Source organism: Ambystoma mexicanum, chromosome 3p (genome assembly GCF_040938575.1).
Source record: "Ambystoma mexicanum isolate Mex_15411 chromosome 3p, UKY_AmexF1_1, whole genome shotgun sequence".
Lineage (NCBI taxonomy): Eukaryota > Metazoa > Chordata > Amphibia > Caudata > Ambystomatidae > Ambystoma > Ambystoma mexicanum.
In genome coordinates, this window is record NC_090925.1 from 229907919 (window position 1) to 229980007 (window position 72089).

Here is a 72089-nt window from a genome sequence, read left to right on the forward strand (position 1 = left end):
TTTAGTTAATCGTTCATAACTCCGTAACCGTTTGTCCTAGAGCCTTGCAGTGACTTTCCTCTGAAAGCTGGGGATCGTAACCTAGAACCGCATTCCGATTCCCTATAGTTTTGCCGCAATCGCGAAAAACGCACTCACGAATTTGCCGCGATTTGCAAATTTCTCAACGTGTGAAGACAGCAGTTTTCTTGCTTTCATTTGCCAAAAATTCGTTTAACCTGCTAGTTACTCCTAGATCCTTGCTAAAGTGAGCCTGGACTAATATTAACTAGATTTCACTCACCCTGAACCTCCTAGAGGGAATTAAAAGCATTTTAGCATATTTTTCACTTCATTGCCAGCACATATAAAAGCATTTTGGGCCTGTGTTGTAAACTTCTGTAGTCTAAGTTGCTGGGGTGAACTGAATTACGTTTGATTGCATTTCTGAGAACTGTGTGCTTTCCTTCCATTTCCTTGCATTGCATAAAGGGGGGAGGGGATTGCCAGAGAAAAGTGATTACATTGTTTTGTTGAAATCATATTGAGTATTTTCTGTATTGCATTTTTCATTCAACATTACATCCATCTGAACTTATATAAAGTATTCTCTACCACCTTATTCTTCTGTTCCTATTTACAAGTGTGCTAGTGCCAGACTATCCATTATTGATTACTGATCAGATTAAGTGTGATATCCAATTATTAATTTATTATAAAGTGTGATATATATCTATATTGTTCAAATTATCAAATAAACCTTTAAACGTGCAAAACAGAACTACTTCTTGGCTCAGTGGGGTCAGGGGGATTCCAAGGGAGGGGTGTAATATAGGGGTAGTCATCCAGAACGCATGAACTGGACATAAAGATATATCAATAAGGGTTTCCATTCAGTATCCCAGACTAGGCATTGACTTAGCTGTAGTGTTGAATTGAATCCTCTTACAAATTGGGGGCTCGTGCCGGATGTTTGGATTAGATCTATCACTTGTGCAGATTAATACAGCGTGCCAGCTGACCAGATACACATATCCGGTCGGATCACACGCTGTGTTACGCTGTAAAGCACTCCTCAAAGGAACGCTCTAAGAAAAAGGTCTGTTTTGCAAAAATAAAATACTAATTTCTGTAAGTCAGGACAGAGACCAATCTCTAGAATGACGACCTTGGTAGATATGAAAATAGCCAGAGAGCACTTCTTACATAAGTTATTTGTGAGAGGTGAGTGGACTCACCAGGACCAGACGGTATGGTTGCAAGCAATCGCACCCCAGATCACGGAAACAGGGTCAGATACATGGAGAGATCAGGGTCCCTTACATGTGGCCCTGAGTGAACTATATTTGGCCCCGAAGGCTAAGGATGAACAAGACAAGATGGTTAGGATAGCGGCATACCTGTACCTATATATGGGAGACATGCAGGATAAATGTACTGAAAGCCAAGATCTGGCGAATAAGCGACAGATGGCGTTAGAGAAGGTCCAATCTGACCTGGTCTCTTCTGAGCAGAGGCTGCAGGGGAGCCAGGAGTCAGAAAATGAGAGTAGACAGCACATCATTAAAATAAAGAGGGATATGGACATCCTGCAACAGGAAAAGGCTGACCAGGATACCAGATTTCTGGCCTTGCAGAAGGAGTACCAAGAAGGTTTGGACTCCCTACTGCAGAGCCAGAAAAAGCTGGAGCAACAGTTAGACTTCAATAGGGCATGTGCTGAGCAGGTAGTCACCCTGCAAAGCCACCTAGATAGGGAGAAGGCAGAGAGCAATAAACTGATTTTGAAAGACCTGGATACCCAGGCAGAGTTTGACCAGGAGCGCCAGAAAGCTGGTGCCTTCCAAAGGCAAAGGGATGACCTGGCGGCACAGATGCAGGCTCTTAGTCAGGAAAGGGATACCTTAGGCCAGGAAGTCTGCCACTTAAAAAGGTAAATGGTAGAAAATCACCTGGCCCTATAGGGACTGGGTGACCTCCAAAAAGAACACCAGAACTTGTTAGAGCACACCAGGAAGGTGGAGGATGCTCTGGCAAGAAAGGAGCAGGCCAATAGGGACACAGCTCAGGAGGTAACCCTCCTGCAGCAAAGACTGGCCCAGTGCTCCAGGACCAATCAGGAAACGCAGAGAGAGAATGAGGCTCTCTGCCAGCACAATGATAGGCTCCAACAACAGGTAGCGATGCAGGAGAGACTGATAGAGTCTAGTAAGGCCTTAACTGAGGAACTGAAGGCACAGGCTCTTGCATTGCAACAGGGAGCAGGGGCGGATAGAGATGAGGTTCGCTGGGAAAGAGAAACTCCTGAGCATAACCCCAGGAACCCTAGTACCAGAGGCCTTTATTTCTCTCAGTCCCTGGACTCTGCCACCCCCATGTCCCCTGGCGCACATGAGCACAGGGCCACAGGGATGGCAGATTACTATCCAGCCAGAAGCATGGGGCTCATAGGCCAGTACCACCCAGGAATGGAGGGGCGGGCATCCGGGTATGGGCACCCAAGCACAGTGCAATTTGATGGGGAACCCCAGGAGAGTAGGCCCATTAAGGGCATCCTGAAAACCTCTGCCCATTTAGGTCAGTGGGGGGGTACCCATCAAATCCTGGCAGCAAGGAGGGATCAGAAGACTCCTCTGAACGGTACAGGACACAGGAGACCAGGTCCCCACATTCTGCCAGCCATTCCCAGGCTCGCAGAATCCAGGAAAACCTGGAAGATCAGACAGGAACCTCTGGGAGCAGTGCCTCTGAGTCAGAGGACGAATGGACAAGGGTTACCCGAACCAAAAAGGCCAATAAGGCAAAAAGGGCCTTGATTAAGGACCCATTGAAACAGATTAAGGCAATCAGGAGTGTCATCACGCCTTATCATAAGAACGCCAAGTACTCTGTTTGGGAACACTTGGAGCTCTATGAGCAAATGATGGAGACTTTTCATTTGAAGGACAGCCAAAGCTGTATCCAATATGTAAAGTGGACATTCTCCCCAGCGTACTCCAGTTTCTTTGCAGGGCTGGAGGACCAAACTCATTCCAGGTGGTCCACCTATAGGGCGGCCATATTAAAACATTTTTCTGTTCACAGAAATCCCCAAGAGGCTCGCAAGGCAGCCTACAATTTGCAGTTTGGGGAGGATCAGGCCCCACAAGAGTTTGTGCAAGAACTGAAACGTGCCTTTGCGCAGACCACCAGAAGGGTGCGCACAGACAGCAGAGAATTTATTAATAAGTTTTTCCATGCCTTGCCCAAATATATAATGACCCAGCTCGTGAGAGATTTTCATGAGAAAAGATCTTTAGAATGGGTCATTGAACAAGCCACCCGCATCTACGAGGTGCAGAAACCGGTGGAAAACAAAAACCAGCCCAAAAACCCCAAAACTAACAGCACCCCTGCTGCTGCCAAGGTGGCAGAGGTAAAGGTCACCCCCGTTTTAGAGATGGAGATGGGGGGCCTAAAAACCCACCTGCACCTAATAATGCTAGGCCCAGAAGGTCCTCGGGCCAGTCACAGACAGGGAGCCAGGGAGGCAGCCCCACAAATGGGGTCCCTCGCTCTCCTGATTATGTAAGCCCCCGTTACAAGGGAAACAGACCCATCCTGGGTTATGTGTGGACTCCTCCAGCCCAAGGGGGGGGATCCAGCCAAGCACCTAACCCAGGGAACTTCCCTCCTAACTTCCAACTGGATGGCAGAAATTCTCCAAACCCTGGGAGGGGTACCCAAATCTTCCCAACCCGGGGTACTACCAGAGAAGGGATAGCTACCCTTCCCGGGATCAGCCCAGGGGAGAAAACAGGGCCCCGTATCAGCCTGAGCGGGTTTCCCAGTTAGAGCGCCAGGTTCAGAACATGGCACAAGAGCTGGGTCGCGTGCTAAGGGCTCAGCAGAACCCTCAGATGGGCATGCCGGCACAGAATGCCCCAAACTCTGGACCTGGTGCTCCAGAACAATGACGGGGGCAGCACCCCGATAACAAACCGGTTCCCAGGGAGGAGGCACAAAGGGAAGGGGGGTGTAAAGCCTTGGATGAAGCTTCCTTCCTCACTTGTAAACAGCCCCTGGAAACCCAGGAACCGGAAACAAAATCTCGTGCCCCTGAAAGTCTGCCTCCTAAGGAGCAGAGGGGGGGTAGGAGAAACAAAAGACCCAAACAGACTCAGTTTGAGGAGGAGGTACAGATCTTTCAATTTGAGGGGGAGGGATCCTCAGAGGATCCTGGGAAAAGGATCTTCTCCTTCAGAGAGGGGGTAACTCTTCCCAAAGAAAAATGGGTCCCTAGGGATGCAAATCCAGACTGGGGAGATGTGGAGACTGAGCTACCGCCGCCCACCATCTCATCCCAGAACCAACAGCAAGAAAATCCCCTGGTTCAAACCCATCCTGTTGACTGCCTCCAAAAAGGGGGGGGGCGGCCCGGAACCGGAGCCAGGGGAACCCACAATGGCTCTGATCTCCAGTTGCCAATTTTTTCTTTCAGATTCCCTAGGCTCTCCACAGAACTCTGCCCAAATATCTTCGCTAGCGATGTCCAAAACCAGAAAGTTAGCCCACCAGTTGTCCAAAAATGTGCATTATCTGTGCCCCCTTGAGGAGAAGGAGGGAAGATACTATGCCCCGGTACAAGTACAGGGGCAGGGTACAATATTGGCACTGGTGGACACTGGATCTCAAGCTACCCTTCTGTCCAGAAGGGCCTTTGATGAACTGAATGCAGGAAGGGGAGGGAATTACCAAATTCCTCTCACCTCACTTCCTGGACAACTCCAGAACTTTGACGGGAAGGAAATTCCCGTCGAGGGGACGGCACACTTGGACATTAAGATCGGGCGACACAAGGTGAAACACCCGGTCATAGTAGTGACTCCAGAGGGCACCCCTTGTTTACTAGGGAATGACCTCCTGAGAAGGTTGTCACCCCTAATAGATTGCGTAAACAAGGTCCTCTGGACCCAGACTAGCCGACCCATAAAATTAAAACAGAGTGTCAACCATGTTAGTTTAAACGGCACCTGTCACATGGTTGAACAAAAATCTGACCAAGTAGAATTTCACTTCCAGAATAGCCAAATTCCAGACGTGACAGTAATAGCAGTAGGACAACAGACTGGTGATGGAGGGTCCTCTCTATTTCTGAAAATCAACCTTCCTGCCAGTCTAAAGTGGTACTCCACGCTGGAAGGAAACACTCTGAGATTCTATACTAATCCACAATCAGAAACTCCCACTCCTATAGTCCAGAAAGATGTGAAATCAGCTCAGAGCCTGGCTGATATTCAGCAAATTGGAGAGCAGTTGTTCATCCCTGTCCAATTAAATGATGGGAAGGACTCTGTTCTCACTCGAGTGTGCGTGAACAACGGTAAGAGCTTCATCAGCGAAGCCATGTTCCGCCAACTCCCAAAAGATCCAGCCATTCCCACATTCAAACTGATAGACAAATGGGAAATGGACCTGGAAGCGCCTAATTCCAAACATCTCCTGCCAAGCAGGTGTATGCTCAAAATCTCCATTGGCAACAAGAGCATAGTCCATAATTGTTGGGTCGTGCGAGACGTCACTGCCGCCTTTTACTTAGGCGGTGACATTCTCAATCGCTTTGCCATTAGTTTGGACCTAATAAACTTCAAAGCTTGGTCCCGATTAGCGGATAATCCCATGGGCTTTGATGATCCAGAAAAAGCATTTAGGTCAGCTCAATTGCTACCTTATGCAGTTGAAATTCAGATCAAAGAGGAAGTCACCATCCCAGAAAGGACCCGACAATTCTCCCTGGAAGTGAAAGTTAAAAGAGGACAATATTTGAAAAACCCTGATGCTTACATACATCTAAATGCTTCTCTCCAACAGCAAGGGTTAGGGGTAAACCCAACTCCATTGGTCAACATAGAACATGACACCATTCTAATAGAGGTGGATAACACCGACTTAAAGAGTATTACTCTAGCCGCAGGCACCATTATTGGAATGGCGGTTGATGACCGACATTTTTCCATAGACTTAGGTAATGAACCGTTAGGGCCAATCCCCAAGGACTGCTTTGACAGTGATGACAATACAACACCAGACAGGATTTTTACCCGGCCTGGGGGGAACTTCCTGGTGTACACTTCTTGCCCTTATGGTAAGGAAGATGTGACTTGCGACTTCAGGAGGGATGAGGTGATTTTCCAGGTCCATGAGGGCTGCCTTTCCCACCTGAAGCCTCCAGTCCAAATCGGCACTCTGACCAGGGACTTCTCCACCCAGCTGGAGGAGGCCGCTGAGATAGCCAAACCAGAAGTCTTCCCAGGCTTCAGGCAGATGGTGGAAGAGAGAGTCAACCTAGCTGATGCCTGTGCGACTCTGGAACAAAAGCAAAAGTTGAAACAAGTTTTCTTGGATTTCCAAGATCTCTTTGCGGTAGACTCATATGACTGTGGTCGCACTGACATCCACACAACAACAATCCCCACGGACCCTGGAATGACTCCAGTGTTTGTGAAGCAATATCGCTTGCCTCTCGCATCAATGGAGTCCCTTACTGAAATAATTAAGAACCTTGAGTCCCGGGGAATAATCCGTCCAGTCCACAGCACCTTCAATAATCCGGTGCTGGGAATATTAAAGCCAAACGGCCAGTGTAGACTCTGCGCCGACTTCAGGGAGCTCAACAAACGGGTCCATACTTCCCGATGGCCTCTTCCCTACATTGACCAAGGGCTGGCCCAGATCCAGGGGTCACAGGTATTCACTGCAATAGACCTGACCAATGGATACTGGACTGTGCCTGTCAGTAGGGAGGACCAATACAAGCTGGCTTTTACCTTTGGGGGCCAGCAGTACACATGGACCCGGACTCCCTTCGGATACCTCAACTCCGGCAATGAATTCAACATTTTCCTACATAAGGCCATGCCCGACCTGGGTGCGAGGGGTAACCTGGCTTATGTAGATGATGTCCTCATCAAAAGTTCATCTGTGGAGGAACACATAGCGGAGATCCGTTATGTTCTGACACAGTTGAGGGCCGCCGGAGCAAAACTTTCCTTTCAGAAAGCACAGTGGTGTAGAACCCGTGTTAATTTCTTGGGGCATGAGATTACTCCTCAGGGTCTCTGTCCCCAGGAAAAGAAAGTGGAAGCACTTCAGAAACTGAAAGCCCCACAACTCTGCGGTAACTAAGGAGCCTCCTTGGACTGACTAATTACAGCAGAAAGTTCATTGAGGGCTACGCAGAGATCACCAGATTCATCTCTTGAAGGGGGGGGTCAAGTGGGAATGGGGTCCAGAACAAGCCGAGGCAGTAAGACAACTCAAAAGAAGCCTCTCACAAGCGCCCTGCCTAGCTTACCCTGTCAGAAACAAGGAGTTCTTCCTGGAGACGGGGTTCTCTAATACGTGCTTGGCTGCGGTATTATACCAAAAGCATGACAAGGTCAATAAAGTAATCTCCTATGCGAGCAAAACTTTATCCTCTGTGGAGGAAAAATTCAACGATTGTGAGAAGGCACTCCTGGCAACAGTGTGGGCATTGAAGAATTACCGCCCGTTCATCCAGGGGGAACACATCATAGTGGAGACTCCACACCAGCCTCTGCAATATCTCCAAAGTGATAGAATCCGGCCCGGAAATGTGAGTAATTCCCGAATTACTTCCTGGATTCTGTCAATGCAAGGCTTTCCTGTGGAGGTCAGATATGGCCAAAACAAGAAAGAGTCCCCTCGCGCAAGGTCTGGCTGACTTGCATGATTGTGCCAGAGAAAACTGTCTCGAGGACGAAAGTCTAAAAATAAAGGACAACATGGAGGCATACCTTAATTCCCCCCACAAAGTCTTTGAAGAGGACAAGTGTGAGGGAATGCCCACTGTCTATGTGGATGGATGCTCTTACCAGGTTCACAACAACGGGGAGAAAGAACTGGTGGCCGGCGTAGGGAATGCATGGGTGAATGAGTCCCCAGAACCCTCCGCTGGATACAAAATTGGTCCCCGAAGTAGTCAGGTGGCAGAATTGATGGCTGTGCATCAGGCCATCCTCACTGCTGTCCAGCATCAACTCCACAAATTGGTCATAATCACAGATTCGGATTATGTACGGAACGGGTTCGTGGAGCACCTGGTTAATTGGAAAACCAGAGGCATGTTATGTGCTAACAACAAACCCTTGAAACATGGGAAGTTGATCCAAAACATTGATGATCTGGTCACCTCGAATGAGATGACCATCTATTGGAAAAAGATCAAGGGTCATTCCAAAGTAGAGGGACCAGACAAAACTGGAAATGACTTAGCTGATCAGCTGGCCAAAACCGGGGCCATCCAAGGGGATCTAATTGAGATTGAGTCCCTGTTGGGGGAAATCCAGGTCACTGCTATCACTAGGTCCCAGACAAATGCTCACAACGACCTTTCAATTGCACAATGGATCAAGGAGACCCCTGATGCTGATTTGATTACCGCTCAGAAGGGGGATCCAATAATTGGTAAGTTTTACCAACACCTTGAGGACCCCGAGAACTTTCCCCTGACGGATACCGATTACATTGGGAAAGAGGACCTAAGAGTGTTGATGAAATGTCCAAAAATGTTCCGGATCCAAGACGGTTTGCTGGTAAGGAAATCCAAAGCTGGCCACGATCAGTGGGTGGTTCCTACCTCATTCCGAAGCCTGATGTTAAGTCACGCCCATGATGCGGCCACCGCCGGTCATAGGGGGTTTCACACAACATTGGAAATCTTAAGAGAGGTTGCATACTGGCCACACATGGGGCAGGACCTCGACCAATACTTGAAGGGGTGTCTTGTGTGTGCACAATTTCAGCCATCATCCCTCACGCACCGTGCGCCTCTCCAAAAGAGGGGGATGACACTGCCATGGTCAGATTTACAAATCGACTTCGTAGGCCCCGTGATTCGCTCTGCTCGGGGGAATAAGTACATGTTGACTGTGACATGCTTGTTTACCAAGTGGGTGGAATGTCTCCCAGCCCCAAATTGCAAGGCAGAAACTGCTGCTGCCCTGATGATTAACCACATCTTTTTGCGTTTTGGTCTACCTCAAAGGATTGAGTCAGACAGAGGTAGCCACTTCACCAGTGAAGTGATGACAAAAATGTGGGAGATACTGGGGGTCAAAAGGAAGTTGCATATTGCTTACCGGCCAGCTTCTTCTGGGGCAGTAGAGAGATATAACCGAACCATTGTGAGCATATTAAAGAAGTTTGTGGCAGATTCTGGGCCAAGTTGGGACATCCGATTACCTCTGGTCCTAATGGCCATCAGATCTACCCCTTCATCTGCAACCAAAATGTCACCATTGGAGTGGATGACTGGGCGCAAGATGGTGCTTCCTCAGCATTTGCTCTACAGGACCCAAGAGCAGACACTGATAAATGCCTCCACAACTCATGAGTATGTGGAGAATTTAAGGAAACACCTTCAACATGCTTTTGCTTATGCTGAGCGGAATCTAGAAAGATCAGCTGATAGCATGAAGACCCACTATGACCTGAAAACTTCCAGGAAGGAATATCAGGTGGGGGACCGGGTCTATCTATACAATTTTCAAAGGAACCAGGCCAAACAGCGAAAATGTTTGCCTACATGGAAGGGACCCTTTGAGATTATAGACAAAATCTCCCCTGTGGCCTATAAGATCTGCATCCCCAAAGGCGGTTTGGCAGAGGGGGAAGACAAGTGGGTCCACATTAACCAGTTGAAGTGTTGCTATCCCAGGCACACTCTGCAACAACTGGAGGAATCCTCTGGAATCCTAGAGGGTACTGTCTCAGATTAATTCAGTTCTAACTTAAAAGATCCTACATATAGCCTATCAAATTCTGTGTTTCTCAAGTTTATGTGTTCCTGTCTCTTAATTTTAAAAAAAATGTGCATGTTCATATCTGCTGAGTTCTAAAATTTATATGCCACCCCACTATATCAATGGTGGGGGAAAAATGTCTATGAATAGGTATTGCCGCTCTTCCTTTGTCGTCCTAGGAGAAAAAAAACCTCGAGACTGGCCAAGGAGGACGATCCGGAGACCGGGAGCAGAGACGCAAGGGGCCCAGGGTACCGCCCAATATTCCCATCTGGACCGGCGAGGAGAACCGATCGATCAGTACCGGATGGAGGAAAAGATGCTAAACTGTGCCATCTATTGGAAGAAGATTAGGAAACATCCCAGGTCTTGTGAGTCCCATCAGTGAAACAGAATGGCCATCACAAGAGGGGGGCTTGTGGGATGTTTTTACCCAGGCATCCAAGCCCTACCTCAAAACTGTGCAGTACTGACATGGAAAACATCATGATGGCCAGAGCTTCCCAGAAAATACACAGGGAAGTGCATGAAGAATAGGCTGCCACCCTTTTTGCCGATGTTATGGGCACAGAAGGGCACTGCCTAAAACCACCATTGGACTACCCACACAGTAGTCTGAAACCATTGGGAATGGCAATGCTGATTGCCAAAAGCAACCTAGAATTGTGGGGAACTCATTTTCTTAAATCCCAAAAAGGGGTGCAGTACCAGTACTCACCCTATCAGAAAGCCGGCGTTTTAAAACCACCAGATTTTGTTTAAAACTGAATAAATGAACCCAAGGCAAGCCAAAGAAAGACTTACTGAGAGGTGGATACAATCTAAAGTTATATTCTGAAGTGACTTGAAGGTTTATAACAAGACTGGCTGAGCTGTGGATTTCAGCAGTTTAAGTAAATTTGGACTGAAAGACACTAAAAACCTAAATGTTTAAAAGAAATGAGTGACCTACTTTTGAGTGTCACATAGGTTGCAATTGTTTAAATGTCATAGTTTTAAACTTAGAATCAGCATCCTAGCTGCATATGTAAACAATTGTCTTGACTTAAACTGGGGAACAAAAGTGACATTAGCTGGGGCCTGGCTTAAGGAACTGAATTCTGCCCACCAGCTACCCCCGACAGGAGATGAGACTTGCACAACAGCTGTGTTCCCAGGCCTATCTGCCTTTTGCTGCTCCCACCAAAAGGGATATGACACTTCCCTGATTGAATTACCTGGGCTCTGCAGGAAATTGAACAAAGCCCTGTCCTGACTCAGGCAAATGTTTTATTACGGGGGCTGTAAAAGTGGCTTCCTCCTGGAAGTAAAGGGGAGGAGCACTGCCTGTGAGAGCAAGCTGGCTTGGCAGAACTGGAAAAACCAGAAATTCAACCTTGTGCTGGGGGGAAACCACACCCCTGTAGCCAGAATATGGTTTTAGAAAAAGATGAATAACTCATAGAGCGAACTTGTGAAAATTATTTAAATGATACCATAATTCTTGTGATTTTTCTGCCCACATTTTAAGAGGTTTTTAGAACCGGTGGCATGATCTGGGGGCAAACTAGCAGTTAAGAGGGTATTACTTAAAATGTATGCATGTTAAAAATCTGACACTTCATCAAGTAATGTCCATACTCCTTGCGCACATGTGTATACATTTGAGTAAGAATCTGATATTGGTAACCTGACCAAAAAGTGAAATATGTTGCCATTTCTGAATGCAAGCTCCCAGGAAGAGTAGATTTGGACAGGGTATACCTCCTGTGATATGTGATGGGTGCATGTAATTTTAAACAAATGTGTACCTATGCAAATATGTCTTTTGGATCAAATATAGATTGTGTGTAAAGTTGACAGGGGTGGGTTCTCTGTACCATAAACAGACCTCATCATGATGACACTTCATTTCATTCCCCCAATCAAGGGGAAGAGGATGAAGTGGCCAATGACAAGTGGAGAGGGGTAGAGCCTAGTGATGCTGCACACACACCCATTTTCAAAACACATAAAAGCAGACAGTCAGGACAGATAGTGACATTCAATTCCATTTGCTGCAACGCGCTCTGCCGGACCATACCACATCCAGAGATCCAGACTTCACATCCATCAATCTCCAGAATCCAGAGAAAGCTGTGCAGAAAGACCCAGAGAGAGCAGAGCTGACCCAGATCACTGTGAAGTGCAGAGACCAGACCAGAGTCCAGTCTAAAACCTGACCAGATCCGTGGCGAGGCCCATTTAATTCAAGAATATAGTGTGAGTACCTAGCAGAACTGTGCAGAACCAATCTCTTAGTTAAAATAATCTAATCCAAGCTATTTTAATCTAAGTATAACTGCTGCCTAACTGTCACCTGTCATTTGCAAAGCTGTCACCTGTCATTTTCTAGTTGCTAGCTGTCATTTGTCTTTTTGAACTTTAAAATTTCAAATCTTAAAAACTACCTTTAGTTAATCGTTCATGGGGCCTGGTTCATAACTCCGTAACGGTTTGGCCACGCGAAGACACACGGAAGACCACGCTCCTGCCCAGAAGGCCGAATTACTGCCCCCCAGTGCCCAGAGCAGTCTCCCACGTGCCATCTGCTGCTGCTGCCTGCCTGCCTGCCTGCTGCCACCGTGCCCTGCCATTTGTTGCCTGCACATCAGCCATCTGCAGGGGTCCAGTTGCTGTGTCCACCCCTGCTGGAACAGAAGACTCCCGACTGGGATTACATCGCTCCACAGCCCAGCCCCAGGACCCAGTTGCCCACCCACTCCTGCCTCTGGGGTTGCCATGTCGGGCACTTCCACATCTGGCACCAGTGGCAATCCCAGGCCAGAGGGGCAGAGGGGCACCAGCTTCACAGCCACCGAAGTTGGTGTCCTGGTGGAGCATGTCCTGGGGCAGTATGATGCCCTCTTTGGATCATCCCGTGCCAGCAAGGAAGGACGGGAGAGGATCTGGGCCGACTGTGTGGTTGCCATCAACGCGGAGGGGGTGGCAACCCGCGACGTCCATAAGATCAAGAAGCGCTGGGAGGACTTGAGGTCCAGGACCCTCATGAAGGCCCGGCGCCTCGTGGAGGGGGGCCGGGGCCGCATGAGTTCCATCCAGATGAGGGTCCTGGAACGTGTACGCCCAGCGCTCCACGCCCAGATCCTTGAGAGGGAGACCCGTCTGGAGTTGAGCGGTAAGTGTCCAAGCATTGCTGTGTGAGACAGGGCATGTTGCGGTGTGCTGGTTGTCTGATACTTGCCTGTATGTGTGACATAGGCCATGTATGCATGTATGTGTGCAGGGACATCATGGTAATGCATGTGCGAACAGTGATGTGTGAACCACATGGTTGTTGCATGTGTTTAAATGCGAAATGGGGAGCCCTAGGCAGATTTTACACATGAGAGCATGCCAGTCTCTGTTCCTGGACATGGGTGGGGGTGAGGGATGTGTGCTGATGCCGGGTACATATATGGTAGCCATGTCTGTGTGCCTGACCTGCGTGTCTGTGACTTGTGAATGCCATGGATGCATGACACATGTGTGTGACAATGCACAGATTCACTGATGCAGCCTAGTTACCCTTGTATCCGCTGTGTTTGGGTGTATGAGGCCAGATGGATGTGACTGAGGTGAAGTGTGTGCATGTGATAGGCATGACCCATGATGCATGTGAGTTCCATATCATTGTATGTTTCAAGAGTCCATTGGACATGTATGGAAATGTCCATGGCATGCACCATGCCTGTTACTGTGTGTGTTTTGCCTGGACTGACCCATGTGTTGTGGAGGGACATGATGGAAGTGTATTTTGACAGTGGTACTCGTCTGCTATTGCTTCCTGTCTAGGGGACCATTGAACAGTACCCTGATGCTTGTGTTCTATGTCTCCCTCTACGCAGCGGCTAGTGAAGAAGAGGGCGGAGACGGCGCTGTGGAGCAAGGCGGCGGGGATGCCCCCACGGCAGCAGCGGAAGGGGTGGGTGAGCCCCCACAGGGGCCTGCTACGGCGGAAGACAGTGAGGAGCCATCCAGGTTGGTTGTTTCCACAGAGGAGGAGGAGGCCGCCACTGAGGCACACATAGGGCCTGGTGGGGGCATCCCTGCTGGTGCAAGTGGTGCAGTCCAGGGGCAGGGGCAGGAGGCAGCACAGGTCACCGTGGAGGGGCGTGTGCATGTCGCTATCCCTGACCCTGTGAGTGCACCACCATGCACCAGCAGGGATGCCCCGTCCCATGCCCGTCCGCAGGTAGAGGGGATGTCCATGTCACCTGACTCCGCTCCACCTGCGGACCCGGGGACCCGTGTCCGTATGGAGAAGGTCCTGATTGGGGTCGCGATGCGCGCGGGTGCAATTCGTGATGACGTGCGTGCTTCCCGGGAGGAGCATGCACATCATCACGAAGAGCACCGTGCCGACATGGCCCAATTGGGATCTTTCATGTTCGGGGGTTTCCTGCATGTGTCGGCCAATCTGGCGGTACTCTCCTCCGCTGTGGAGGCTATACGCCGGTCGTTCTCCTTGCCGTCTTGCGGCCCTGATGCCACCAGGGCCCCCTGTGGACCTGCCCTGACCAATGCAGCCAGCTCGGTGGGGATCCCATCCCTGCCACAGTCGGGAGTCGGAGGTCCAGCAGGGGTGGACACCACAGCAACTGTACCCCAGCAGATGGAGGATGTGCCGGCATCATCAGGCAGGGCACGTGCACGACGGCGTCGGTGGATTCCATCAGCCTGGATGCCTTCGTGCTGGCAGAGGCAGTTGCGTCGGAGGCAGCAGCAGAGTCAACGTGGGAGGTATCATGGCTCGGGGCCATCAACATCGGAGGGGCAGGCATCGGCCGGAGGGCAGGAGGACCCAGGACAGGAAGTGTCTTCCGTGTGGCTGCGGTTGGGCCAGCAGATAGGTGCGGAGCAGCGGCGGGCGGAAGAGGCGCGGCTCACGATGGTCAGGGCGGAGAACTCCATGCGGAGGGCCCTGAGGCGGGCCGAGTGCCTCGAGGCAATCCGCAGGGGGTTGGAGGAGCAGATGGCGTCGTCCCTGCGGACCCTCGGGGCCATGGAACAGGACCGCCTCCGGGACATAGACGAGGAGTTTGATGATGCCCTGGCCCGGAACACCACGGAGTGAGCCGCTGGACTTGCCCGCCGCCTTTGTATATAGTTCTTTAGTTTTAGGTTTCCTTTGTTTCTTCTTATGATTTGGAGTTGACGGACACTGCTCCAATTTTAGTATATAGTTGGATTTTAGTTAGGGGTTTTTGTAGGTTTCCTTTGTTCAGTTGTGCTCAAGGACCCTTGGATGTTTTGTACATAGTTCTTCATTGGATTGTTTTATTTTTTTATTTTTAATTTATTCTCCATGGAGCAATGGTCTTTGCATTTATTTTTCTCTCTCGGATTGATTTTATTTTTAATGTGACTTTGAACAACGTTTTTTTGGATTTGGATTTGTAGTTTTGATTTTTTTGGACGGACATGCAGCTTATCTTTTTTTCATTGCCATTGTAGTTTGTTTCATTTCATTTGCATTCAATTTTTTTTAATACAATTTTGTTTTCATACTTCACTGTGTGGTATCATCTCATTGGTTTCATGCATGTCATGTTGGGTGTTTTCCCATTCAATTGCAACCATTGTGTGTGACGGACATGGGTTCATTTGCTTTATGAACATTGGGGGTGTAACATGTAATTTCCATTTCCATGTGGGTGAATGGGTAACTTGGTAGGGCCTTTTGGCTGTGGAGGCTGACCATAACGCACTTGATTGGGGATTGTGAGGACCTGGGTGCAGGGGGACATGAGTGGGGGCCTGGTGGGGGATAACCATTGTGGCTGGGGGTGGGGGTGGTGGGAGACATGAGTGGGGGCCTGGTGGAGGGTGCCCCTGGATGCTGGGGGGTGGGGGTGCAGGGGTACATGAGTGGGGGCCTGGTGGAGGCTGCCCCTGCACTGCTGGGGGGTGGGGGTGGTGGGAGACATGAGTGGGGGCCTGGTGGGGGCTGCCCATGGTGGATGGGGGGTGGGGCTGGGTGGGAGACATGAGTGGGGGCCTGGTGGGGGATGCCCATGGTGGCTGGGGGGTGGGGGTGGTGGTAGACATGGGTGGGGGCCTGGTGGAGGCTGCCCCTGCACTGCTGGGGGGTGGGGGTGATAGGGGCCATGAGTGGGGGCCTGGTGGAGGCTGCCCCTGTACTGCTGGGGGGTGGGGGTGATAGGGGCCATGAGTGGGGTCCTGGTGGAGGGTGCCCCTGGAAGCTGGGGGGTGGGGGTGCAGGGGGACATGAGTGGGGGCCTGGTGGGGGATGCCCATGGTGGCTGGGGGGTGGGGGTGGTGGTAGACATGGGTGGAGGCCTGGTGGGTGCTGCCCATGGTGGCTGAGGGGGGTGGGGGTGGGTGGGAAACATGAGTGGTTGCCTGGTGGGGGCTGCCCATGGTGGCTGGGGGGTGGAGTGGGTGGGAGACATGACTGGGGGCCTGGTGGGGGATGCCCATGGTGGCTGGGGGGTGGGGGTGATAGGGGCCATGAGTGGGGGCCTGGTGGAGGGTGCCCCACACTGCTGGGGGGTGGGGGTGGTGGGAGACATGAGTGGGGGCCTGGTGAAGGGTGCCCCTGGATGCTGGGGGTGCAGGGGGACATGAGTGGGGGCCTGGTGGGGGCTGCCCATGGTGGCTGGGGGTGGGGGTGGGTGGGAGACATGAGTGGGGGCCTGGTGGGGGGATGCCCATGGTGGCTGGGGGGTGGGGGTGGTGGGAGACATGAGTGGGGGCCTGGTGGAGGGTGCCCCACACTGCTGGGGTGTGGGGGTGGTGGGAGACATAAGTGGGGGCCTGGTGGAGGGTGCCCCTGGATGCTGGGGGGTGGGGGTGCAGGGGGACATAAGTGGGGGCCTGGTGGAGGCTGCCCCTTCACTGCTGGGGGGTGGGGGTGGTGGGAGACATGAGTGGGGGCTTGGTGGGGGATGCCCATGGTGGCTGGGGGGTGGGGGTGGTGGGAGACATGGGTGGGGGCCTGGTGGAGGCTGCCCCTGCACTGCTGGGGGGTGGGGGTGGTGGGAGACATGAGTGGGGGCCTGGTGGGAGATACCTATGGTGGCTGGGGGGTGGGGGTGGTGGGAGACATGAGTGGGGGCCTGGTGGGGGATGCCCATGGTGGCTGGGGGGGTGGGGGTGGTGGGAGACATGAGTTGGACATGAGTGGGGGCCTGGTGGTGCTGGCCCTGCACTGCTGGGGGGGTGGGGGTGGTGGGAGACATGAGTGGGGGCCTGGTGGGGGCTGCCCATGGTGGCTGGGGGCTGGGGGTGGGTGGGAGACATGAGTGGGGGCCTGGTGGCGGGTGCCCCTGGATGCTGAGGGGTGGGGGTCCAGGGGGACATGAGTTAGACATGAGTGGGGGCCTGGTGGAGGCTGCCCCTTCACTGCTGGGGGGTGGGTGGGAGACATGAGTGGGGGCCTGGTGGAGGGTGCCCCTGAATGCTGGGGGGTGGGGGTGCAGGGGGACATGAGTGGGGGCCTGGTGGGGGATGCCCATGGTGGCTGGGGGGTGGGGGTGGGTGGTCGACATGAGTGGGGGCCTGGTGGGGGCTGCCCATGGTGGCTGGGGGGTGGGGGTGGGTGGGAGACATGAGTGGGGGCCTGGTGGGGGATGCCCATGGTGGCTGGGGGGTGGGGGTGGTGGGAGACATGAGTGGGGGCCTGGTGGAGGGTGCCCCTGGATGCTGGGGGGTGGGGGTGCAGGGGGACATGAGTTGGACATGAGTGGGGGCCTGGTGGTGCTGCCCCTGCACTGCTGGGGGGTGGGGGTGGTGGGAGACATGAGTGAGGGCCTGGTGGGGGATGCCCATGGTGGCTGGGGGGGTGGGGGTGGTGGGAGACATGAGTGGGGGCCTGGTGGAGGGTGCCCATGGTGGCTGGGGGGTGGGGGTGGTGGGAGACATGAGTGGGGGCCTGGTGGAGGGTGCCCCACACTGCTGGGGGGGTGGGGGTGGGTGGGAGACATGAGTGGGGGCCTGGTGGAGGCTGCCCTTGCACTGCTGGGGGGTGGGGGTGATAGGGGCCATGAGTGGGGGCCTGGTGGAGGGTGCCCCTGAATACTAGGGGGTGGGGGTGCAGGGGGACATGAGTGGGGGCCTGGTGGGGGATGCCCTTGGTGGCTGGGAGGTGGGGGTGGGTGGGAGACATGAGTGGGAACCTGGTGGGGGATGCCCATGGTGGCTGGGGGGTGGGGGTAGTGGTAGACATGGGTGGGGGCCTGGTGGGGGCTGCCCATGGTGGCTGGGGGGTGGGGGTTGGTGGGGTACATGAGTGGGGGCCTGGTGGGGGGTGCCCATGGTGGCTGGGGGTGGGGGCGGGTGGGAGACATGAGTGGGGGCCTGGTGGGGGATGCCCATGGTGGCTGGGAGGTGGGGGTGGTGGGAGACATGAGTGGGGGCCTGGTGGAGGGTGCCCCACACTGCTGGGGGGGTGGGGGTGGTGGGAGACATGAGTGGGGGCCTGGTGGAGGGTGCCCCTGGATGCTGAGGGGTGGGGGTCCAGGGGGACATGAGTTAGACATGAGTGGGGGCCTGGTGGAGGCTGCCCCTGCACTGCTGGGGGGTGGGGGTGGGTGGGAGACATGAGTGGGGGCCTGGTGGAGGGTGCCCCTGAATGCTGGGGGGTGGGGGTGCAGGGGGACATGAGTGGGGGCCTGGTGGGGGATGCCCATGGTGGCTGGGGGGTGGGGGTGGGTGGGCGACATGAGTGGGGGCCTGGTGGGGGCTGCCCATGGTGGCTGGGGGGTGGGTGGGAGACATGAGTGGGGGCCTGGTGGGGGATGCCCATGGTGGCTGGGGGGTGGGGGTGGTGGGAGACATGAGTGGGGGCCTGGTGGAGGGTGCCCCACACTGCTGGGGGGGTGGGGGTGGTGGGAGACATGAGTGGGGGCCTGGTGGAGGGTGCCCCTGGATGCTGGGGGCTAGGAGTGCAGGGGGACATGAGTTGGACCTGATTGGGGGCCTGGTGGTGCTGCCCCTGCACTGCTAGGGGGTGGGGGTGGTGGGAGACATGAGTGGGGGCCTGGTGGGGGATGCCCATGGTGGCTGGGGGGTGGGGGTGGTGGGAGACATGAATGGGGGCCTGGTGGAGGGTGCCCATGGTGGCTGGGGGGTGGGGGTGGTGGGAGACATGGGTAGGGGCCTGGTGGAGGCTGCCCCTGCACTGCTGGGGGGTGGGGGTGGTGGGAGACATGAGTGGGGGCCTGGTGGGGGATGCCCATGGTGGCTGGGGGGTGGGGGTGGGTGGGAGACATGAGTGGGGGCCTGGTTGGGGGATGCCCATGGTGGCTGGGGGGTGGGGGTGGTGGGAGACATGAGTGGGGGCCTGGTGGAGGGTGCCCCACACTGCTGGGGGGGTGGGGGTGGTGGGAGACATGAGTGGGGGATGGTGGAGGGTGCCCCTGGATGCTTGGGGGTGGGGGTGCAGGGGGACATGAGTGGGGGCCTGGTGGGGGCTGCCCCTGCACTGCTGGGGGGTGGGGGTGGTGGGAGACATGAGTGGGGGCCTGGTGGGGGATGCCCATGGTGGCTGGGGGTTGGGGGTTGTGGGAGACATGGGTGGGGGCCTGGTGGAGGCTGCCCCTGCACTGCTGGGGGGTTGGGGTGGTGGGAGACATGAGTGGGGGCCTGGTGGGGGATGCCCATGGTGGCTGGGGGGTGGGGGTGGTGGGAGACATGAGTGGGGGCCTGGTGGGGGATGCCCATGGTGGCTGGGGGGGTGGGGGTGGTTGGAGACATGAGTTGGACATGAATGGGGGCCTGGTGGTGCTGGCCCTGCACTGCTGGGGGGGTGGGGGTGGTGGGAGACATGAGTGGGGGCCTGGTGGGGGCTGCCCATGATGGCTGGGGGGTGGGGGTGGGTGGGAGACATGAGTGGGGGCCTGGTGGGGGATGCCCATGGTGGCTGGGGGATGGGGGTGGTGGTAGACATGGGTGGGGGCCTGGTGGAGGCTGCCACTGCTCTGCTGGGGGGTGGGGGTGATAGGGGCCATGAGTGGGGTCCTGGTGGAGGCTTCCCCTGCACTGTAGGGGGGTGGGGGTGATAGGGGCCATGAGTGGGGGCCTGGTGGCGGGTGCCCCTGGATGCTGGGGGGGTGGGGGTGCAGGGGGACATGAGTGGGGGCCTGGTGGGGGATGCCCATGGTGGCTGGGGGGTGGGGGTGGTGGTAGACATGGGTGGTGGCCTGGTGGGGGCTGCCCATGGTGGCTGGGGGTGGGGGTGGGTGGGAGACATGAGTGTGGGCCTGGTGGGGGCTCCCCATGGAGGCTGGGGGGTGGGGGTGGGTGGGGGACATGAGTGGGGGCCTTGTGGGGGATGCCCATGGTGGCTGGGGGGTTGGGGTGGGTGGGAGACATGAGTGGGGGCCTGGTGGAGGGTGCCCCACACTGCTGGGGGGGTGGGGGTGGTGGTAGACATGAGTGGGGGCCTGGTGGAGGGTGCCCCTGGATGCTGGGGGGTGGGGGTGCAGGGGGACATGAGTGGGGGCCTGGTGGAGGGTGCCCCACACTGCTGAGGGGGCGGGGGTGGTGGTAGACATGAGTGGGGGCCTGGTGGAGGGTGCCCCTGGATGCTGGGGGGTGGGGGTGCAGGGGGACATGAGTGGGGGCCTGGTGGAGGGTGCCCCACACTGCTGAGGGGGCGGGGGTGGTGGTAGACATGAGTGGGGGCCTGGTGGGGGATGCCCATGGTGGCTGGGGGGGTGGGGGTGGTGGGAGACATGAGTTGGACATGAGTGGGGGCCTGGTGGTGCTGCCCCTGCACTGCTGGGGGGTGGGGGTGGTGGGAGACATGAGTGGGGGCTGCCCATGGTGGGTGGGGGGGTGGGGGTGGTGGGAGCCATGGGTGTTGGCCTGGTGCAGGGTGCCCCACACTGCTGGGAGGTGGGGGTGGTGGGAGACATGAGTGGGGGCCTGGTGGTGGCTGCCCATGGTGGCTGGGGGGAGGGGGTGGGTGGCCGACATGAGTGGGGGCCTGGTGGGGGCTGCCCATGGTGGCTGGGGGGTGGGGGTGGTGGTAGACATGGGTGGGGGCCTGGTGGAGCTGCCCCTGCACTGCTGGGGGGTGGGGGTTATAGGGGCCATGAGTGGGGGCCTGGTGGAGGCTGCCCCTGCACTGCTGGGGGGTGGGGGTGCTGGGTGACATGAGCAGGTGTGCAGGGTAGTCCCCTTTGGTGTCGGCTGCCTGCAGGGGTCGTGGAGGGTGTACAGGGAATACCTGGGAGCACACAGCCAAATCGCGTGTAGAATTTCCGGCATACCCCTGAAATACACGTACCCAGCCAAGTCGCGTGTGTGAATTCCCGCGCACGTACCCGGCCAAATCGTGTGTGGAACTTCCCACGCACCCCTGAAATCCACGTACCCTGCCAAATCGAGTGTGGGACTTCCCGCGCACCCCTGAGATCCACGTACCCAGCCAAATCGCGTGTGGGACTACCCGCGCACCCCTGAGATCCACGTACCCAGCCAAATCGCGTGTATACGTTATTTTTCAGTCAGCGGGTGTCCGTATTTGTGGGTACCCCTTTGCACGTCATTTGTCCTGGAGGGCCACAGTTTAGGACATTCATCATGGCTGTATATAGGTGCTATTTGTTGGCGCACCTTTTGGCGCACATTTATTACAGGCGTTGAGACGCTACCGCCTGCTTTCTTGTGGCGGTCGTGTTTGTGCCTGTGCGCTGGTTTGACCGGGTGCTTTTTTGCCCTATTCGATTCCATGAATACGTGTTGTAGGCGAGCGTGTGGGCGTTCCGCGCACTTGCACCCTGTACTTCCCCCGTGACGCCCACATTTTGGCAAGTTGTTCCCCATTCCGAGTGTTACGCCCCGTGTTCCGCCTACTTTTGTTGTGTGCGCCGCGCTATGTGCGATTTTCGCTGTCGCCTGTGCGATTTTCGCTGTGACCTGGCGCACGCCGTTAGATGGCCTTTACACCAACGTGCGCCGCACACTTTTTTTTTAGCGCACATCCGATGGTTTTCTCACGCACGGCCTTCCATGAATCGATGTGCGCTGCTTTTCGTGCGATTTTCGCACTTGCACTGCGATTTTCGCTATTCCACTGCGATTCGCACGTTTTTGGCCACTTGCGCCGCGCTAATTATTCCATGAATCGGCCTGATAGTCTTCATATCATCCCCCTGCATCACCTGTGCATACCCTATTTCACTTGACTGGTTGGACCACGCCGCAATCCCATTATCAGTCACTCACTCGACTGCAGCTCACAAAGGTCAGGCTCAACGTTGCTCATTCAAAACATTCCCAGTCAATGGGCCTCCTGGAATTATTCAGCAAATCTGCTGTGAAACTGGTGGACATGCATGCCGCCTAAAATCTAGCTTGGGCCAATACCAATCCATCTGTCCCATGGTACACCTCAGAGCTATTCTCCAACAAATGCTCAATCAGAGTCCTAAAGAAATGGTGGCACATAAACCATAACTAGGGAGACCTCACCAACCTCAGATCTCTGTGCACAAACCTTCCGATTTTGATTACCAAGGCCAAAGCTGCGTCCTACTCCAACACCATTGTGGCAGTTTCTAACAGCAGCTAAGCCCTCTTTGAAGTAGTAACGCACTGTTCTAAACCCTCACCAGATCTAGAGGTAACAACAACTGAGGAAAAAGGACAAAAGAATCAACACATTGTTTAATGAAAAAATAGACAAATTGGGAGAGACCATCCAATCAACCACCAACAGCATTAGCATCTCATTTCCCCATGGCATGCACACTTCCGTCTGGACTGAATTCTCACCTCTTTTCCCCCAGATCTCCTAAAAATTGTTGCCTCCCTCAAACCTACTTCTTAGTCTGACAATATAATTCCAGCCTGCATCATTAAACAATTGATGGCCTTGCCGCTAAATGCACTACTCAGCATCATCAATGCCTCCCTCGTAGAAGGATAATTACTGGACTGGTCTCATATGACCTGTATTGAAAAAAAAATAGATTAAGACGACCTGGCCAACTACAGGCCCATTACAAACCTCCAATTTATTGGCAAAATCTTGTAAAAAGTAGTTGCTACTCAACTACTCACCAGAATCGAACAACTCCACCTCTTAAATGACTATCATCCAGGGTTCCGACCAAAGTGTAACATTGAGACAGCCACCATCCATGTGGTGGATGATGCTCTAAAAATCATGGATAGGGCAACTCATGTCTCCTCGTCCTCCTTGACATCCCGGCTGCATTCAACACCGTCAACCACCACATCCTTCTCTCCCTCCTTGCTGACAGGATGGGGTTCTCTGGCACTGTCCTGAATTGGTTTACCTCCTGCATCTCAGGCAGAAACCAGGCTGTCCAGATGGATGTTTTGCATTCTAGCTAACTCTAGGTATCCTGATGAGTCCCCCAAGGCTCCATCCTTTCACTAACCCTTTTTAACCTTTACATGAAGTCTCTGGGCACTCTCCTCAAAGATACCAATATAGCCATCCACCAATACGCCGATGATCTTTAGTTGTGCATGAGAGTAAATAACACGCAGGACATCATTCATCTTTGCGATCATCTAGTCCTGGATGTCAACTGCCTACCTCAAACTAAACCCTCCCAAGACTGAATTCATCCTCATCAGTAAACCCACTAAAATAAAACTTGTCCAACAATGGCTCAATGATATGCAGCTAGAGTGATTTGATACACAACTTTCAGACTCAGCAAAACCCTCTGGTTTCACCATTAACAGCAATATGTCCTTCCAGAATCACATAGCCAAGAAGGCCCAAATAGCTCAGAATCTCTACCCTTCGAAAATCATACCCTTCCTATTGCTGCAGCACTTCTGGACTATAGTGCAGGCCCTTGTGGTCTCACACATTGATGGGAGAAGTTCTCTCCTTACAGGACTCCCAGCTGCTCGCTTGGCTCCACTAAAAGCAGTCCACCATGCTGCACCACGTCTTATTACTAGAGCATGGGAATTTGACAGAATTACCTCTGTTTTACGTGAACTACATTGCCTTCCACTCCAAGCCAGGATGATGTTCAAGACTGCATGTATCGAATCACAACTCACCCACAAAGAGAGGACCCACAAACAATCCTTCGCTTGTCATGCACCCACCCTTTGGAATGGCTCACAAATCTCTGAAAGCATGGCTCTTTCAACAACACCTGACCATGGACACATTCCAGTTTATTTCCAAGGCAGGGTGCATGGAAAACACCCCAATCAAGAGGAGTTGGGCTCATAGTGGGGGGAAGCAAGAGAATGTGGAACAGCTATGAGTAGGTCAAGAATCACAATAGTAAACAATCCAGGAGGGGAGACTCTCAGAGTCTGAAAAATCTGAACATTTTTCCGTGGTCCTTAGGACAGGCGAAGCTAGTCCAGTCTCCTCAGTTCTACCTAATGCTGCTGGAGAAGCTCTGTTGGAGTCTACGGTGTTTAGAGGCATTAACCCATTGCCCATTACAAAACGACCACCAAGGACCAAACCAGGAATTAAAGTAACATGGAGAGAGAATACACTCTGTGAGGCACCCTTAAGCTTCAGACTAACTGACATAAATAGGATACACAAAACTCTTAAGCCTAAAACTAGGCTAAAGGCGAAGGGTTCAGGAAACCTTAAAGCCTAACCCGTGTTAGTCAAGAAGACCTTCTCCTGAGAACAGAGTAAAGGACTAAACCCCCTATGATTTCCCAAATTCAGGGATACTTTAGGGGGGTGGGATCCCAAGGTTCTCAGTTGCCTTTCCCTAATCTTTATTCCTGTCTATTATTTTGGCCAACCTGTGTTAAATCCCTCAATAAATAATGTTGATATCATAGATTGAGCCTTGGACTGTTTTCCGATCACGTCCACCCTTGAGACAAGGGGGACAGGACTGTTTGTTATGTGGTGGACTACCCATTTGGAAGGGTTCATGATACTAACATGTTGTATGTTTGTTTACTTTAATGCAAGATCTTCACTTCAAAGATGTATTAGAGCCTGCAAAAGAGCAAAAGAGACTGACACCTGGGGTACAGCCCCTGAACCACATGCACCAGGACATGTTCTAATAGACTGTGCTGCCAGAAGCAGAATTTTTGCATTCTATGCAACAATGTGCACCTTTTAGCGGCGTCTGTCCAAAACTAGTGTGGGAGTTGGCTACACCGGACAGGCGACTGTTCAAAGAAGAACCAGAGTAGGAATGCCAGTGCTCATCCTTATATCTGTCTTTTCGGTGCCTTCCCAGCTCTGCTCGACACCCTGCTCATGATTTCAAATGTACTGCAACTTTCACTGTCAAACAACCCCAATTATATTAGTTCAATTGAACATAAAACAAAACACCAAATTGTGTGTGTGTGTGTGTGTGTGTATATGTGTGCTTCGAAACTTGTATTTTATAAGTTTTCTTTTGATCTTTTGGTTGTCAATATGGGTTGTAATTATTATTATTATAATTAATATTATTATTATTTTCATTCCCATCTGTTTAAGCGGAATGTCTCCTCTTTTTCACTCCCAGCCATACCTCCCCTTTTCCAGAATGATGGTAGAAGACACTGCATTTACAGTAGTTCTGCCGGACCCCACTGTCCACACCCAAGGCACCATCTCCTTACACCGAAATGCTTCCAAAAAGTTAGCATGGGCAATTGCCCTTTGGCAAATTTCCTGCTGTGCTATTAATTCGGTCGGCTTTGTTCAGGGGTTTACAAACACACTTGACATATTCCTTGATGTGTGCCCATACTATTTCATTAGAATATATGCACCAATATTCTGGTCCTGTTCCCAATGAAGGGTTTAGTGCTAATGAATCCTGCGGCCGAGAAATCTTTTGAAAAGTAGTGCTGCATTGCTTGGGCTTCTGGGCATAAAATCTTAGTGGGACAAGACCCAGGTTCTCCCAGGGCAATGTGCTCGTTAAAATAGGCTCTGCCTTTTATCCCTTTAAAGGTGGCCAGTGACGTGGGCCTTGATGCTGCCCCCACCACACATTCACTGGGCGCTCTGATAAAAAACCATGCTCTTGGAGCATTCTAGTGCTATGGATGTGTGGTTCGAGAACAGCATGTCTTTGGAGTCATTGTGCCTCCATCCACTATTTAGCATGCAACATCACCTTCTCATAATTCAAGTCATGGGGGTCATTACGACCATGGCGTTAAGGGTTTAACGGCGCCATAAAAGGTGTCGGCACCGTTAAACTCTTAACGCCTGATTACGAGGTCCCTTTGCAGCTCCCGACCTTAATGTCTGGTCTGGACCAGCCGTTAAAGTAGGGACCCGCAAAGGGACTTCCGAGGTAATTACGGTACCGCAATTTGCGGTACCGTAATTACCGCCTTCCCCAGTCCCATCGAGCCCTATGGGGCAAAAATGGGAATGTGGAAGGGCCAATGGTAAATGGGGAATTACCGCCCCGCCAACCTTGGAATGGGGCGGTATTTCCCCATTTACCATTGGCAAACTCGTTAGAATACCGGCAGCAACCATGGTGCTAATAGCGCCATTGGTTACCGCCGGTGTTGTAATGAGGGCCATAGATTAGAGGTGACTGCCTGGAACATAAAAGAAAACACATAATTACTGTACTGTGCATAAGTCACATACACCCTGCACAGAAAATGTACTTAGCCCATCCCCCCAAAGTGCACCCGGACCATACAACTATACAGAATTATAGACTGACTGTACTGTAGGTAAACACTATGAAGAAAAACAGAAAGGTACATTTCACCCTCATCTCTCAGTATGGGAACACTAGAGTTCTGACTTCCATCGCATTACACGATTCCCAACCCAGTTCTTGTTGAGCATGGTATATGACTCAATTTGTTACGTGAATCTCTTTAAGAGAGGACAACAGCAGGCATTTGAGCTGGGGAACAATTCACTCTGCATCTGGGGAACAGTTCCCTCTACACCCTGCTCAATCAGGGAGTCACTGATCACACATGGTGACTAAAGTATAAGAAAGGAAAATTAAATGTTAATGTAGTGTTCATTGCAATGAAAAAGACATTGGAATCCAGGTGTACATGTCCAGTACACAGTACAACAATGCACCCTCACATTCTGCAACACCCCACAGGACCATACAGTGAGCAACTCAAAGCACCCTTCAGCACCCACTCATTTTAATTCTTAATTCTCCGTAGGTGTATTTTCCATATAGTGTGGTAACATATGGCACCCATGTGAGTGTGATGACTCGAAACAAGCTCTTGCACACTTATTTGCTGCCCTTCCTTTCTACTGAACCCTAGAGCTTGCATACGAATGTCGCATTAGGGTGTTCCACTGCCCAGATATTGACTCTTTACAGGAGCATGGTAGCTTCAAAAGAACACACATATACTGTCAGCAAGAGTTTGTAATGGCTCTTGTACAGCGGCAGGATATACATGACATACCTGATACAAAGCACGTTACCATGGTGCCCTGCCATTCATCTCTGTCTCTTCCTATGGCACATAGTCTGGGAGTGAACGCAGAAAATAAATCATTTCACAATGCAGTCACTGACACCTCTACAACCTTCCTGTTAATTTGAACCAACATAAGAATCCCCTTATTCGACTAAGACCACTTTGAAATTAGACTTTGGACTTAGAGGGTCACCTAAAATTTATAAAGGGACTTTTTTTTTAACCACTTTATTTAACATTTTGAACATCAAACATCACAATAACAATCACCATTACACAGTATTGTGTTCAAATTGCAAAACCTATAAGAACAGTTGAATTAAACAATTCAATACATAACAATATGAACAACCACAATATCCATAGAATAACAAAATCAACTTTATAAAAGATCTATGACACACAACCCAAAAGACAAGACAACAAGAAAACAAAACAAAAAACCCACAACAAACAGTCCCCCACCATTAGAAACAATCCCCACCAAGGTATAAAGGTCGACCATCAAATGCTAGAACTCACCCCGTCAACCATATAGATCGTTAAACGGTCCCGAAATCTGAGAATAGCGCCCCTCCCTTCCTTGCCCAAATAGCATAACTCTGTCATAGTTCGACAAGACTTGCATGTCCGACAGCCACTCCTCCACACTCGGCTTCTTCCTGGATTTCCAAACTCGCAATATATGTTTCATTGCCAAAACCTAACCTCTATTAATCCAATCTGCACAATCCCTAGCCCTGCCCCATCTCCCCCTGTTAGACAACAGCACTATTGAAAGGAAAGTGTGAGGAAGCTTCTCATCCATCACAAGGTCTAATGTGTCTAAAACACCAGTCCAAAAATCAGAAACCCTCGAGCACGTCGATAACATATGCATCAAAGAACCCCCTCCACATCCACAACCCCAACATGAATCAGAGTCCGAAAGCCCCAACCTAGCCATCTTGGATGGTGTCCAATATAGTCTATAGAGGATCCTTTGCCTAATATATCGCAGCTGTAAATCCATCTTAGCCTGCACCCCCACATGAAGTAAATACGTCCATTCCCAAACAGGGATATCCGTATCAAGGTCATTCATCCAGGTCTGGTGAAGTTTGTCCCAGGCCCTCACATCCACCCCCTCCATCGGCATTAACTTCATATACGTGGAAACCCCCCACAAGGCAGAACGGAGAAGTTCACACAATGGAGGTCTCTTCTCCATGCCCTCGCTTAACAACCCTGTTCTTTCAGTCAGGAGTACGTTTAAGGCCTCATAACAACCTCTCTCTCTAGCTCCAATCCCTAAAGTCATCCTCAGATGGTCAAAGGGGATCATGCTACCGTTTTACCACACATCACAGATTCTAAGTACACCTCTACTTATCCAAGTCTTCCAGCATAAGGACCCATTTGCTAACTGTAAACATGCATTTTGCCACAAAGATGCATCATAATGCATCCAAGCATTCCCACCATCGATGCCCACAAAGCGTAACAGCACCTCTCTAGTCGCATACATTGTAGGCAGCTTCTGTACTGAAGATGGCATTTTTGACATGGAGTATATGTCTCTAAGGCCATAAGTTGAAAATTGAGTACTCTCAAATAAATGCCAAGTGGTGACATATTCATTAATATCAGAGAAGTATGAGGTTGATTTCTTCAAGATAAAACCTGTTCAATAATTCATCAAGATCAGATATCCAAATCCCCCATCTTTCACCGGACATGTTAAAATAAATTTAGGCACCCTAGGTCTTTTACCTTCTCCCCAAAGAAAACCCTTGAAAACCTTTTCAACAGGAGCAAGTACTTTCTTTGTGAATTTCAGGGGAATGGACTGTATGATGTAGAGAACCTTTGGTAAAAGTACCATCTTAATCGCGTTTATTTTGGCCCATAGCCCCAACTTCAGCTTACCCCACTTCAATACATCTCGTTTAATTACCTCTAATATTCTTGACACATTGAAGGCAGCCATTCCTTTCAAATCCCGGACCAAGTGTACACCCAAATATTTCATTTCTCCCATCTCCCAGTGGCAGTCCAAGAACCCAAAACATCACGTGGTATATTAACATCCAGTGGAAATGCCACTCTTTTCCCCCAATTTATCCTGTGGCCTGATAAACGACCCACTTCATCAAACATCTGCTTAAGTTTCACACATCCTTCCGCCGGATTAGACAAGATAATTGTCATGTCATCAGCATAGCACAGCACTTTCATCTCATTATCTCCAAATCTAAGTCCATGAAGACCCTGTTCCTGCTTCAAGTATAAAATGATGGGTTCCGATTCCAGATTAAACAGGTACGGAGACAATGGACAACCCTGTCTAGTCCCTCTAGATAACAAGAACAGGGAGGACATCACCCCATTGACCCATACCTTCGCACTAATATCTGAGTGCAATGCTCTTATAGTCCCAATGAACGTGTCACCAAATCCCATCCTCCTAAGGGTGTGATCAAGAAAAGACCAATTGACCCTGTCAAAGGCCTTTTCCGCATCCATAAAGAGTAACAAGGTGTCCCGAGTTTTAGCCTTCGGCAGACCCATAATGTCAATCGTAACCATACCTACCCCTCATAAATCCAACCTGAAAACTCCCAATCAGTTTACCTATGCATACATTCAGCCTATTGGTCAATATTCTAGTTATAAACTTTAAGGTCCACATTCAGAAGTGAAACCGGCCTATAATTTTCACATTTCTTACCATCTTTCCCCGGTTTCGGGAGAACGATGACACAAGCCTCTTTCATAGTGGGACAAATGATCCCAGTATTCATAAAACCATTATACAGGGTGCACAGTAATGGCACCAGCACCCCACTCAATGTCTGGTAAAACTCTACCGGAAGACCATCTATCCCCGGCGACTTGCCCTTATTGAGCTGGCCAATTGCCACAGATAACTCCTCTTCCGTAATCGGGCCATCCATCATAACAGTCTGGTCTTCACTCAATGTTGGCCCGAAAATCTTATCGAAAAAGGAGTCCATATCCACCTGGTTCGGAAATTGGTCCTCCCGATATAAAGCATCATAAAATCCCCTAAAACCATTACATATCTCACCCCTTTTAACAATATGCTCACCATTTTCATCCACCAGCTTTTGGACAAAAGAGGAATCCGATAGACCCTGTAACCTATTTGCCAACAGTTTGCCATTATTGTCACCTTGCTCCCAGATCTTATGCTTCATAAAGAACATGCCCTTTTCATTTTGGACGTCCATTCTTTGCTTGAGCAGATCTTTGAGTCTTCCCACCAACATCTTATCCTCGACATGGTTAGACACTGCAAAACGTTTCTGTGCCTCTTCCAATTGCCTTTCCAATTTTTGAAGCTCAGCCACGGCTTTTATCCTGACCCAGGATGTAATATTCATCAGCTCCCCCGCACCGTCGCCTTATAGCTTTCCCAAACCATGACATCAGAAGCCGAGCCAATACTAAGATCAAAGTAATTCTTCGTGAAACTTTCCAGAGATTCAGCTACCCCGTTCCTGAAAAATAAAAGCTTTAATTCGCCATTTAGAAAACCCCGACCTCTCTTGTCCTATATCCAACTGCATTGTCATTAGAGAGTGGTCTGAAATACTCCTTTCCTTAATAGTCACATCCTGCAATCTGTCAGCTGACCAATCAGAGACAAGAAAATAATCAATCCTCGAGTGAGAGTCATGCACCAGCGAGTAAAAGGAGAACTCCCTCTCCCCCGGGTGAACAAACCCCCAAGCATCAACTAAATCCCGGCTATCCATAAACTCTTTAAAGGTTCTACTAGTGCTTTCAGCAGTATATCTACATTGTGCCAAACGGTCCATTTTCCCATCAATCACATAATTGAAATCTCCCCCTAAAACCACATATTCCCTGCCCATCTCTCTCAAAAGCAAAGCCAGTTCCCTAAAGAAAGAACTACCGCTACTACATGGACCGTAAATAGAACCCATTGTAATTAGCCTATCTTCATATCTGATGTCAAGAAGAAGTACCCTCCCCTCAGCATCCATCACTACCTTTTCTGTCTGAAGCGCAAGGCCTTTGCGCAGAAGCACACCCACTCCCCTCAATTTAGAACTATGACAATTAAGAAAGGTCTTAGTATATCATTTATTTTGGAGCAGATGCATCGACTCATCCAACAGGTGAGTTTCCTGAATAAGGGCAATATCTGTCTTTTCCCTCCTCAGCCTTTTCAGTACCTCTTTTCTTTTTCTCGGAAGGTTAAGGCCTTTAACATTCCATGAACATATTCTCAGATCATCCAACGACATGTGTCACACAAACCAAAACCATCCATACTGGACCAGAGCAAACCCGAAGCATAGAATAAAATGGGAGGAAGCAAATCGAGTTGTGTAAACACCACAGAACAACACACGACATAAATAAACACATTGAACCCATGAGCAAACATATAGCAAAATCAAGAACACACCCTGTAAAACTGCAAGGTGATAGTGAGTGCAGTTATGTACAAAAACTCCCATGTCTCGAACTGTTATTTCCCCAGAACCCACACCCAATGTTTATTCAGTGACAGCAATAACAATAACCTTTCCCTTAATACCCCTAACACCATTAAAAAAGAACTCCAACTCAGTGTGGAGACCATGAGTAACCCTCATTTCCTTATTCAGAGCACAATATCCTATCAAAGCCTGCAGTATTAAAGCCAAAATCCAACAACTTTTAAAAACATAGAATCAACAGCAGTTCGCCATAGCGATCTTACCAACCCAAAGACATCTCCATCCCACACACACGCAATGTCTATAATAACCACCCTTCCTCAGTTCCCCCATAATCCACAAACCAGTCAGTAGGATAGATCAGTGAAGAACTGAAGACAAGGCAGCCCATCCAACCAAATATCAGAAAATCCAGATTACCATGTGGTCTACAGAGAACCCATCAAAACCACAGAAAGTATCAGCATGCGCCCGCATCACCCTCTCCCTCCCCCAACCGTACACCCGCAATTCCCAGTGAATGCACACCATAAGAGCATGGCACGACCACAGCCTCCCTTCCCCCAAATAGCACTGAGATCAGTGCATCCTCTGAAGAGGCATGTGAGCGCACAGCACCAAACAGGAATGGAATGCCTCGAAAACAACTTCACCAGGTAGTGCAAAGTCGCATGGGTACCAGAACGCCCCTGCCACTCTCCACAGACCCAACAACGATACAACCCCAATAGTATGGAAACCCGAACCCCACAAGTAATATCCACATTCTTAGAAAGCATGCTTCGTGTACAGTTAATACGTTTCAACAAGGTCATTTCTAGTGTATTGCATGCCCCAGCACTGTATTCAAACAAGAAATGAATGTTTCGATTTGAAATCCAAGAGAGAAACAGCAATCTGAATGCGATTTGATCCCTGCAATCCAAATGAACATGCTAACAGGTAAACAGCCGTAGATTAGCCCACCAGCCCGCTCACTTCATTATTCCTTTTGAAACAGCAATCTGAATGCGATTTGATCCCTGCAATCCAAATGAACATGCTAACAGGTAAACAGCCGTAGATTAGCCCACCAGCCCGCTCACTTCATTATTCCTTTTCGCCCTCATGAATGTTATGATCCCCTGACATGCGCAGTGTATCATTGCCCCCCAGCACCAATATTATTATTAGGCCTGCAAAACAATAAGAGGAAAGAAGACCCCATGAGTATACAGCCATGAACCCACATGAAGCACCAATACACGTCAGGCCCTCATACGTGTACATCGATCGGTACACTGAGCGGGTCGTTGGGCCGTAGGGTTCACCGTCAATACGCGGGAAACGGAGGAAATCAGTGGCGTGGATGCAAGCGGTCTCCACTCACAGGCGCAAGGAGTAAGGTGCAGATCCGATCGGTTCCAGTAGAGAGAATTCGCGGACATCCCCGGAGGCAGGAGAGGGAGGGAGGATGAGAGAACCAGATCACCGCATTTCGTCCATTGTTCAAAATGCGGAGCAAGAACATAAAAAAAAAATCACACCCGCCGCACCTACCGCCAACAGCTGACATGAAGCTTGTTCCATTACAGATGCACGTAGACCTCTCCTTCCTGCAAACATCGGACCGGCATCCATTGACCACGTCCTCCGTGACATAAAGCAACGTAGGGCAATGCAGGAAACAACATGACCTTTCCTCTAATGGCCTGTGTCAGCAAGATTGAAAAGAAAACACAGCCACAGTAACAGTCACGGATTCTAACAACCGTTACATCCAATTGATAACCTTTGGATTAAACGTTACCTACAGCCAAATTGGGATGAATAAAAAATAAAAAATAATGAATCCAACGTTTAAACATGTGAGTTTGGGACCCAAGCCAGCCCAAGGCCAGCATCATAGACACATTGTGGTTAAGTTCCTACGCTTTCCAGTTAAAGAAATGGTGCTGAGAATAGCCCGAGAACTGCATGATTTGACCTGGAATGGTCACAGGGTGATGATATTTGGGGAGCTCAGCCGGGATGTTTTGGATAAGAGGAGTGAATTCAAAGCTGCTAAAGATAAGGCGAATATATAAAATCTCAAATACTACATGGTATATCCTGCCATTTTTGGGTAATTAAGGATGGCAGAATGTTCTCTTTCAGTGACAGCAACGGGGCAGAAGCCTTCTTGAGTTACCTAGAAAATGTTGATGACAGGAGTGATTCAGAACAACCTAGGGAGGCTACTGCATCTACTTCTCAAAGGGTGATGCCATCTAAGAAGAAAAGATAATCAGGCCAGTCAGTGGACATTTGGATGTGCACTGGAGTTTGTGTATTTCACATAAAGGGACTTTTTGACTGCCATCTTTTCACCAAACCTCACTTTCAAACTACCACAGACTACAATATTGTTGGTTCATTATCCGCTTCTATGAGCAGAGAAAAATCTTTATTTTGGTAATGTTTAGATTGACTGGAAGGGATAGAACAAAGTGGTGAATTGCAATGTACAGTTGTTAGGTAGGATTTGCACAGAACTGGCAAATCTTCTTTTCCTGGTTCATCCCGCAACTTTTTGCTTTACTAGTGGGATATTTTTCCATAATACCTCAGTGAGTGGGATCCTTTTTCCACACTTACATAATCTTTAACTCTTTTTATGGGTGTCATTTTTAAAACTCTCCATAGTGTCTTTTTAAAGTTATCCCCTTTAACAACTTATTGGCAATAAGTGCCTGTTGTTGTTGGGTCGCCCTAGAGGCTTCCATTTTAACTTCCTTGTGCTAACCTTAAGTGAACCACAGTTCCCAAGGGTAGAAAGGATCTTTAGATCCTTTCTACATTTTGTTAAGTGACACCAGCACACCCCACCTTATGTGGAGTGCTGGGGAGATACAATGTATCCCCTTTCACCCTTTCACATTAAAACTGTAATAATTCTGTTACAGTGACAACCTTATCTTCAATGGCTGGTGGCAGTGATACTGTGTATTAATTTGGTGCACCTTTACCGTGGGCTGTGTTCACAGCTGCAGTAAAGGGACCTAAGGGTGTCAATTATTACCAAAATTGCCCCTGTATTTTTTTTTGCCATTTTAGTATTTTTTGTCATTTCTTGTTCCTTCCCCTGACATCAAGGGTGGGAAATTCCTTTGAGTGATTTTTGTCTTCGGCGGGAGTCCCCTGGACTCCCTGCCAAACTCCAGTCCGTCTGTGAGAACAGGAAGTGAGGGAGGAGTCCAAACACCCCCAGCCCTTGGTTTTACGCCTTGCTTGAATGGGGACAAATCCCAGTGGGGGGCTGGCTGTCCTGATTGGACAACCAGACCACCCACTTCTTGTAAAATGCAGGGAGAGAATGCAGAGGTTATGTTTTAATTCCTGATAAATATTGTGAACCTGGAAGCTGAAGATATGTCAACCACGAGAACCAAAACCAAAGTGGAAGATGAAGAAAACATGGCTGAAATGATTTCCAGTGACAAGAGAGCCTGCAGTTTAACCAGAGCCTGCTGTAGCCCTTCCTTCCAGTCTATCTAGGGCCTCTGAAAACAATGACCCCGACCAAGTGCCTGTGAAACCCACTAGACTCAAGAAGAACTGCATTTTGAGCCATTCCACGTGTTGCTGCGACCTTGTGTTGTTGCAATACCCCAATTCCCTGGGACCTCAAGCCATCCTGCAGTGCACAGTATTCCGAATTCCAAATCTCGCTGAAACTTCGTGGGCATCCTGGTGGATCTCCAGAGACAATAATTGAGTCCAAAAAGTCCCCTCAACAGATTGCTGGATCTTTGTAATGACGAGAATTCAACTGTGATTTTCTGTCTTCTTCTGTGCTCCTTGAAAAGGCACCCAATCCGCAGAACCACATTCAGCCCAAGGGAAACCTTGCCTAGAGCCCTGTTCATTGATCCCTGCAGCAAAGTTCCTTCTGAGGTCTTGCTTTAGGTCACCACGGCAAGGAATCCACTGCCCGGGTATTTAGGTTCAGACCCTGAATTTCTCCTGCTGCAAAATCTTCTTCAATGCTGAGGTACGTTTTTGTCTTGGGTATGTACTTACCTTAAGCCTGTTAGGATTTCTGTGAAGCTGTGGGTTGTTTTCTGTGATGGGGAGGCCTCTCTTCCAGTGCACCCAGTCCCACTATTAGAATCTTGCTAGGGTGTCTTCTGCAAAGCCCCCGGACCCTCTTCTAACTCTAAAGTAAAGTACTCACTTGTTTGCCCAGTTTTCCTAAGGAACTCATACTTTTGCTACTAAAGAACCTATTCTGACACTGCCTGTTGGTCACTAGTCCTAGCGACCCCCCCTTTTGCCACGGAGAACACTCATGCTCCAAGAATAAGGGAAAGACTTTAAAGGGATTGCGATTTCTGCCTAGAAAAGAAAATAAGTGTTTAAAAGTTACTTACTTGTAAAGAGTTGGTTGGTAACTGTAATTCTAAGAGTGAAAAGTTACAAAAGTTCTTACTGTTCTTGAATGTGTGATGCACTATTCTTAAAAGTATGGTTACCATCTTTTCTTCCTTAGCAACTGTTTTGCCAGTCTAATAGAAAGTAGATCTGAAGGTATTTTACTCTCCTGTTATTAGGTTGTGCCTCTTCCCAAAAGTAAAGTGTTGATTTCACCAGATTAGTACTTAAGGGTGATTGTATGAGTGTCCTCCAACTGCTGGTATCACCAGTTTAGTCCTTTGGTTATCTGCTCATTGCATCTAATGCCATTCCATTCAATGTTTTCCATCTAAAAAATATGCGTGCATCGAATGCATGTTTTTGGTGGGTAAAGGGTTAATTTTTTGTTCAAGAGGATTTTAAAGGGTAAAAAAAAAAACAGGGGTTTGGGTGGCTTCCCCCTTCCCCTCAAAAACAAAATGCATTTGATGCACATTTTTAGATGGAAAAAAATGGATGGAAATGCATTTAGATGAGAGGAATTTGATGCAATGACCATAAACCGTCCTTTGAGGATAATTGTTTGAGTGTCCCCTAACTGGGTCTTGCTTTGCCGGACTTGCTGCTAGCCTTTCCAGAGTAAGTCTGTATTAGGCTGTCACCTACCTAGAATAACTTTGAGTCATTCAGTAAAGTGTAAAATTGGGTTTTACTCTCCCCTTCATTGTAAGGTTAAAAAAGTATGTGGGTTTTACTTACCTTGTGTTAGCTGTGTGCCATCCAAAAATAAGTTACAAGAGTTATTGCTTGTCTCTAACTGTGAGTCCCTGATTTCAAAAGCAACTGTAATTGTATATTAAATCCTTAGGTTTTACTCACCTAGTATAACTGGGTGTTATCAAAAAAGTAGTTATAGGTTTTTACTGCACCTGGAATAAGTATTTCACTATTCACTATTCACCAAAAGTATATTGTCCAGTTGACTAATTAAGTGATTTGTACTGAGAATCATTTCACAACTGGAAGGGTCTACTGCCCTTGCATTACTGAATGTAATTGTAAAATGTAACCATTGGTTTTTACTCCACAAGAATAGGCTTGATCTATACTGAATGTGTATGAAAAGGTGTTGACTCCCCTAGATTCTACATCCCTCTCTAACTCCTAAGGTAAGCCTGGCTGCTCTGTCTATGCTACCATGAACTCAGGTGGTACAGACTTATATGAAGAGTGGAGTCTTGTACTGCCTCAGTTGAATGGTTTTACTAATCCCTTAGTTGGACTTCAGAAAACGGTCCTAACAATGGTGACCAGAGTTTCCACAAATAAAAAATAGTGGTGATTCTGTTTAATCACATGCTAGTTCCTCTTGTGATTGCTACTCGAGAATCAGATCATTCTTTTGTACAAACATGAAACTGTTCCTTTCTTTAAGTACCAACTTCATCTTTTTTCATTTACAGTGTAAATTGAAGATTCAAGTGCATTTCTTTGAAACAGACACAACTTTTAATGTGAAGAAATGTGTTGACTGTTAAGAAATGAAACAACCTTGTACTTTTAGTTTGCTTTACTGTACTGATTTGGATTACTTTTTGCAGACTAATTGGATGATTTTAGGAAAATAAACTAACTTCCTCAACAAAGAAATTATATTGATATTAATCACAAATATGTCATTGAGGATCTTGCTGGTAATGCCAATTTGACTTTCATACATTTTTGCACGGGTGGTGGTGCCTTAGTCATTCTTAACACCAAAGATTATGATAACGAGTGTTGTGTTTAGTTATCTGATGACAACACTTACATTCCACTTGGGTATGGACCAAGACTGGACTTTTCTATTTCTAAAGTCACTTGTGAATGTGTGGGGGTGTCTTTGAGCTGGTATGAATATCTGAATCGACCAAACTTTTTTTGATTAAACTACATTTCATTTCACCAGTTTTCTACTGTATTCCAAAACTACATAAATCAACAGAAAAAAACACCAGGATGACCAATTATACCAGCTACCAATAGCCTTCTTCAACCGTTAAAAATATACATTGATATCATTTCACAGCCTCTGATACAATCTTCATTCACATATTTAAGAGACTCGGCAGATTCTTTCTGACATAACTAAAATCATTAAACAAAATGAATTCCAGACTAACTGTTTATGTCAAATGATTATAGTCTGATATTTCTCATAGGGATGGAAAATGTGTTCAAATGGTTTTGACTTACATCTAAACATGTTCAAGCATAAACTTGTTTTATTACACAGATGTTATAAATAGTTTTAGAACATACATGGTTTAGGTTTCGGCAACATATCTTTTATCAGATGAGATGTAATGAAATTGGAATAGGCATTGCACCTTGCATGTTAATACCTTCACAAAATCACCGTTTTCTAATAATCCTTGATATCAACCGATGTTATGATGGCAGAGGTGCATTGCTGGTGTTTTTGGTATTTGGCAAGGAACTACTGAAGAACAACCCCATTTGTTTCCAATATTGAAATTCTATTCATTACATGGTAGTTTTTACTCTGAGTGTAGCAGGTCATTTTATAGAGTTTTGTGACATGAAACCAATTAATGTTTATTATCATTTAGTGATGCCTATATTTTAAAATAAACTGATCTGAATAATCTGATATCTTCCCATATTATTAATATGTGTTCTGAAATGTAAAATCTATTTCACAACTAATTCTTGAAGTTAAACAATTAGTATTAGATGTCCAGAAGCTGCTCAAATGACATCAAGATTCAGTGAAAGAATGGATAGTCAGCCTCTCATTGAAAGCAACTCAGTAGCTCACATGCTTTCACACTAGCTGATTAATTGAAACCAAAAGGCCCCCATACACAACATCAGTTGGCTTTCATAACTACCTACTCTCAAAAAAGACATCGTCCTCATTACAGGTTTGGTGGTATGCCGCTGGTAACGGCAGCATACCGCCAAACGAAATCAGCATTCCTGCTGCCTGATACCGCGGAATTATCGGGATATTACAGGCGGCGGACCCATTCCATGGAGTCCCATAGGACTTCATCAGGGGAATTACCTGAATTACCAGCATCAGTTTTACCAATGGTGGTCATTGCAGCAGTTCCTTGCCAGTGGGGGCTTGATTTAATGGTATCTGGTCATTGCATTGACAACCAAAGCATCGACAGCCAAACCATCTAAAAAAAGGCATCTAAAAAAAGCACCTCATGCATTTTTTAGATGCTAAAGGGTTAAGTTTAATACATATTGGGTTTTAAGGTTAAAAAAGGGGTTTGGGGGACAAACCCCAATTGAAAATAAAAATGCATTAGATGCTTTTTTAGATGCTTTCTTTAAGATGGTATGGCATAAGATGCTTTGGCTGTCGATGGAATGACTATAAACCGTTTTAACTCCAGCTCTGGGCTCATGGTAAATCAGTCACACCCACCAGCAAAATTGTAGTTTCCCAATGCGGGAAAAGTGCCAGTGGCAGTATTACTGCCACTTTTACCTGCATTTTTTCTTACACTGTCAAATTATAACTCCCCCCATAGTAAAAATGTAATGTCTGTGCAAATATATATTTTTTAAAACTAGGCATTTATATTTATTCAATGATTCATCTATCTGTGCGTATATGCACAACTGTGACCATTGATCTCATTTGGTATGTGCTGACTCCAGATTTATTATGAAACAGTGTTTATTTTCTTCTACAACAATTGGGAAAAACCTGTGTGTTAGTTCCGAGAACTGTCTTGGCATTACTAAAAGTTTAATTGTTAGCCATTCTTTTTCTGGCAAGTAAAGTCCTTTAAAGGAACAGTGTGCTCAAAAATGTCATTGTCCCGATCGTTTGGGCATGTGGTTTTAAGCAAACTGTGATTGATCGTAAAAACATTTCCTATGCACCTTACTTTAGTTTTCCACACTTTTACACATGCAAAATCAACGTGTGTGGCGCGGCCATCTTGTGCTAATCTTATCCCTGGATCGATCGCACTAAATTCAAGTGCCCCTGCGTCACTAAATCATATCATCTGACCCTGAAGTTGACATCACTACTCCTAGCGATATTTTCCACCTATTTTCATGACGTTAGTTGGCAGCATATCCACATGCGCCCAGTCATCACCTACGTTTTAACGTCAGATGACGCAGAACCTGGAATATCAACACACATATCCTCTCAGACACATCCTCTCACAGTCCCAAATCAGAAAAGAAAACACACTATTTTTAAAGGAAACTCAATACTCTCCAATTCACACTGTGTTTTTATTTCACAAAAACGCTTGGAGAACATCCAGTGATTTCAATTTACCACCAATTATTGAATGTCCTTGGGTTATAGTATCAAAACTTTGTCATGAGTCACACAGTGTTCCTTTCGGGAGAAGATGTGCATTCAACGCACTTTGAATCACAAGGCTTCGGCATCAGTTTCTTGCTAGAGCACAGTAAACGGTGACAGGTTGCTCCTTTTTGCTGGTACCCCAAAGGGCATATCAGTCCAGGGCGATCATCCCACATCAGCAAAATGGAAATCCATCCATTTAGGCCTATCTGCCACTGCTGGCTGAAAAATCCATCTGTTGGAACCTCCAAGCTATGGCATTCGCAGAAATGCAAAATATAGCTGTGTAGAAAATATTATAAAAATATATTTTTTGTAGCCGTTCTTTATTCAAATACATCCATTTACCCTGTAATTCTGCACTGGGTGAAACCTCATAACACATACAAACCACAAACAATGGAAACACACAGCTGCGTACACTCAAAGTGTGAAAAAAACATAACAGGTTCTCATGCCATGTTCTTTCTAGCGAGGAGTGCCTGCTACCTTTTTTAAAAAAATGTAATGGAACTGGCAAAATCAAATTTAGACAATCAAACCAAGTCCCCTTGGAAAATGCACTGCACCCGGCTCAGCCAATAATACAACGTTTCTAGCACACACTGATATGCCATGGGACGAAGTGGTTTAGATATCACTAGTGTCCATGCATGTTGTGTTTGCGGGTTGTTGATGAATAATCGTCACAATTTGCTCCAACTAACAACCCATAACAATGTAAGCAAGCAATAACAGTCAGAAAATGAAACCTTTACTCATTTGTCTGTAAACCCGTCTTTAAACTGAATAGTTCAACTTACATAATATTTGGAATTTCCATTCTCTTGTTCTAACGCAGAGTGTCCGATCAGAACAATGGCTTTTATAGAATTAAAATAAATGTTCCAATGTCCAGTTTTAAAATAGTGAAACTTATCATTTTTGCGGGTATTCAACACCTTCAGCTGTTCAAGCCATAGCGAATCCTCCATTTCGTACAAGGTCAAATAACGATTGAAGCTTCTTTAGAACTTGTATGCCTGGTTGGTTTCGTTTTTTGTGAAGGAACGCCATAAATCTAAAACATACTGTACAAGATGTGTCGGTGTGAACTACTCACAACCAACATCAAACGAAGTGACCTTCACACCATGGGAGCAATGAGCCCGGCTGATCAATGTGGCATTTGAAATATGTTCTCTCCCTAAGTTCTCGTTATGCACTAATACGGCTAGTAATGTGCTGGCTTGCATACTGTCTATGCCAAAATGCAACCTTGTGGGCCTGTACTTTAGTCATATATTGTGGAACACCTCCAAATCTCTGGTGTGACAGAAGTCAGTGAGTCCCTTTAGGTCTCTTGAAAGAGTTTTGTCATACACAATCTTCTCATCTCCAGTGTGACAGAAGTTAGTGAGTCCCTTTAGGTCTCTTGAAAGAGTTTTGTCATACACAATCTTCTCAAGAGCTTTGTGTGGAGGTGAACATGGCACCAACTACTTCTTCTTGCTTTCATGCACCTCCGATAACGGTCCCTGTGCACATTCGTGAAAATTTTGGTTTTCTGTCCATGAGTGAACGTTGGAACAGTGGTGCATCAATGAGTGCCAGCCATTTTTCAGGTAGAATTTCCACAGTCCCATCACAAGTTTTGGAGATCTAGCAAAAATGGTTGCTCAAAGACTGAGAGCATTGCAAAATATTTTCCAAACCTTTTTATTTTACCAGCAGCTGTGATTTTTTTTTATTCACTGATTCGGCAAAGTGCCATACATTAAATTGATGGCAAATGCACTTGATCAGAGACCACTGTGCAAAACAAACTGATTGTCATGTTGCCCTCAAACATTTTGAAATGTATTCAGCATTAGGGAGGACATGTAACGTTAGATGTGAAATCTGAAAAGTTTGAAACACTGCATGTTTATATGATTGTCACTGTCTAATAGTATCCTATGTAGGATTTACTTTCTTTCATTCAAGGGAACTGTAAGTGCGCATACCTCATACTCTGGACCAGCTTCAAAGGACGATGTAATTGTAGTTTAAGTACCAGCATCCCCCTGTAACACAGTACTTGTTTTAGAACGGATGAAAACAGTAAAATGGACCAGATTCAATGGGATGCAGACAATGGTACATATAAAGAGAAACTCATGAATGACACCTATTCTAAACAACTGATAGGAAACATAAACAATTTCATACTATTTGAAAGTCCAAGCATAATACATTCTCGTAATTGAAAAATGAAATAAAATTACCTGATAGGCGCTTGAAGTTGTTGTTGACTCCTGAAAATAAATGGATGCAGAATCTTGCTCCTTCAATTTCAGTGCTTTGTCATGAAGTGCTAAAAGGGAAAATTAGATTTGCATTAGATATGTGGTATGATCCAACTGTCGAGAATATGAACTGCTGCGAGTCTGTAGGGCTCACCATTGGTATACTGGAGGTGTTGGTGGTTTTGTCACTTGCAAGGATCTGTGCTTCCATCAGTATGCTTTCCTTAAAAAATTGACATGTCAAGCAACCAATTACAAAAATATTATGCTTCTTGTGAAGGGCACTATGACATTGTTTTCTATGGTCATAATTACATAATTTCTTAATTCGAGGCATCATAAACCAGGAACAGATGTATAGGAAAATGTGGTATAGTTAAAATGTAATACAATCTGGTAAATATGCAAACTTTAGTAAAACACAAAATCTATTTTGTATTTTATTTTGTTGAAGGTGTTGATGGCACAAATATAGTACACATTGTATACTTTGGGTTGCAGCACAGTGTGGGAAAATCCCCTGTACTGTCCGCTGTCACTGGGGAATTTGGCACAAATGGCTACAACGACATATGCAGGTATTATTTGTTGACCGCGGAATCCAAGCCTCCCATAAAGCCACCATGTGAATAAATGTTAGGCGACCAGCCTGTACCACCCGTGGAAGAGAAGCACACATACTGTATTAAAATGAACCTGAAAAGTGTACAAACCATACTTGAAAATGCACCCTGTATCCTATGGCAGAGTTGCCCGTACAAATGTTACTTCATGGATAAATCAACTTTGGCTTTGCAGTGTAGACACATTACTAAAGTGAACACCCATGCAATCCATAATGTTTGGGGCACAGAGAAATATTGTTTCTTAGTTGAACGTGAAAGACACATAACATGAACACTCTGATTTCACCTAAAGAGTGGTAAATGTATTCAATTGGCAGACTACATTCATTTGGCAGTGATAGATCAAGGTTACGACAATATTGGAATACAAACAAGAAATGTTAGTGGCCTCAGTGGTCAAAGTCACATCACATCTAGAGTACACTTATTTGTTACTTGGATTGCGAGGGCGAACTGTTGCACGAAGTTCGTGCATACGCACCATCATAATCCTCAACGCGGACCTTATGAGGCTGGCTGCCCTGAAATCATGCAGCTCGGTAACACGTAGCGGCGGTCTGTCATCTTCCGATATGTAGGCCAAGCATCCAGAGTTTTCTCTGCAGCAGTAGTTCTCTTCCTCGGTTGGAATGGCCTTGCACTGATTGCAGGTACACCAGGTGGAAATGTCTTCCATGTGACTAGCTCTGGCTCAGGATCCAATGATTCATCTTCACAACTGTCGTCCAATGCCCCATCATTTCCAGATCTTTTTTTTTTAAATTCAGTTTATTACAAACTTTAAAAAAATAAAATAAAAAAAATCAGAATCAAAATGGACAGTGAAGAAGAGAAAAAAAGATCATATGAGGAATGAAAAATGAGCAACTCAACAACTTCGATTAAACTCATTTCCACATGGATTCATCACAATTCATCACTTATCCTTCAATAATAACATCCATGTAATGCGTTTGTTTGCTTCTTCATTTTCCCGTAATTTCATTTTAAGTCCCCTGAAAGTACTCAGGATTAGTTTGTTGCATTTTAAGTTCAATGTTTAAGAATTCATAATTTGTAATGCATCTCTCACATGAGCTAAGAAGTAGATCAGGGCAAATGTCAGTTTATTGTTCACTCCTTCAAAAAGTGCTGACCACCAGTCTTCACAGCCCCATGTTGCTCGTTTTTCAATTTCACTTCCAAAAGTTAACGATCTTTTGTTTCGTAAAGCAGGACAAAATGCTACCGGATGTTTCAAAGTCTCTATTTCATTTTTACAAAGCCTGCAGCTTAGATCATTTACTGATATTTTGTTCCTTAGTCTTAAAATCTCCTTGGTTTCGAATTGATTTAACCTGAACCTGACAAAGACATCACAATAACTTTGATCTGTGAACTTTATTATGTAACTTGCAAGCTTATTATAGGCTCTTGCTTCTATCGGAACAAGTTGCATGCATTTGTGTAAGGACCTTTGCTGGCATTTTTCTAGCCAGTCCCATTGTCATAATTTTAACTTGACCTTATTCGGCTCACTCCATAATGTTTCTTCAGGTATGTTAAGAATTTGAAGCACCTTCTTGCAGTTTCTTACCCAAAGATTTTGAATCGGTTGGTCATCTATTACATGGTTCATTTTGAGTATTTGGAATTGTGGAATGGAGTTTGGTCCATTATTTTACTGTACAGTGACAATGAATTCCAAACGATCTTCGCTGTGATTGATATTAGACCCAACTCATACCTTATGCAAGCTTTTGGAACTCCAGCACCGAGGTGTAGGATTTTTTTCCAGAATAAATGTTCTCATACTTCCCACACCTTGTATGAGCAACCAAAGCCATCTCTGCACGATAAATTAGGGCTGGTACCACCTTAAGTTTATAGAAGTCGATGATCGGCTTTAGGCTGAATTTACCATATTTTTTTTTAAGAAGCAGTCCTTGTGATGTCAATTGTTTATTTCTTGCCTTTATCACTCTAGCCATCGGTTCATCATTAATGTTTGAACTTATTATGGCACCAAGGTATCTTATTTTGGATGCATTTTTTAATGTATCAGAACCGATCTTCCATTGGAATTTTATTTTCCAAGTTCTTTTTTGACCATGTAGCGTTGTTAATTCAATTATCACAGTTTTTGTACTGTTAATAACCATGTCATTCTCTTTGATGTAAGACTGCAAGGCCGGTGTGTTTGCGTTGTAAACCGATCTCTGTTAGGTCTATAAGCACAATATCATCAACATATAGCATCCACTCAATTTTACTGTTGTTAATTTTTGGTGAAAACGATCTTATATCATAAAAAGCAGTTCCCACATCTGAAAGAAAGAAGTTGAAGAGGACTGCTCCCAACGGACAGCCCTGTTTGACTCCTCGTTCAGTTTTTATTACACTCGAGAATTAACCCTTTCTATCAAGCCAAATTCTTATGTTAGTATCCGTGTATAGTTGCTTAATCGCACGGATAAGGCCTTCTGGACAACGTCTATTTTTCAATTTTTCCCATAGCCGATTGCGATCAACTGCGTCAAATGCGTGAGCAAGATCTACAAATGCTGCAAAAATGGTTTTGTTTTTTCTTATTGCTTCCATTTTCAAAGAATTAATCATGAATAAATTCAGGTTGCAACCAACCCCTTTGATGAAACCTGATTGTCTTGTGTTGAAAGCTCCTGAATTTTTAATCCACATTGTCAATTGTAGCTGCAACTGTGTTGCAAAGATCTTTCCCACAACATCAAAGAGTACAATTGGCCTATAGTTTTTAGGGTCAGATCGAATTCCCTTTTTAAAAATTGGCACAATTATAGCACTCTTCCATGACATCGGTATTTGTTTTTTTTAAAGATGACTTTAAAAACTATTTCACAGAAGTCGGCCCGCTCCACCGAATTTCTTTTAACATATGGTTTGTTAAGCCATCCGGGCCACCTGCTTGCGAAGAGCTTAACCTTTTGATGTCATCCAGAATATCAGATCTTTCAATGGTTATTTTCCAAGGCAATTCCTCATCAGAGAAAACTTTTTTGTTTGATCCTTACTCTTAAACAATTTGGTATAATGTTGGATCCATTGTGCTTCACTGACCATGTTACTTTGTAACGCCTCTTGTTGGACTTCGATGTTATTTATTAATCTCCAGAAGTCTCTTGTAGTTTTCTTCGCTTAGCATTGTTGCATAAACTCAGCTTCTTTTGTAACATTAGACTTATATGGCTTTTTATCCAGTTGTTATAGGATCTCTTGATTTTAAGTATCTCATTTTGTATAGTTTCCTTTCTATTGTTTTTTAAGGAATGTATGTTCTGTCGCAATTCATGTTTTTTAATCATAACTTCTCGATCAAATATGTGGCGTGATGTAAAGTTGGATTTTCCATTATTAGTTTATCAAGTCCTTTATATTAGTGGTGTTTAATCTCAGGTGATTACAACATGGGACTTTTTCAAGGATGGGAGCAAATACAGCTTGATCTTTATATGACTGATGGTTTTGAATCCCAAACTTTACCAGATCATGGTCACTATTTTGCATTACATGGACCCTTAAAGATGTTATGTTTTCAGATATCCTCCTGGATACAAATACGTAATCCAACACTGAACTTTGGTTATTTATTTTCCAAGTTGGCTTTGGAGGAATATCGCATGGGATAAATCCATTCTATCTTTGAAATTCTCTGATATTCATTGTGTCTCGTATATGTAATGCTAATATTAGTTTTCTTGGACAATTTTCAGCTTCTTGCGGATCCCTGCTTGAATCAAGTAATGGAACTAAGTCCAAGTTCCAATCTCAGCATACTATGATGTATCAACTACTGACAATATGTTATCGATTTCATCACATAACATATTAGCAAAGGTCCAAGTTCCAGTCGCTTTTTGTTGTCAATAAATGTTTATTACGTATAACCTGTGATCCAAGTCGATCTCTTTTCCTGCTCGATCAATTACTGACACCTGCATATAGGGATATTTGTGGTAGGATTCAGTGATCATAAGTCTGCATCTTCTATGTACCAAGGTTAAGAAACCAGACATTGGTCTCCCCTTTTGAAGTTTAATCGCTGGATTCATGGCTATTTCGTGCTCATCAACAACTGGGAGGGTTGAGAGCCATGTTTCCTGTAAACATAATATATCTGTTGTCATAACTTCCAAAGGTTGCTCTTGGAGTAAATGAAGGAAGCCCCTAGTATTCCACAACCCGACTTCCAATTCTTCTTTTTTTTGTGACTGCTTTAAGCAGTAGCTTGATTTGTTAGAACTCAAAGCACTTGCGAGCCAACTCCAATTGTCTGGCTGAGAACTTGCATCTTTGTCGTCTTGTGGACCTGTTCGTATAATTTCCGAATCTTCAAGTGGAACTGTTATCTTGATTTGCTTCATGTTTGACATAATTTCATATGTATGCATGTCAGACTCCTGTGATTGCCAAGCTACCGTTTTTTTTCACGGTGGTAGGGGACACCATTTCCGTTCCCTTTGGTGTCATATTCTGGACCCTGTTAGTAATGATTTGCTGGTGCGCCTGTGTGGATCTTTCCTCACTTTTTGAATTAACCATGTTATGAATCTCGTGGGTTACTTCAGATAAATTGAATCCCAAGCATTTTAAGGGATGCACAGTATCCAAGAATTGGTCTTTTTTATAGTTGGAGTGAATATGTAAAATCACTCTATCTGTTTGAGTTTCATTGACAAATTTGACTGTTTTGATGTCACTAGATATTATTGAACGCAACCCCGAGACATGTTGGAACAAAGACTTTACATTAGTCCTGTTCAGTATCAAACCATCGTTAGAACCATGACTTCTTTTTAGTTCAATGTAGTAGTTTGATACTTAATTTTTCTTAATATTTTGAACTGATTTTTTGTATTGAGGCGGTTTATACGGGTCATTTCTCCAACTTTCACCGTTTGCGTTTGATGACTTTTTCTGTTCACTTAATTTAGCAGTTTGATTTGACAGTAATTGTTGTGTCACTTTGGAGGAGTTTGTTGCTTCCCTCAACCCTTTTTCAGTTATTTGCTCACTCTCTCGCGAATCGACAACCACATTCAGTAGTTTTTCATTCATAATCAGTCTTTTTTATTCCAATGTCAAGAAACATGAGGCGTCTTCTGATTCAAATTGTTTTGCATCTATAGAATCAGAGTTTGGTGAGTACATGGGCCCTCATTCCGAGCTATGCCGGTAAGTACCAGTACTTTCTGGCATGGTGGAAAGTACGACACCGGGCTGGCGCAAGACCACTAATTGCAGTCCATTCCGAGCTCGCGGACAGGCGCTTTTCGCCATGCCAGAAAAGAACCCAGCGTCCTGCCGCAAAACGACCCGAAAAACCCCTACCGTCATGCTGCGACATGTAAACAACAACACCACCTTTGAAGCTGTTGCGTCAGTACATAACGGTGACCGTAATTTACGGAGTCCGTAAATTACGGACACCGCTAAAAAAAGGAACCGGAAATTACGTCATCGCAAAGGAACGGGAAGGAGAGCGGTGGCCATCTTTAAAAACACAATCCATTGCCATACTCACCCGCCAGCATCCTTGTGAGTCAACTAACGTCGGGAACAGGACTAGACAACCCACAACATGCCCGAGGCACCAAAGAGGGCTGCGGATCGCATCCGCAAGAGGAGATTCTGCCCAGAGGAACTCCAGGCCATGGTCGACTTCCTGGCTGAGCATGCCGATGTTGTATTCAGCAGCGACATGCGGAGGGAGTCAATCCTCTGCAAGAAGAACATCTGGGCCGAACTGGCACAGAGGGTGAGCGCCATAGGCAACACCCCCCGCACCCTGAGGGACTGCCGCAAGCGGTGGGATGACCTGCGGGTGCGGGGCCTCCTCTCCAGCAACCGCAGCCAGGCCCTGCAGACGGGAGATGGACCAAGCACAGCAGTCCAACTTGAGCCGTGGGAGGAGACCTGTGCGGCTCTCATTGGCACACAATCCATCGAGGGCATGGGGACCATGGAGTGCGGGGGAACGACTTCTGCTGAAGGAGGTGAGTGTCCACAGTGTACACTGGCAATGTCCATTGCATGATGAAAACTGACCCAAGGGCCATCGAAGGCACCCTCTTGTGTTGCCCTCCCCCCATCCAACACATCCCCCATCCAACAAATGCTGAGGCAAGTGCCGCCTAATGAAGGTCCAAGTGCGAGCACAAAACGCACATCAACCATAGTGCATTGACTTGCACAGCCCATCATGCATACTGTCCAGCGTGTTTGGCATTGTACTAGCCAAAATGTACATAACCAGGCCACAATGAGTCACTCCCAAACATGCGTAAATGTCATTACCATGCACATGCACCACTGCCATAGCTACCCCCAAAACAAAACAAACGTCAAATGACCGAAATGTCCATGCAGCCATGTATGCAAATAGGACATTGCACATTCACTCATGTTGTCCCTCTCTTCTACCCCCACAGGCACTGACCATGACAGCACAGAGCCCCAATCAAGCCGGCCAAGCACCTCCACGGGTAGTGGCAGGGTCAGGCCAAAGCCAGCACCAAAAAGAACCACCCCCCCTGCCTATGGAAAGGCCACTGGATGCTGCCGAACCACCATCCCACACAGCATCGGCGGCAGCCACTATGCCAACCCCTAACTCGGCACAGTCGAGCATCTCAGGGTAGGCTGCTGCTACCGGGCCTGATGAGTGTGAGCACAGCCCGTCACCCATCAGTGGGGCCTTGTTGGAGGAGGGCCAAGACACAGTGCACAGCCCAGAGCCATGCATTGTACCACTGGCCTCATGCAGTGACTCTGGGGATGCCCCTGCACCTGTGCACAGTCCGGAACTCGACCCGCAGGGGTATTACGTGGATCTTCCCAGTCCACCTGTACCGCCCTCTGCAGAGCATGCTGGACCAAGTGGATTCACCGATGGTTTCCCATCTTTTGGCCGGCAGCGAGTGAATCAGCTGACAGACCTCATGCAAGATTTCATTGAGGACAACCGCCAGGCCAGGGCAGAATGGCATGAAGGACTCAGACAAATGCGGCAGTCCCTCATCGACTGCACCACCCAATTGTGTGACACTTTGACAGACAGCACGACCCGTCTATGCCACATCCTTGGACGCATAGCAAATGCCCTTGAGGCAGGCCATTCCAGTTCCGAGCCACAGCAGGTGGACACGGCCGCAAACAGTGAGGCCACACAAGGCAGCCCGGAGAGACGCACTCAGCGTTCCATGCGTCACCGGAATATGCCTCCCCCACACAATGTTATGGATTGAACAAAGTTTGACTTTACGTCATAAAGATATATGTTATTCTCTAGCTAGATTTGTCTTAGATAAAGGCCACACTGTGACTAATCATGTTTTTTTAGATACTTAAATCGGTTAAATCTCACCCATGGGAAGGAGACACATCATGTATTCTTTTACAACAAGAGCGCTTTGGATAGAAATGTTGTCATCAGTTTATTCTACTACTCTTAATGATGAACAGAACATGTGTTTATTTTTGATTTTACTTGATTGTTATAACTTTCAGAATGGAGGTTTTTCTTTTAAATCACAATAATTGGTACCAATGATTTCATGTGAATTATTGATTTGCTATGTTTGATTTTCTGTTATATTTATTTAAAACATTCTATATGTGTTTTTCTATCAAAGGTTATGTGCCACACTGTATACATTTGCAACTGACTTTATATGTGTTTGTTTTGATATTCTTGTGACATTTTCTATATGTATTATTTTTTTTCTTTCACTGAAACACTGTGGTGTGGAGGTTTGGTGTGGGTTATGGTTATGGTACCAATGATTTCATGTGAATGATTGATTTGCTATGTTTGATTTTCTGTTATATTTATTTAAAACATTCTATATCTGTTTTTCTATCAGAGGTTATGTGTCACACTGTATACATTTGCAACTGACTGTATATATGTATGTTTTGATATTCTTGTGATATTTTCTATATGTATTTTTTTTTCTTTCACTGAAACACTCTGGTGTGGCAGTTTAGTTATGTATTTATTATTTTTTCTTAACTTGGCTTTTTTCATCTTCACAATTATTGGATATGTTTTTTGCAAGTAGCAATGCCCATATCAAATTTTAATTTCATTATTGTACATATTATTTTAATGTTTTTCTTTATTAACTGGTTTCTTGTCTATTAAAGTTATTTGGTAATGGTGCTTGAACTTGACAAAATGTTCCCTGTGGGAAAGTCATGCTTTTCTTGAGAGGTTCGACCCCACTCAGGGCATTCCCAAATGATTTTATGAGACTCGACTCCTGCTGACAATCTCACAGTGTAGTTTGACAGCTGCGGTCCAATTTTGAGTAATGAGACTAGAGAGACAGTTTGACTAGCCAATCATTGACCCTGAGCTATTCTTAAAAAGGGATTGAGGGCCTTTGATAGGAGCCACTTCCTTCCTTTGTGGATTTTGTTTGGCTGTCAAATTAGGTGTGGACAGCACATGCTCCCAAATGTTTTTTTTGATGGGTTTTGTGGTACTTTTGGAGAGTTTAGGAGGGTTTTTGAGGAATTTGGTAGCTGTTTATGGCGATTGTGTTTTCCTTGATCACTGTTGTATCCCTTTTGTCTTTTTGTGTGTATTATTTTGCTCACACTATTATCTTCCAAAATAGCCTTACTCTCTTTTAAATAACATAAACAAGTTCTCTTTTTCTTTGCCTGTTCCCTTTTTCTGACACCAAATTGAAAACAAAAAACAAAAATAAGTTTCCTAACAACTTTCCTTTCCTGTGTTTATAGAGAAACCTCTGTGTGTGAGACCAGGATGTCTTTCCAGCCCTCTGCTCTGTCACCTTCCTTATTGTTTGTGCGCTTGGAGAACACTCTGCTGGTTGGTACAGACAAGTAAGTTCAGGCAGAACCTCCAGTTGTTGAGCTTGGCACTGGGACTCATAGAGTGACTTTTATGGTTGAGGCAGAAAAATAAATTGAGGCAGAACCTCACGTTTGTGAGCATGGTACTTAAACTCATCTTTCACACAAATGTGCATCATGTGCGGAATCTGTTCTGTAGTCTTCGGTGATCATTTTTATGAAAGTAATCTCTCTCCTGTTTGTCACATTGAGGCATTTCTGGTGCTCTGAGACAATAGCCCAAGCAGTGCTACGCAACTTTTCACACTGCATGCTTGCCAGGGGCGATTTAGGCTTTTTAAATGAAATTAAACAAGTACAGATGGCCATACTTACTGCAACAAATCATCATCACTACTGAATTTTCATGTGTAGAAAATATAGGTATCAAAAATCTGGTCTGAAGGGGTCCCTTGGAATTCTTCTGGAGAACCCAATGCATAAAGCAAGCCAGACTGTGGAGCAATCTGTCCCTCCACCTCTTATATTTTTCCACTCACTGAAAACTTACATAGGTGCAGTCTGAACTACTGTCAGGAGATGTGGATAATTAGTGTATGCTCCCCTATGGCACCTGCTTTCAAAACCTTTCATAAACAAGGTTTATTTACAGTAAATGACATGTAGTGGCTGCTACAATCGACTCTGCTGATGAGAGATAAAGGGAAGGTGACCAAGTGCCAAAGAATGATCATGAAACCTATTCCTTGAGCACTGGTCCATATGTTCATTGTTAGGTGGACCTCTGCACCCTCAGAATGGTGTAGTGACATTCTCACTGTTTCTAATGGAAGCCGGTAGTCTGCTGTCAAGGTTGTGGAGTAATGGTACTGAAGTTCATCTGATGTACTGCCAACTCTGAATATTTCAGCTGGGATAAGCAAGGCCAAGAAGCCATCGTAATTCACAGTTTTCAACAAAGGAATGGGGCAGTAATTATATTGCCACCAGTTTACACAAATTATGATTGAATACACACAGATTCTGGTACATTTTGTGACCGTTTGTGACATGCTCAAAAGCATCAGCAACAGTGGGCTGGCATATTGTAGGGGAAATAGGTTGTCTGCATGCCGTAGAAGCTGTAGGCACATATGGGGTTACAAGAAGGATTTTCCAGATCTGTGAATCAGCAAGATCCTCTAATGTGGTGCAGAATGGGGATTCAAACACGTACTGTACCTGCGGTTGATGGGATGGAAGGCTGCCCTGTCCCCCTCTGGTTTTAAGAATCATGCATATGTGGGCACACAGGGAAGAGGTGCCCACACTGGAATCCGGCTTCCTCCGCAAAAGCGTTTATGGACAATGAATGATGAGCTTGTTGCTTTCCCAAAATAAAATAACTCCACACATTTGATTTTTTGGGACGGTTGAGGTGATTCCTAACCTCTCCTCCTTTTTGGGGTCTGTTTGCTTTACTTTCAAAAGGATGCTACATGGGTGCTTCTGATTCAGTAGCCTGTGTTGTTGATGTGAATGACTGCAAAGTTGTACTATCATGGACATGTGTTTTTCTGAACTGTATTTAGAGAAGAATTTACACTGCCTGGGGAGAGTCTGAAGCTAGATCCTTATGTACAATGCTTCTTTTTTTTAAACTTTATTTTTGGTTTTATTATAACATAACTTACTACTAACATTGCACAGGTTGCACCCTCTTACCGCCCTACCCCCCCTCCTCCCGGGTCCACTTTCCCCAAACTTACAGCTGTTGGGTCCGCCAGGGTCGGATTTCGTTCATGTTCTACCGGCAGCAGTCGTGGTAGTGACGCCATCTTGGGGTGCTGGTTCTGGGGATGCGCTCTGTGATGGTATGGAGTCCGTAGTAGACATCAGATATATAGTGTATGGGTATTAAATGTCCGGTGGCCGTGTGTGGAGTGTAGTGTCTTTATAAAGTTGGTTTCTGTGTCCTGTCTGTACGTCACGTCTTTCAGACAGTTTTGTAGACTGGGGGGTGGCCCCTGACCCCATGTAATTGCTACTCTTCTCTTTGTTAGGACCAGTACTAAGTCTGCAAGCTAGCGGCCACATGGCGGTAAATGTCTGGTGAGCCCCAGAAGTGCCAGGATTGGATTTGTATCTATTTGAGTTCTGATTATTGCTGAAACTTTATCTAGCACTAGTTCCCAGAATCTTGCAACTCCTGGGCATGTCCATGCCAGGTGTAGACAGTCCGTCTTGGGTGTCTTGCATCTTTCACATATTGCTGGAGTTGCTGGTTGTTGCGAATGCAGTTTTTCTGGCATACAGTATGTTTGGTGGACAAAATTGAAGTGGATCTGTTTGTAGCGCGTGTTTAGCGAGACCTTTTGTGTTTGCCTGACAATGTACGACCACTCTTCTTCTGTTATTGAGATTTGAGGGGTTCTTTCCCATCTTTTTTTGGGTGTTTGGGGAGTGGGCACTGTGTCGGCTAAAAGCGATATGTAGATCTCCGAGACTAGTCTCCCATTGCCTTGTGATTGGATTACTCCGTGGAGTAGTTGCCACGTTTGCGGTTGTTGGGGAAATGTGGGTAGGGTATTTCGTAATGTGTGGCGTAGTCTGAAATAAGTAAATAGATCCAAAGCGTTGTCACCTCCTTTTTCCCTGGCTTGTTGTGGAGTGATGAATGTGCCATCGATGAAGAGACCTTCAAGTGACTGTGCAGTTTGTCTGTCCATTTTAGGTAGGTCCTTTCGGTTGTTAGGGGGATTACTGTTATGAACCTTGCTGGAATTAAGGGGTAGAACCTGATTTGGATGTTGCTTCTTGGCGCCATCTCTTTCCAGATTGTGTGTGTGACCTGCACAATATTGTGTGTGCTATGTGGTACATGAGGGTTCCCCAGAATCGTCGAGTTGAGCAAGAAGGGGGACGCTAGAGCTCATTGGATTTGGACGTGTGGTCTGATGAAGTCTGTGGTCTACCAGTGTCCTAGAAATTGAGCTTGAGCAGCCCAGTAGTATCTTTCCAGATCTGGGAGTGCTAGGCCTCCTTTTCTTACTGGTTGGATTAGTGTAAAGTATGCCACTGTGGGCACTTTGCAGGCCCATACCAGGTCGAGTATCTGGCTTTGGATGCGTTGCAGGAATTGTTGTGATAGCAGAATGGGGATGTTCATAAAGAGGTATAGGAGCTTGGGGAGTATCACCATCTTGACCAGGGAGACCCAGCCCAATAGGGTGAGAGGGTGAGTGGACAGAGTTTCTATCTGTCTATTTTGCTTCGTAGTGTCTCAATAAGTGTTCCATAGTTGTCTTGCATGATGTCTTGCATGATGTCTGAGTGGGATCTGGACAGATAGATACCGAGATATCTGACCCTTGATGACTGCTAGTGAAATCCAAAGTAGTCTGCACATTTTGTTGTTGTTTCAGTTAGGGGGAATATAATGGATTTGGAATGGTTAATTTTCAATCCTGAGAATCTGCTGAATTTGATGACTTCTCATATTATTGGGTTTAGGTTCTCTACTGGGTTGTGTATGAAGAGAGCTATGTCATCTGCGTAGAGGGAGATTATGAATTTGTGGGGTTCAATAGAAAGACCCCTTTGAAGGTGACAGGCATGAGGATCTGATGCCAGGGGTTCCATCACTAACGCAAATAGGACTGCTGATAGCGGGCATCCTTGTCTGGCCCCCCTTTGTAATCGAATTTCTGAGGATTTGGTGTTTCTCATTGTGATGCTGGAGGTCGGGTCCCTGTACAAGAGAGCCACGAGCTTGAGGTAGTAGTTGCCCAATCTCATGAGGCATAGGACTTCAAATATGAAGGGCCATTCGACCGAGTTGAATGCTTTTTCAGCTTCTAATAATGCTGCTATTGCCTGGGTTTCGGGATTGATTGCTGCCATCGCTCCGAACATTCTTCTGATCCCAAAGGAGGTGTTGCGTCCAGGAATGAAGCCTGCCTGATCCGCTATGACAAGACCTGGAATTAGCAGGAGGAGCCTGGTGGTTAGGATTTTGGCAAGCATTTTGTTGTCCAGGTTTATCAGGGAAATTGGCCTGTATGAGGCGCAGTCTTTGAGTGGTTTTCCTGTTTTGTGGAGGAGGATCATGTTCACTTGGCAGAGAGTTGAGGGTAAGGTTTCGGTTTCAATCGCTTCTTCAAATACTTGCAGTAGGAGTGGGGCCAGGAGCTGGGCATGGGCCTTGCAGAATTACCCTGTCAGGCTGTCGGGCACTGGGGCTTTAGTGTTGGGAAGGCTTTTTATCGCCTCTAGGATTTCATCAAGGCTGATGGGAATGTGTAATGGCTCTATCAGCTCATTGTCTGTCCAGTACAGTTCAATGTTGTCTAGGTATTGGGCGAGTTCTCCGGGGTTTGCCGTGTATTTGGTGCTATAGAGTTCTTGATAGTATGTGCGGAAAGTCTCGACAACTTCCTCCTCTGTATGCACTAAGTCTCCGTTTTGGTTTTGTATCTGCTCCACGTAGGTAGGTTTCCTTTCTGTCGCAATTAGTCGGGCCAGTAGGGTACCAGGTTTCTGGCCTCTGCCATATTGCCAGTTTTGTAGCCCCGAGACAGGAACTTTATCTCTCTTTCTGCTGTGGACCTGAAATTGTCGAGTTCCGCTTTAAGTGCAGCCAGGGAGCAGGGATCTTGGGATTGGGTGTATTTTTGCTCCCATGCTTTCAGCTTGGTTTCGCTGGTGGCTATTTCTCTTCTGATGAGCTTCAGTATGCCCTGTTCCTTCGCTAGGCATATCCCCCTGATGTAGCATGTCATTGTCTCCCAGAGTGTGCCGGGGATGTCAATGATGATTGATTTATCTCTAAGAAGGAGGTCTACTCTTTGCGTAGTTCATCGGCAAAAACTTGATCTTGTAGGGATCCGGGTTTGAACCTCCATTGGGGTCTGTGTTTCTTGCTGTTATCTGGAATACATTTGAGGGTAACGGTGGAGTGGTTTGATAATGTCCTCAGAAGGATTTGGCAATTGACCCAATGTAATTGAGCTTTGGTTGATACCAGGAGGTAGTCCAGACGAGAATTTGTATTGTGTACCCATGAATGGAAAGAATAATCCCGGGTTTCCCAGTGGGTATGCCTCCAGATATCTATTAGATTGTATGCGTCACAAATTTCTGGAATTTGGAGGCTGGCCTTGGCTGACAAGGCCTTAGTGCTCTGTTATTTGTCTTTGTGGGGGTCAAGTGGGGTGTTGAAGTCTCTGCCCCAAATGATCGTAGCTGATCCGGTGGTCTCCAAGTGTGTCATCACCCAGTTGAAGTTATCAGCACTGTCGAAATTCAGACCGTAGGAGTTCACTAGGACAGTTTCTTTGCCTTCCAGAATTCCTCTTACGAGGAGTGCTCTCCCTTCTGAGTCTTTTTCCGAGGATATGAATCTGAAGTTTACTTTTTTGTTTATTAAGATGTCGACTCCTCTTGCAAATGAGGAATATGATGAAAAGTACCTGTGACAAACCCATTCGCGGGCTCAGTTGTTTTCAGCACTGCAGAGGAGGTGAGTTCTTGTATCATGACCACGTTGTAACGCTCACCTGATTCTCGCAGAGGCGCCGGTCTTGACTGGGCGACTACCGTATCTTCAAAGGTGATGTGCAGCACCCGGTGGGCTCTTTGGGCTGGACCTCTGTGCCCTGTATGCCTGACGTGCAGAGTAAGATGTCTGCAGATAGAAAATACGGGGTTAATGAACTGGGGTTATTGGGGTGTCCCTATCTCTTTCCCCTTCTCCTCTCCTGTAGACCCCCACAGGTTAACGCTCTCACCTTAGGTAAGTGAATGCCGAGCTCTCCATCTGCCTCGGGACAGGGTGCTGTAACCAGTTTCTTCACTGGATAGGTAGCGCAGGCCTCTTGACTTCAGAGGACTGCAGTCTGTCGTTTACTGCACGAACGGTAAGTTTCGAGTAACTCAAATGTCTTTAAAGTCTTTAATAATGATGTCTCTTGTTTTGCAGGGTTCCGGCGATGGCGGATGACGGGCTGAAGTGAGTTGAAGATGGAGCCTGTGTGATGGATAGAAGCGCCTGGAAGCACGTAAGTAAGCGCTTGTTGCCAGCTTCACGATGCGCTCTAACTGTCTTTTTATTTTGCAGGTACAAGTTCGGAGCGGCTGCAGGGTGCCGGGATACCCACTGGGTTAGATGTGGAAAGGAGTAATGGCACGTGAGTATTAAAGTTCCCCAATGTCTTTAAACGCACCTTGTTTTGTCTTTCAGATGCGGGATGCAGCACCGACGGCCTCCGGAGCGTGCAAAGAGTTGGTAAGCTTTTGTCTTTCAGATGCCGGAATGCAGTGTGAAGACCTCCGGAGCGCACGAAGAGTAGGTAAGCCTTTGCCTTTCAGATGCCGGAATGCTAACCTGTTCTTTCTTGTATTTATAGGTGTTGCTGAAGACTGGATTCAGGATGGTAAGCCTTTTTCCTTAGGCCCAGGACCGGATGCAGAAGACACAATGAGCTTTCTGCTGCAGAGGGTGCAGAATAACGCAAAGCAAGATTCATCCACCGGGTGTGGTTTAAATAGCCTCCTGTAGTGCTTAGGTGTCTCCTTCCACAGCCACGCCTAAGTAAGAAAAGAGTTCCTGGTAAGAAAAGAGTTCCTGCCTTCCAGAAGAGTTCCAGTGTTCTGAATCTAGGGAGTGGCTCCATCCCCACCCAACAGGACTAGTAGTTCCAAACAGAAGAGGATCAGAGGCTCAACTGGCAGGCAAGTAAGCAGCATGGTCTGCTGCAGGTAAGTCCACCCAAGCATTATGAGCCCGGCCGTTCCAGCGCTGGGACTGGGCATATTTATGAGCCTGGTGCCACTGGCGCCAGGACTGGGTCCAAAAGGTCCCAATTGGGACTGGTTGGCACTCGGAACCTGGGTTATGGATCTGCTTCCAAGGGAGTTGGGAAAACCCTGACCTTTTGGAAGCAGAGATCATGACAGTACCCCCCTTCAAGGCCCCTCCCAAACCGGGCTTCTCCGGGGGTTTTGGCTTGTCAGGAAATGTTCGGTGAAATCTTTTGATTAGGCGAGGAGCGTGGACATATTCAGCAGGTTCCCAGGATCTCTCTTGGGGGCCGTAGCCTTTCCAGTCAATTAGGTAGAATAGTTTAGATTTGGAGATCTTGGAGTCCTGAATGCTTTTGACTTCAAACTCGAGTTCTCCATCAACTAGGATAGGTTTTGGAGATTTGGTTAGTCGGGTTTGAGGTTGCACGGGTTTTAATAGAGAGACGTGGAAGACCGGATGTATCTTCATGTGCGGGGGCAACTCCAACTTGACCGCTACTGGGTTTACTATGGTAGTGATGGAATAGGGACCAAGGTATCTTGGGTTGAATGTGCGTGGCCCTTTTAGAGATAGATATTTGGTGGATAACCAGACTTGATCCCCTACTTGATAGTGAGGGGCTTCCTTCCGATGTTGATCTGCTCCTTTCTTGTATTGTTCTTTAGCCCTTTGAAGGTGAGAAACAGCTTCCTTAAAGGCTTGGGTGATTGTAGAATGCAGGTAGTCTACTGCTGGTGTTTCAAGATCTTGGAGGGGATCCAACTCCGAGGTTCGAGGGTGACTGCCGTACAAAAGAAAAAACGGGGTTTTTCCAGTTCCCGAATGGACAGAGTTATTGTAGGCATACTCGGCTATCCAAAGGATATCTTTCCAAGTTTTTTCAGTTTGTTGTAGCATGCAGCGTAAATACTGTTCCAGAGTTTGATTGGTCCTCTCGGTTTGTCCGTCGGTCTGAGGGTGGTGACTGGTCGATAGTCTCACATCAATTTGAGCCGACCGACAGCAACTTCGCCAAAAATGAGAAATAAATTGACTACCTCGATCCGAAATTAGAACCGAAGGAAAACCGTGCAGTCGGACGATGTTTTCGAGAAATTCTCGGGCCAGAGTTGCTGCTGTTGGCAAGCCTTTGAGCGGAATGAAATGCGCCATCTTGGAGAATAAGTCCACGATTACTAGAATCGTATTGTATCCGGAGCATGAAGGTAGATCGGTGATGAAGTCCATAGAAAGCGTATGCCAAGGGCGAGGTGGGATGTCAATAGGGCGTAAGAGGCCTGCTGGTCTTTCCTTTTGACTCTTGTTTTGGGCGCATACTCCACAGGACATTATAAAGTCTCTGATATCTTTTTTCCAAGACGGCCACCAGAAGTAGCGCTTGATCTTTTCTGAGGTCTTGGCTATACCGGGATGACCTTCCATTAAAGAGTCGTGATAACAAGAGATTACTTTTTTCTGTAAATCTGTGCTGGGTAGGTATAATCGTTCTTGGAAATACAATAAGTTGTCCTTTACTGCAAAGTCCTTTCCCTGCAAATGCCAATTCTGTATGTCTGCTGGAGCTACAAGTTGCCTGGCTTTATCCTTAACTTCCTCTATGGATTCTGTGGCGATTACACCCAGAATTCTTTGTTCGGGAATGATTGGTACAGGTTTAGGGTTGATCAAGTGTTCTTCCACTCCCATCCGAGAAAGGGCATCGGCTTTACCGTTCTCTGTACCAGGTCGATAGGTAATTATGAAGTCAAACTCGGCAAAGAATAATGCCCAACGGAGTTGTCTAGAGGATTGGGCTTTTGCGGTTTTCAAATATTGCAGGTTTCGGTGATCCGTAATCACAGTAACGGTGTGTCGGGCCCCCAGCAGATAATGCCGCCAAGCCTTAAAGGCAGACTTGATAGCCAGAAGTTCCTTGTCAGTAATCGTGTAATTGACTTCAGGAGGCGAGAATTTGCGGGACCAAAATGCCACGGGATGCAACTGATTGGTTGCCGGGTCCTTTTGTGATAGAACTGCCCCCATGGCAAGGCTTGAAGCATCAGTTTCCACGATGTAGGGGAGTTCGGGGCGAGTGTGTCTTAAGATTGGTGCAGAGATAAATTTAGTCTTCAAATCCTGGAAAGCTTGTTCCGCCTCGGTAGACCATTCAAAACGTTTGTTTTTCTTTAACAAGGCAGTGATGGGCTGGACTATTCGAGAGAACTCGGGGATAAACCTGCGGTAAAAGTTAGCGAAGCCTAACATGCTTTGCACACCTTTTACGGAGGATGGTGATGGCCATTTGAGAACTGCATCGACCTTCTTTGAGTCCATACGCACTCCGCCAGGTGATAATATGAATCCCAAGAATTCAACTTCAGTCACGTTGAAAACACATTTTTCCAACTTAGCGAAAAGTTTGTGTTGACGCAATCTTTCGAGGACCATTTTCACGTGTTTCCGATGTTCAGATTCCGATGAAGAATAAACGAGAATGTCGTCGATGTAAACAACAACACACACATCTATGAGCTCTCTGAGGACATCGTTCATAAAATATTGAAAGGCGGCCGGGGCATTGCAAAGTCCGAAGGGCATGACCTGATATTCAAATAGCCCATACTTGGTGCGGAAGGCCCTCTTCCATTCATCGCCCTCTTTTACTCGTACTAAGTGGTAAGCTCCTCTAAGATCCAGCTTTGTATATATGCATGCTTTTCTGACTTGGTCCAGGAGTTCAGGGATCAAAGGTAACGGATATCTATTCTTAACGGTGATCTGGTTCAGGGAGCGATAATCGATACAAGTTCTAAGGTCTCCTTCCTTTTTTGGAACGAAGAACAAAGCTGAAGAGGCAGGGGACTTGGAAGGACGAATAAACCCATTTGCTAGGTATTGATCCAGGTATTGTCGAAGGTGAAGGTTCTCAGGCTCGGTGAGGGCATAAATTCTACTACAAGGAGGAGTAGATCCAGGTATCAGGTCTATCTGGCAGTCATAAGACCTATGAGGAGGTAGAGAGTTAGCCTGCTCCTTCCGGAAAACATCTTGGTATTCTAGGTATTCGGGAGGTAACTGGGGAGTCTCTGAAGAAATTGCTGCCAGTGCAACACCAGGTGGAGGGTGACAAGTAGAGACACATTCTGGAAACTGGACTGTTCTTGCTCGCCAATCGATCAGAGGATTGTGTTTCTCTAACCAAGGTATTCCTAGAATAATCTGGAACTGAGGGGCCTTGATCACATCGAACACGATCTTCTCATGGTCTCCATCTTGACTTACTAGCGTCACCTCTTGAGTGGTATGCGTTACTGGCCCGGAGGCTATCTCCGTACCATCCACCGTAGTAATGACGTCCTTTACAGCCTTGGGACAAAGAGTTAGATTCATCCTCAAAACCATTTCATGATCCACATAATTGCCGATGGCACCGCTGTCGACGTAAGCTTCAATTGCATGTAATCGATCCGGATTATCAGGGCTAATGAGGACCATAGGTATCACGAAATGCGAGGTCACGGAACTGGTTTTCACGCTCGGCAAGAGGACCTCTATTCTTGTCGGGCGAGGTCGTTTCCCTGCTCAGAGTTTGTAACTGTGGTAACTGCAGCTCCTACTGCCTTCTTGGCAGGTTTCACCGGACAGTCTCGAAGAAAGTGCCCTGAGTTTCCGCAATATAGGCATAATTGCAACTGTTTTCTCCTTTCCCGCTCCCTTTGTGTTAGAGGACCTTTCAGACCCCCTATTTGCATGGGTTCCCCGGAGTCTACTCCTTTGGAAGGAGTTGGCGGTTTGGAAAATACTCGAGCATCAAACTTGGAACGATCGGCCTTCCTGTTCTGCAGTCTGTGATCTATTTGAACGACCAAGTCTATATAATCCGAACAGTCTTGTGGGGGATTCACTACTTGGGCTAAAACGTCTTTGAGCTCTCCACGTAGACCTCTATAAAACAGCGTAATCCTTTTGTCCTCAGGCCATTGAGTTTCCACTATTAGTCTATTGAAAGATGCAATATAAGCCAAAAGGTCTTGATTACCCTGTCGCAACGAAAGAAGCTCATTGTCCAAGGCCTGCCCCTGTGCATGTCTTGCGAACAGTTTTTCCATACTAAGCTGAAAGGCTTGAAAATCATGGAGAACCGGATCATCTTGATTAACTAGAGGGATTGACCAGTCTGCCGCATTGCCACTAAGGTACGAAAGTACAAAAGCTACTTTAGCTTGAGCAGTTGGAAAGGCTGCCGCCGGCATAAGAAGTGCAACCGGCACTGATTGATAAATACCGCAAACCTCTTTGGGTCACCAGAAAATCGTTCGGGCGGAGCCAGAGGTACATTCCCAGGTAGGTTGATCTGCACTGGATTCATAGAGGATGTTGAAGGAAGATTTGCCCCTGATGCGGGTAGCGGGGTCTGTCCGGCTTGTGACTGTAGCAATTGTCTAGCAAGATCATCTGTTCTCTCCTTGGAAATAATTAGTTCCCTTCTTAGAGCGTTTGTTTCCTGACGAGCTGCATGCACTTCTGCCCTTAGTTCCCCAAGTAACTGGGCTAGGTGGTCAGTATCCGAGGTTTCCATAGCGCCTGGGCGAGAGTTTTGCGGTAGGCTTTGCGTTCTGTAACGCTCACCTGATTCTCGTAGAGGCGCCGGTCTTGACTAGGCGACTACCGTATCTTCAAAGGTGATGTGCAGCACCCGGTGGGCTCTTTGGGCTGGACCTCTGTGCCCTGTATGCCTGACGTGCAGAGTAAGATGTCTGCAGATAGAAAATACGGGGTTAATGAACTGGGGTTATTGGGGTGTCCCTATCTCTTTCCCCTTCTCCTCTCCTGTAGACCCCCACAGGTTAACGCTCTCACCTTAGGTAAGTGAATGCCGAGCTCTCCATCTGCCTCGGGACAGGGTGCTGTGTCTGTCGTTTACTGCACGAACGGTAAGTTTCGAGTAACTCAAATGTCTTTAAAGTCTTTAATAATGATGTCTCTTGTTTTGCAGGGTTCCGGCGATGGCGGATGACGGGCTGAAGTGAGTTGAAGATGGAGCCCGTGTGATGGATAGAAGCGCCTGGAAGCACGTAAGTAAGCGCTTGTTGCCAGCTTCACGATGCGCTCTAACTGTCTTTTTATTTTGCAGGTACAAGTTCGGAGCGGCTGCAGGGTGCCGGGATACCCACTGGGTTAGATGTGGAAAGGAGTAATGGCACGTGAGTATTAAAGTTCCCCAATGTCTTTAAACGCACCTTGTTTTGTCTTTCAGATGCGGGATGCAGCGCCGACGGCCTCCGGAGCGTGCAAAGAGTTGGTAAGCTTTTGTCTTTCAGATGCCGGAATGCAGTGTGAAGACCTCCGGAGCGCACGAAGAGTAGGTAAGCCTTTGCCTTTCAGATGCCGGAATGCTAACCTGTTCTTTCTTGTCTTTATAGGTGTTGCTGAAGACTGGATTCAGGATGGTAAGCCTTTTTCCTTAGGGCCAGGACCGGATGCAGAAGACACGATGAGCGTTCTGCTGCAGAGGGTGCAGAATAACGCAAAGCAAGATTCATCCACCGGGTGTGGTTTAAATAGCCTCCTGTAGTGCTTAGGTGTCTCCTTCCACAGCCACGCCTAAGTAAGAAAAGAGTTCCTGGTAAGAAAAGAGTTCCTGCCTTCCAGAAGAGTTCCAGTGTTCTGAATCTAGGGAGTGGCTCCATCCCCACCCAACAGGAAAAGTAGTTCCAAACAGAAGAGGATCAGAGGCTCAACTGGCAGGCAAGTAAGCAGCATGGTCTGCTGCAGGTAAGTCCACCCAAGCATTATGAGCCCGGCGCTTCCAGCGCTCGGACTGGGCATATTTATGAGCCTGGTGCCACTGGCGCCAGGACTGGGTCCAAAAGGTCCCAATTGGGACTGGTTGGCACTCGGAACCTGGGTTATGGATCTGCTTCCAAGGGAGTTGGGAAAACCCTGACCTTTTGGAAGCAGAGATCATGACACACGTCTATCTGGTGTCTCCGGAGGTATTGGTATATTTGTTGTGTTTTAGTTGGTCGGTTACCCCCTCTAATGTTCCATGTGGCTAGGTTAACCATAGACGTGTGATGGCTTTATTTTTCCGGATGTGGGCCGGGTTTTTCGTGGTTGTGGTTGCTCTGGACTTTTCTCTCTGCTGGCTGCTGGAGCATGGTAGGCGGTTATGCTGCCAGAACTTGGAGTGTCTGGATTCATCCTGTTTGAGGTGTTGGATGAGAGTAGAGCCGTAGGGCTGAAGGTGGCTTGGTTTCCTGTGTTTCCTGTGCTTCCCCATAACTGTGTACAACTTCCCACCCACACACAGGCAACCCCCAACTTAGCCATAGGTATATCCCACCCACTTAGTCATGTTAAGGTCAGGTGCTGTGCTTGGGGCGCTAGCGCCGGACCAAGAGCATTGGCTCCCGATAGAGTATTCCTGTTGTTGCATTCCTGTGTGACATCATTTTTAAGGAGAGCGATAGAGGGTGAGGCACCCACAAGTTACAGTGGATTTCTTCTGAGCGATCCCTTTTGGGTGATCTCTGCAGGTTTTCTGGTTGACTGCAGCCTAGTTTGTCGAGGAAGGAATTTGCCTCATCTGGCGAGTTGAAGAATTGCGTTTTCCCATCTTGTTGAATTTGCAGCTTTGACGGTTACAGCATGGAGTAGGTCATATGATTGGCTTGTAGACGGCGTTTGACACCTGTGAAGGATCTTTTCAGTGTTTGCACAGCCGGAGAGAAGTTGGGATAGAGCTGGATATTATCTACGTCAAACTGCAAGTCTCCCTTTTCACTTGCCTGTCGCAATATTGGGTCCCTATCTTTGTAATTGAGAATTTGATCTATGATTGGACGTGGGGGTGCACCTGGGATCAGCCGGCTGGATGGTATTCTGTGTGCTCTTTCCACTACAAAGAGTTGGGATAGGGCTGTGGCCCCGAATAATTCTATGCACAGCTTCTCCACAAATTCCTCCATCTTCTCGAGGGGTTATTTTTCTCTTATGCCGATCAGTCTAATATTGTTGCGGCATGAGCAGCCCTCGAGGTCCTCGTTCTTCGCTATGATTGTCTTCATCTGGGTTTCCAGTGTTGTCACCCTGGCTGTGAGCGAGGTGGCACAGTCTTCAAGGTCCGATACCCGTTGTTCGGCTCTGTCGAGCATTTCTCCTTGCTAGTCATGGCGGTGCTGTAGAAGGTCCACTTTGGACAATAGGGTGTCAAGTTTGGAATCGAGGATGCCAATTCCTGATTTTAATTCAAGTAGGATTTCCCCGAAGTCTATTGGTGCTGGGGCGGGGGGGGGGTCCTCCTCTTGGCCTTCCTCCGTGGTTGGGGAGTTATTTTGATCTGTTGTTTTCAAGGATTTGTTGGTTGTACCTGGTTCAAATGTCAGCTTTCTTTGGGATTTGCCTGTTTTCCCCATTTTTCCTTGAACGTGGTACCACTTGGGTGTGCGGGAGGGGTTTGAGATGTCAGGGGCGATCCACTGAGTCCGCTTCTGGGCTAAGGGCCACGTGCTGTAGTGGGTTTTAGGGGAGTTTGTGGGCTGGTCTGAGGTCCGACTTGAGTTGAGTTGTGAACTGTTATTGCGTGGATGTGCTTTGCTCCTTGTTGCTCTGGTCCAGGCGCTGGTGGGGGTCTATTTTTCCTGTTGATTGAAGTGGGGTGAGTCAGGAATTGGATCGGGATTAGGATCTGTATTTCCTCTTGTGCTGATGTCCCTTTCTTGTCCCCACACTCAGCATTTCACCGCCTCTGGGTTGTGGGGGAGTGGCGGCCTGTGGTCCACTGTCTCCAGTGGGAGGTGTTGTTTAATTTTGCTGTTGGTCAAGGATCACCACATGGGCCCTTCCATCTTGAAGGTGTTGCTCTGGGCTGGTTCGGGCACAGTACGGATTTGAGTGCCCTGGGAAGTTTGTGTGTTCTGATGGCAGGGTTCCATTCCCCCCTGGCTTATGTGCCCTGTAGGTTCAACAGGTTGTTTTGGGGGTGCTCAGCCTCTCTTGTGCATTGGCCAGATGGTCTACATGTTGTTCTGAAGGTTGGTTAACTATGCAGTCCTTTGTGCCATGGGTGTTGGATGGGGACTGGCCTCACTGCTTTGTTGTTTGGCTATCTCTTCCGTGTTGCCCTTGTGTTTTTGTGCTTCATTGGCGGGGGCGGCCGGCGGCAAGCTGAGCGGGATGCAGCAGGCTCTGTATCTGGTCTTCCTGGTGAATGTAGGCAGTGGATTGTGCAGCTTCGTGGGTCTCAGCCGCCGAGGGGTCCCCCCTGACGGAGGTCGCCGTTAATGTTTGTTAAGAGGGGATGGGCGGGGGCAGCCCTACTGCTGTTTCAATCGGGGCCCCGGTCGGTCAGCCCCCCATGCAGCCTCGGGCCAGGCAGGGGAGAGCCTCCGCCGCAAGGCAGGGCAGTCGGCGCACTCACCTCCTGCCTCAGCGCTGTCCTGTTCATTGGGGCAGCTGGTCCTCTCGTCCCACGTGTGCCCTTGGCCAGACAAGGGGTGTCCACCATGGCATCCAGAGACCACCGCCTGTGTCAGAGTGGCTGTTTTACCCGGCCTCTGTCTCTGCCTGGTCTGCCTCGGGAATGCCGCTTTTCTTCATCCGTGCCCTTGAGGGGGAGGCGGGAGCCAGCTTGCAGTGCCCGGCTGTATGCTTGCTCCTGGGATGCTGGGGGTGTTTCTGGGCTGACGGAGGCTCACCCCGGGTAGCAAGCTGTTATTCCAGTCCCCCAAGCTGCGATCACTCTGCCCCCTCTTCTTGACAGCAAGATGGCGCTCGGTCATGGGGACAGGGGCGTTCTGCCGCAAGACGAGCTCAATGTCCCTCGTTTAGGGGTGTCCATTTGTCATCCACTCTTCACTGTTATCTTTGTAGGTTTTGTCAAAGACCTCTGCTAAAAAAGGGTGATTGTTCACTTTCAGAACGTGTATGTGTCAGGATTCATTCAGGAGTTGCTGGAGCACTCACGGAGGAGCAACCATCGCAGTCGGCTCTCTAACGCCCTTGGGTATGTACAATGTGTAAGATATTTTGTTCTATTGGGGTAAATTCGGGATTTGGCAGTATTTTCTTACCGTAAAAATATTGGTGGTAATTTGCCAGTAAATTAGTCTTGCATTTATATTGGATTTGGTATCACTCTATTTTAGTGATCATACCTTCTTAGCTTATATTGGTGGTAATTTTAGTGGTATCTTGTTTTGCAGTATTTATACATGTGGTATAGCGGTGAGCATGGTCTTCTTTTTATACTATAACCCCATCATAAAACAAACCTTTCCTTTCTATTAGAATACCTTCTGGTTGTTTGTATGAGCTCCAGACTTATGCACTTCAGCAGAACCCAATGATTTTATTCAAAGCACCACCTACAGTTTGTGGCTGGTACTACTGACTTATATACATCCAGTAGTCTATGTGCCCTCAGGCATTACTGGCTCATGTACATCCAGTAATCTATGTATCAGAGCAGACACCTTCCCATCAGCATGCAATAAATGAAACATTCATCACCGCACACAAACCTTCTTTTGTTTGTTATTTTACTTGCATTGTTAAATTGACAAATGCACTAATGCACTGATTGGAATCCCCACTTTATACATCACTTATGTACATAATTCCCAGATGCATGAATGACACAAAACCCTATTTGTTTTTATAAATACTTATTGTATTGAATCTTATTTACAAATCACCAAGCCTTAACATGGGTTAATTGCAGCATCCTCTGCAATACAAGGGAAAAAAAAACAGAACAAGCAGAATTTTTTTTAAAAACATGGATTCATTTATTTTTAAGCTCGCAAGCATCAGGGCGCGACGAAAAGACTCCGGGACCAGAGATTCACGGGACAACACAAAAGAAAGGAGAGGCGAATCAAAAGTAGCGACCCAATGTGATGTAGTGGAAGCCTAGTTATTTGAAGAGAAAGGTCTTCAATTGCTTCCTGAAGAGTTGGATATTGCTTTCCAGTCTAAGGATGCAAGGCAGTTTGTTCCAATGAGAGATCGCCAGGTTAGGGAATGCTCGACCAAGGCCGCTGGCTTTGCCTGGGAGACTGGGGTTGATTAGTCCTTGTTTGGTGGATCTTAAGCAGCGACTCGGCTCATACCAGCTGAATTTTCTTCTTAAATATGCTGGCGCCGTGCCAACGGTGGGTTAAGGTCAGTGATTTAAACAGGATCCGTTCCTTCACTGCCAGCCAATGAAGATCGTTTCTGTCCTTAGTGATGTGTTCACGCTTAGATTTGTTTACGATGGACCTGACGGCATTATTTTGAATGATCTGGCATTGTTTCAGGCAGTTGTTACTGGCGCCAAGCATTAATGCATTGCCATGATCCAAGCGAGACAGAATAGTAGCTCTCCCTATCGTGGCACTATTCTTGATGTGTAGGAATGGTCTGATTCGGCAATCATAGTAAAAATATTTTGTTCTGTATCTGCCCTCATTTTCAGAACAATGAAAGCTTTAGGCATCCCTGTTACTGTTTCAATCTGTTTCCTGCTGCCTGCATTTTTCTGTTCTCCACAAGCTGAAGAAAATACCAGCGTGCATTTAAAAATGAAACTCAGCAGTGCCACCAAAACATGGATTTCACCTCATTTTGCATAGAAGACTGCATTTTAATGTAAGAAAAGTTAGAATTAGTATTTTAGTAATGTTAAGTAATGTTAGTCAGTTATATATTATAATGCAGTTTACATACAGGAAGTATCCAAAGTAAAATATGGTGCAGTTCATTATTTGAACCTGGCATCACTCCTAGCTTCTATGCATGTTCTGAATATATCTGCAGTTTCAAATTGGGCTTGGCTGTGTTGTAAATCCCGTACTTTGCATACTACCAATAATGCTATGTTATACTGGCAAACAAATGCTATATAAAATGGCACAAAAAATGCTATAAGAAATGCTATGCTATAAAAAAAATGCTATAAAAATGCTATATATGTCCTTACATATACCCTCCTTGTTTCTACATTTCTGGCTGACCAAATCCACAACTGGAGGAACCCAAAATTGTTCTTCTTTTTTTTTCCATTACCTTTGAATGTATGTGCATTGGTATATCTTTCATTTCCCATTGTTGCCAATATCATAAGTAACATTTTCATCTTTATAGCCAAATAATCAACCATCCTCCCATCACTAACACTACTACTGCTAAACCCACCATTCTGCGTTCCACCCAGGTTCCCCAATTGAACACATCCACCTCCATTACACCCAGACTACTAACTGTAATGTTGTTCTTTCTCAGATTCATCTTAATAGTGGGCTTTTCCTTATGACTCAATAAAAATTCTACATCCGGGTCTATTGGAAATGTATCCCTTTGAAAAAACTCAATATTTTCCACTTGGCTTTCCCAAATATCATTTGCAATATAGAATAACGTTAGACCCCCAACCGAGATGATTGTATCCTTTGGAACCTGCAAATAAAATACATTATATTTCAATTGCTTGACAACAAACGTTCCATGATTTAATGTGTCACAGTAGAATTCTTCATAAAGGTGCTGACCAACAATCTATTTTTAACCATTTTGGCTTGTGCTAACTCCTCACCATCCGAATTGCTAATGACCACTTCACATCCTCCTGATACACCTGGGTCAGATTCTAAACCACAGATAGCGTTTGTAGCATCAGGAACAAATGGTTTACCTGGACACATGCAGTTTTGTTCTTTAAACCTTCCAGGTTTGGAATCAAGTAAACCCATGGCTCCCATGACTGAAATGCCAGCACCTCTGGAGTTTTAATTTTTATGTATTTCCCTTCTTGCCAAAATCCCACGTTGTGTACCCACTTAGTTTGGTAAATAAGTTCAGGGGCTATATATAGGATGCACAGCAAAAACCCAATTTCCATTCTTTCCAAATTCACATATAATGGCATTGCACTGCCCCTTTCAAATGCAACTTTCACCTGCTTCATTTTAATTTACCTTTTAGTAATCCTCTCCATCATCTGATGAACAATATCTTGCGAAACAAAATATAATGGTATATGTCCTTGAATTAATTGAGAAATTGCATTTTGGACATCCCTCATGTAATGTAACACGCGATCGGGCTGGGTCCGTGTATTCCAGGGGTGCGCGGGAAGTGCCACACGCGATTTCAGCAGGGTACGTGTATTTCGCAGTGCGCGGGAAGTCTCACACGCGATTGTGCCGGGTACGTGTATTTCAGGGGTGCGCGGGAAGTTGCACACGCAATTCCAGCAGGGTAAGTGTATTTCAGCGGTGCGCGCGAAGTTTCACACGCGATTGTGCTGGGTACGTGTATTTCAGGGGTGCGCGGGAAGTGCTACATGCGATTTCAGCAGGGTACATGCATTTTTCGGGGTGCGCGGGAAGTTCCACACACGATTGTGCCGGGTATGTGTATTTAGGGGTGCGCGTGAAGTTGCACTCGCAATTCCAGCAGGGTAAGTGTATTTTGCGGTGCGCGGGAAGTTTCACACGCGATTGTGCTGGGTACATGTATTTCAGGGGTGCGTGGGAAGTTCCATACGCGATTTCAGCAGGGTACGTGTATTTCGGGGTGCTCGGGAAGTTTCACAGGCGATTGTGCCGGGTATGTGTATTTCAGGGGTGCGCGGGAAGTTGCACAGGCGATTCCAGCAGGGTAAGTGTATTTCGGGGTGTAAGGGAAGTTTCACACACGATGGGACTGTGTACGTGTATTTCAGGGGTGCGCAGGAAGTTTCACGCATGACTGGGCCTGGGAGAGCAGGCTACGTGTATTCCTGTGGTGGGCGGGAAGATTTACACGGTCTTCTACAACGCGCCAAAATAGACGGTCCAATCCGGAAACACATACGCCAGCATGAAGCCGGCGTACGTCGACTCGCAGGAAGCAGGCGTACGTCAACACGCACACCATAAAAGTGCACGCAAACAACAAACAAGCTCATATGCCAGGATGAATATACCATTCCTAGCAGCAGTGGCTGTGGGATACCGCAGGAGGAGGATAGTCAGGGCCAGAATCTTCACACCCAGAACCAGCCTTTTTGGGATGCCTGATGACCAGGTGTATGGGAGGTACAGGTTTCCACCTCACATAATACTCGACCTGGTCAGTGAGTGGGAGGATGACCTCACATCACCCACCCTCTGCTCCCAAGCACTCACCCCCCTGGAGAAGGTCCTCAATGTACTGCACTTCTTGTCTACCAGATCATTTCAGC